Source organism: Mytilus edulis, chromosome 13 (assembly GCF_963676685.1).
Source record: "Mytilus edulis chromosome 13, xbMytEdul2.2, whole genome shotgun sequence".
Classification (NCBI taxonomy): Eukaryota; Metazoa; Mollusca; class Bivalvia; order Mytilida; family Mytilidae; genus Mytilus; species Mytilus edulis.
The window spans coordinates 3,923,077-3,988,759 of record NC_092356.1 but is presented as its reverse complement, the minus strand read 5'-3'; the positions used below and the strand labels follow the sequence as shown (position 1 = coordinate 3,988,759).

The 65,683-nt window shown below is 31.3% G+C and overlaps 3 protein-coding genes across 3 annotated transcripts; 2 read left to right on the top strand and 1 right to left on the bottom strand.

Annotated features, from left to right (window-relative positions):
- The first annotated feature begins 28,800 nt into the window (after positions 1–28,800).
- On the top strand, positions 28,801–35,640 carry LOC139501963 (uncharacterized). Its single transcript, XM_071291274.1, has 2 exons — positions 28,801–28,807; positions 33,698–35,640. The coding sequence occupies exons 1-2, from the start codon at positions 28,801–28,803 to the stop codon at positions 35,638–35,640; spliced, it is 1,950 nt and encodes a 649-aa protein (XP_071147375.1).
- Positions 35,641–55,176: 19,536 nt separating this feature from the next.
- On the top strand, positions 55,177–55,653 carry LOC139501962 (single Ig IL-1-related receptor-like). The gene has a single exon (XM_071291273.1). The coding sequence runs from the start codon at positions 55,177–55,179 to the stop codon at positions 55,651–55,653; it is 477 nt and encodes a 158-aa protein (XP_071147374.1).
- Positions 55,654–62,114: 6,461 nt separating this feature from the next.
- LOC139501961 (toll-like receptor 4) lies at positions 62,115–64,487 on the bottom strand. The gene has a single exon (XM_071291271.1). The coding sequence runs from the start codon at positions 64,485–64,487 to the stop codon at positions 62,115–62,117; it is 2,373 nt and encodes a 790-aa protein (XP_071147372.1).
- Positions 64,488–65,683: the final 1,196 nt, after the last annotated feature.

The following is a 65,683-nucleotide window of genomic DNA, read 5'->3' as shown; positions in this document are numbered from 1 at the left end:
TTGAAGGCCGTACGGTGACCTATAGTTGTTAATGTCTGTATCATTTTGGTCTTTTGTGGATTGTTGTCTCATTGGCAATCATACCACATCTTCCTTTTTATATCTATTCAGCGACAATGAATTTAAATTTCTACTATTTTTCTTTAAATGTCCGGTTGTTTAAGCCGTCGCTGGACAGGATCCGGTAACATATTGTTGTATCTGACCAAGGAGAGGAGGAAGCTAGTAAATTGTCTCGCCCTATTTGTTGTACCGCCAAAACAAACCCGATGCAAATTAGTGCACATAAATAAACTTCATCCACTAGAGTACAATAATTTCATATCAAATAGTTACAAAGATTTCGAAATGCCCTTGGTGTCTATTCTGATTCAGATTCAAATCATCTGTTGTTGATATTTTTGATTTCTTGCTAAATAATATAACACAATGCAACATATACAACAGACATTCAGAGTCACGGCATGGTCTCATTTTGGTTAAAGACTACCATCCCCAACCCAATGTTCATGCCGACCGTGCAAGGGCTGTATAGCCAGTCAAGGTCGTTACAAACTCCATTTGATGCAATATTCATGAATTGTTTTAGGCGCATACAACAGGCGTATCCATGATGAATTTATTGACAATTATAGAATCGATCCATTCTCACTGATAATTTAAAATGTCATTCTCGTGAAATATTATGAAGGAAATCATAATTTTGACAAACGGTTGGCTATTTTTCAACACCTTTGGCATCAACTACCACTATTTTTGTTATCACTGGGTCGATTCCACTACTGGTGGACGTTACGTTCTAGATGGTATCACCATCGCAGTAGTCATTTTTCTAAATTTCCTGTTTACAAAACTATAAATTTTCGAAAACTAAAGATTTTCTTATCCCAGGAATAGATTAGCTTAGCCGTTTTTCCCACATTTTTTTTAGGTTTGGGTCTTCAACTTTGTACTTGTTTGGCTTCATCAATTGTTTTATTTGTGCGTCACTGATACGATTTATAAAGTCAAAACGAGCGTCTGGCGTATTAAAAATACGGATATTGTTTTATTGAAATTTGCTGGTAACAAATTTTGGTTATAATTTTAGACTCAAACATATATATTGTATCTCCCTGATACACATATCTTATTCATTGTCTTGTTTTGGTTTCACGTTATGTCCGGTTTGGTTTACAAGCTCTTCATTTTCTAATAAGTTTTGAAAATCTAAATATAATAGACTCGAGTATCAATGAAGAGACATTCATTGTCGAAATGTGCATTTGCTGTAGAATAATTGTTATCTTATAATGTCATTTAGAGATTTGTTTGTTTCAACCGAGATGATGTATTTTACAAAGTACATCTACAATTTATACTTCTCTAAGACAAAAAATGTGTATCTACATTTTATATATTCATTGGATTTTTGAAAAATCCCAACTTTTGACAGGCATATCATCAAAATTTCAACACTTCGAAATTTGCTAAAATTCAGGCGAATGCTCATAAACTTAAATAACCAAAAATACAAAACTTCGAAGAAAATTCAAAACGAAAATTCCCTAACCAAATGACCAAATCAAAACATCAAAGGAATACGTAAACCTCTCACTTGTATGACAGTAGCAAACAATTCAATCATGTTGATAATTATATGTAAACAAAATTAATAGGTAAAAAGATAAAAATGGGGTACAGCAGTCAACATTGTGTTATAATCTGAATAATCATGAAAACAAATAAATCTATTAACAAAATAAAACAGAAATGGGATATTACATAAAAAAAAAATAATTAAGAATTTAACATAGCTCATTAACCACTCTAAGGTAGTTTTATTTATTTTAATAAATAGCACACAGCGAATTGTTATGAACTACTGTCCATGTTAAAACCTTTGTATAGAATTAAAGTTGTATTTGAAACAACGACAAGATCTTATTACAGCCTTATTCGCCACGTGTGTACACAATTTTCGTATGTATCTTAGTTTTAGTTTTCACTTTGTTTACTGTACCTTGGTTTTTACTGCAAATTTTAAGGCAGAGAGAATGTGTTAAAGATACGCGTACTTAAGATGGAAACAAAAGAACATATAACGGGAAATCTTTTACAAACCAAACCCTATAACAGACTGAGAAGATGGCAGGTAAATAGTTTATTTTTAGATAAACATGATGTGATCAAATAGTGATATCTACTAATGCGGCGTAAAGCAACCGACAATCAATCAATCAAATAGTTATAAACTGCCTTTTATGTGCATATTTGAACAGTTGATGACAAACGAGAAATTATAGATTTCCCCCGCCTTACAAGCAAGATATCAACTTCACCTGCATATAGGATATATATTTCCCAACTTATCCTATAGTCGAGAAATTGCAGCTCCTACTCAGGTTTTGTTAAACGTCACCAGTGTCTGTACAGAAAGTTGACACACCAGGGGTTTGTCAAAAAACGTATCGTCCTTTTTGTATAAAAGTTCATCGAAAGGTACCAATGCTTTGTTGATACATATTCTCTATCAACTTTACAAATAATACACGATGGTCTTGAAGTATAGATTCTGTGTACTGACGCTGTTTATCATCTTAATAACGTATTACCGTACTCGTTTATATGTCTTTATGAATATTACTTTTACTGTTTCGTCTGTTTTTGATGATATCCATTTAGTGTGGCCTTGTACTTCGGTAACACATAAGAACTGATACATATAATCCAAAGAAACAATAAAAACTGACAGTAAATCATTTCGAAAAAACGTCGATAAAACTGCTGAGCATTAATGTTAAATTATAAAAGTGTAATGATTTTTTCAAAAGTTTAAAGTTGTATTTAAGGGGGTTCGCGGGTCTAAATCATTTATATAGGATTTCTCTATATTTTTTTATAAATGAACTTTATCTTATAGTTAATAGAAAAATGAAATAAAAAAGTGGGGTCACCGTTCATTTGCGCTCACAATCTGCCGTCGAAAGAAGCATACATTTTTGTAAAGGTGTTTTTTTTTCTGTTGAAGTAATAGGAGAAATAAAGGTAATATCGAAATAAAAAAAAGAAATTTATAACAGAAATCGCTAAAATTTTACAATAATTTTGTTTGAGTACAGCTTATATGGAAATTATATGAAAAAAAGATAGGTCACCGATGAGTTGAAAAAGATATTTCAATTTTAGAGCCAAAAAATGGCATTTTTCCACAAAAGGGAGATAATTTGGAACTTTTTCAATGATGTATACATTTTGAAAGTCATCTGGGGCCAACACATATTGATTATTTTGAATGATTTTTGTACCATATGCTAAAGTAACAACTACAAAAGGAAGTAAATAAAATTTGTAATGAAAAACAAATGTTTGATTTTTTTCTGAAATTTTTATACCCTCGAGCCTCCTTAAACACAAATATAACGAGCCATACAAAACATTACAAAACAAATAGGTACCTATGACATACCCGTATAACTCAAGTTTCTTATTAATGAAGTAAACAATAAAACAATTGTTGTACAAAAAATTAATACACTTAAAAGAGAAACAAGGTAAAGATATAACAATTACAATTTCCCGAGCTACTTGTTCTAATTACATTTCACAAAGTTTGAGATTACGAAATATAAACACGTAATACGTCCTGTCGATACGAGACTTGCTAAAATAACGACAAATAACTTCTTTTTAACCTTTACTGCACCTACAGTTCAGTACGATTACAACAGGTGAGAAAAAAATACAGTGGAAAAATACTATTGATCGCATATGAATATTTTGATTGCCAATAAGACATGTTTCTACAATGTTTGTTGATTTTAACTTCGGATGTCTCAATGGTAATACTTTAATTTTGTTTAATTCGCTAATTTGATGTTCATATTTTCAGCAACAGTGCAATCTAAATTTCTACTATCTTTCGTTAAATGTCCAGTTTATTTAGCCGTCGCTGGACAGGATCCGGTAACAGGGTGTCGTATCTGACCAGAGACAAGAGGAAGCTGGTGAATTACCTCGCCCTATTTGTTGTACCGCCAAAACAAACATGATGCATATTAGTGCGCACAAATACACTAGAGTACAATAATTTCATATCAAATAGATACCAAGATTTTGAAAGGCCCTTAATGTCTATGATGATTCAGATTCAAATCGTATCATGTTGATATTTTTGTTTTCTTGATAAACAATATAACACAATGCAACATATGCAACAGACATTCAGAGTCACAGCATGGTTTCATTTTGGTTAAAGACCACCATCCCTAACCCTCCAAAAAAAGAAATGAAAGGAAATGAGTTTACTATCTTTGATCGAATAAAAAAGACAAAATTGAGCGAAGCATAGTGTCAAATATTAATTTGTAAACTTAAAACTATAGTGTGACAAAAACTTACCAACTGCAATGTCCATGAATTGTTTTATGCGCATGCAACAGGCGTATCTATGATTAGTTGATTGATAATCATTAAACGATCTGCTCTCACTGATAATTTCAAATGTGATTCTCATGAAATATTATCAAAGAAATCATAATTTTGACAAAAGGGTTGGCTACTTTTCAACACTTTTGGAATGAACAACCACTATTTTTGTTATCCCTGAGTCGATTCCACTCCTGTCGGACGTTTCGTCCTAGATCGTATCACCAGCCCAGTAGTCATTTTTATAAATTTCCTGTTTACAAAACTATATATTTTCGAATATAAGGATTTTCGTATTCTAGGAATAGATTATCTTAGCACAACTTCTTTGAGGTTTGGGTTCACAATGCTCTTCAACTTTGTACTTGTTTGGCTTTATAAATATTTTGATCTGAGCGTCACTGGTGTGACTTATAAAGACAAAACGCGCGTCTGACGTATTAAAAATACGGATATTGTTTAATTGAAATTTGCTCGTACAAAATATTTGATATCATTTTAGACTGAAAAATATATCTCCCTCATACAAAGTTCTTATTCCTGGTCTGGCTTTGCACGTAATGTTTGGTTCGGTTTATAAGCTCTTCATTTTCTAATAAGTTTTGAAAATCTAAATATAATAGACTCGAGTATCCCATTCATTGTCGAAATGTGCATTTGCAGTAGAATAATTGTTATCTATTGATTATTATAGATTTTTTTTTGTTTCAAACGAGGTGATGAATTTTACAAAGTACATGTACGATTTATTATACATTTTTATCTACATTTTATATATTCATTAGATTTTTTTGAAAAATCTTAAATGTTGACAGGCATATCATCAACATTTCAACACTTCAAAATTGGTTGAAATTCAGGTGAATGCTCAAAAACTTAAATAACAAAAATACAAAACTTCGACGAAAATTAAAAACGGAAAGACTCTAACCAAATGACAAAATCAAAACATCAAAGGAATAGATAATAAATGTCATATTCCTGATTTGGTACAGGTATTTTCTTATGTAGAAAAAGGTGGATTAAGCCTAGTTATATAGCTATCGAAACTTCTCACTTGTATGACAGTTGCAAAAAAATCGATCATATTGATAATGATGTGTCACCAAAACAAACAGAACTAACAGGTACAAAATGTAAACAAATGGGGTACAGCAGTCAATAATGTGTAATAATATTATAATCAATATCAAAACATATAAATATATCAACAAAATAAAACAAAAATGGGATATTGACAGAGCAGATAAGTAAACACAAAAGACAAAAAACAATTAAGAATTTAACGTAATTCAAAAACCACTTAAGTTAGTTTTATTCATTTAAATAAATATTAGAAAGCGAATTGTCGTGAATTACTGTCCATGTTAAAACATTTGTAAAGAATTAAAGTTTTATTTGAAACAACGACAAGATCTAATTACAACCTTATTCGTGTGTACATAAATTTCTTTTGTACCTTAGTTTTAGTTTTCACTTTGTTTAATGAACCTTTGTTTTTAAATTCATTTTACAAGGCAGTGCATAGATGTAATAGGTACGTTTAATTATATGGAAACGATAGAACGGGAAAATCTGATTCAGACTACAGGCTAAGAAGATGGCAGGTAAACAATTTATGTTTAGATAAACATAATGTGATCAAATAGATATAAAATGCCATCTATGTTAAAAATATGTGAATGGTTTATGACAAACGAGACGATTTTAATTTTGAAATTATCATTTTCTCCCGCTTTATTAGCAATATAATTAATATTAAAATAATGTGGTTTTTTTTTTTATATTTTTGGTAAAAAAAAAGTTTTTTTGAAATCTGCAAAGAAATGCAAAAAAAACTATTTTTTTTCGTCTCAGATCAATGCTTTAGATATGGAAACAACACACTGTGAATTTGGAACCATTCGGAGTATTTTTACGATTGATACCGTTTTTAGAATTTCACTTTACACATACTGTCATTTTAACGATTTCTCGTTGGGCCGAACTTTGCCTTACAAATAAACGAAGAAACTGTATGATTTGAAAAAAAAGAATAGATGGCAAACATTGTCTTTACCTTTAAATGAGAGAATGGCATGATTAGTTGGAAGTTCTGTTTTTAAAATTGTCCTTTTATGCAAATTTTGTCAAAAAAAATTAAATTTCGCCCAGTGACGTCATGAAAGCAAAAAAAACATTGTTTTAAACAGATTTGTATTGCCATGGTCATTAAATATTTCTACCTTCAATATTGGTCCTTTAAAAGAATAACTTCATCTTTGATTTAAAAATAAGATCGTGTATCGTTTCTTTTTTGACTAGTATATTTAAAAAAAAAACAGATATTTGGTTTTGTAAAAAAAAATCTTTCCAACTTAGCCATTCACGGAGAGATTACTTTAAAACAAAATATTATATAAAAAATCAATCAAAGTAGGTCAATTTTGCACGACTTAAAAGAAGACCTTATTCCAAATATTACAAATCTTTTTCCAAATATCAATTCAACCGCCGTCAATCGAAATTCCCCATCTAAATTTGGCAGTTTTTATAATGGTGTTAATGGTGGCAATGCTGCTGCAGCCAGATTATTCAATAAAAATGCACGTGGATATACACAAATATTTCCGTGCAATGCCAGAAAATGACAAACCTGTTCTAGATTATCTTCTGATAATACTATAAGGTCAACAGTGAAGGGGAGAGCTTTTCTGCTTTCATTTTCCTGTGACATAACAGGAAAAAACCAAAGCCTCATTTGAGCGTCACTGTTGAGTCTTATGTAGACGAAACGCGCGTCTGGCGTACTAAACTATAATCCTGGTACTTTTGATAACTATTATCTGGTTACATGAACAAAACCAAAGTGTGGTATACAATAGGTAGGATAAACAGGACGGGAGTATTTTAAACGAACACAGGAACATCTACATCGCTTCCGAAAACCTAAGAAACTCAAAAGTATAATTCATCATCATTTAGTTAAACACAACCACAATATTACATTTATTTGATTTCAACCACTCGAAACGGTCCAAAAACAGCAAGGGCAGTCGCATAAACAATTTGAAAATTCCCGTAAAATTATCGAACTGTCTTGGATTAAACGACTTCATTTGTCATTTTGGTCTTTTGTGATTAGTTGTCTCATTGGCAATCATTCCACATCTTCTTTTTTATATATTCAAACAGCTTACTACCTGGGTCTAAATGACAGTATACATGGACAAGGGAACATATCTACTACTTCTTCTATTGATATCATGAATATTATTGATCAAAAACAACGAAATAATAGGTCTCATGGGAAACGTATCAATCGAAATCAACGAGTTAAACATCGTATAAAGTATACACTTGGTAATCTCCTATATATATTTAAAAACAATGGTAGGCATCAATTATTATGTAAACTGGGGCAAATACCCATTAGTAAGTTACACGATATTTTCAAAGAGTGTGACACCATCTCATTCTTCAGCCCACTGTATGAATAATCTCGTATAATTACAGCTTTTTGCCACCAAAGGCTGTTCTTGCGTATCGACAAACCTGAAGATCATAAACGTCATTTTCTGAAAATTAAATATATAAGCAGAGGTATTGATTTTATCAACTTATCTAGTATATTTAATGACTCTACCGTTCAAAACTTTATACCTTCCTATTTTGATAATATAGAACCACCTATAATTTCATACACATACAAAATAAAAACAGCAGAAGTTTATTTTTTAATTATACGTCGGTTACATCAGACGTGAATATAGATATTAATACTCCCTTAACTTGAAACTGAATCGTCGAAGTTAGATATGTTCCCTATGGCCTTGTATTACAGGGGACCTCAATATCGTCCAGGGCGGATAATCCCCTCATAACTTAATTATCAATGTAGCCTTTGTCCTGTACCTTAAAACCCTTGGGATTGTACCACTAAAAAAGTATTTTATTTTTACAACAAATGGTGTGACTATCGGTAAAACTATGCACGAACGATTTTTTTATTTTGAGATAACTGACAACATACTTGATATTTTTTAATTTTTGACAGCTTCTTATCCATGAATATCGGTCAAACATGTCAACTCATCATGAAACACAATAACTGCAGTAAGGCTCAGGTGGTCAGTCGTTTTGCATTTATCTGTTTTGTCATGGCGTTATTTTCGAATTATGATTTTAAACACGGTTTAGCATGGTAGCAGAATTTTGAATTATTTCGTCATTTCCGCACTAATCGGGTTTTGGATTTAAGACAGCATGGCACACAAAGAGCCTCATAGACGATGAGAAGTGTTGACTACGTAAGACACCAATGATCTAAGTTTGCAATGTTCTTCATTTTGTTTCGGTTCCACTTATGGCTTTTTTAAACAGTTCCCTAAAAAAGAGGACTTTTGCAGTGCTGTTACGTATATTTATCATTTAGCTTTGGTGAAAGTGTGACAATATTTAACAATGGCAGTCCTGATTAATTTCTTTAGTTACTTATACATGTTAGAATATGTTTACAGCCAAAGATGAATAACTTCCATTACCGTTTTGGATACCTTAACTACATAAGTGTCCTTACAAACAACGGTATATTGCTGAGTCCTCAAAGTGAGGGATTTGGTTTCATGTAATGTCCGGTTCTTTTTGGAAATCTAAATATTTTAGACTCGAGTATCACTGAAGAGACATTTTAGTCGAAATGTCCATATGATGAAGAACAATTGAAATCCATCAAAGGCATCCAGAGATATTTTTTTATTTGAAACGAAGTGATGTATTTTACAAAGTACATGCACGATTTAATTGTCCCTGAGACAAAACGTTTGTAGCTACATTTTACATTATTCATTAGATTATTTGTAAAATCAAAGTTTTGACAGGCATATCATAAAAATTTAAACACTTCAAAATTGGCTGAAATTAAGGAAAATGCTCAAAAACTAAAATAACAAAAATACCAAACGTTGAAGAAAATTCAAAACGGAAAATTTCTAACCAAATGACAAAATCAAAACATCAAAGGAATAGATAACAAATGACAAAATCAACACAGGAATCGATAACAAATGGCATGTTCCTGATTTGGTACAGGTATTTTTTATGTGGAAAAAGGTGAATTGAGACAAGTTAGAAAAATGGCCATTGTATTATTATAGTTCGTTACTGTGTGTGTTACATTTTAATGTTATGTTTCTGTTGTGTCGTTGTTCTCCTCTTATATTTGATGTGTTTCCCTCAGGTTTAGTTTGTTACCAGGATTTGTTTTTTTTTTCTCAATCGATTTATAAATTACGAACACCGGTATACTACTGTTGTCTTTATTAAGGCTGGTTTTGTTGTTATCGAAATCTCTCATTTGTATGACAGTTGTATAAATTTCAAGCATATTGAAATGATGTGTAAACAAAGCAAACAGAATTAAAAGGTGAAAAAAGTAAGAAATGGGGGTACAGCTGTCAACATTGTGTTATAACCTTAATCATTATCATGATTATGAAAACAAATGACTATATTAACAAAATCAAACAGAAAGGGATATGGATAGAGCACATTAGTAAGACAAAAGACAAGAATAATCAATTTGACATAGCTCATTAATCAGAAACTTCTTTTGTTTTTATTCAAACTCTAAGGTAGTTTTATTCATTGTAATCAATATTACATAGCGAATCGTTATGAACTACTGCCCATGTTAAAACATTTAAATAATATGACAGATTTATCTGAAACAAAGACAAGATCTAATTACAACCTTATTCGCTGTGTGTGTAAACAATTTTCTAATATACATTAGTTTTTAATTTTCACTGTATTTATTGAACCTTGATATTTAAAAGAAAGTTACAAGGCAGTGGTTTGGCGTTATAGATACGTGTAAATTAAATGGAAACGAAAGAACATATAACGGAAAAATCTGTTTCAGACCAAACCCCATAACAGGCTAAGAAGATGTCAGGTAAATAATTTATTTTTAGATAGAAATAATGTGATCAAATAGTTATACACTGCAATCTATACACATGGAAAACACCTTGATTTTTTTTAAACTTGAAAAATAAGCCTCTTATTTTGGATGGAATATGATAAAATATTTGTAAAAAAATATTGAAACATGGTTGATGATAACACTAGCATTAAAACGAACAAAGAATGTATGAAAAAAAAGAATTTAACAACTTTTACTGCAGTCGAACTTTACAATGTCAGACATGTCAAAGTTCATCTTAAGATGATTTTTCACATCATGGCTGATCGTTATACGACAAGGAATAAGAACTTTGTGCCCAGCCTCCATTCAAACGGATAACCGCCTCTTAACGTCTTCTGATTCCTTCTATAAGTCGACTAATTTGATGCTGACGTAGCAGCAACCATTCCTGATGAAGGGCATTATGTATTTCACGACGTGTTTGAACTGGGGTGTCCTTTCGCGTACTTTACGTGTAATAGTGTCCCATATAATTTTTCTAAAAACTAAGGATTTTCTTATCCCAGGGAAAGATTACCTTAGCCGTATTTGGCACAACTTTTTGGAATTTTGGATTCTCAGTGCTCTTCAACTTCAACGCGCATCTGGCGTACTAAATTATAATATTGGTACCTTTGATAACTATTTCAAAATTATGACTTTTGTGTTAATTTGAATAAACAGGTTAAATAATCTCGATAATTTGTTCACAAACTCTTGTGGGATGTCACCTCATAAAATGTCAAACTCATGTATTTGACCTAATATGCCATTTCAATTTTACATATATTTTTTTATAAAAGTAAATGTATATATAGGCGTTTATCGATAAAGATATTTTACACAGTCATATGATCGTCTGTAATAAGATTTTTGAATACATTTTTGTTAAGGTAAAATTGTTGCTCATACCTCCAAGCACATCTAGTCGTAGTTCAATTCCTTTCGTTAATATAGTGGTATTCATATCTATAGTACCACCGTGCAGGTTTTTAATGTTTACTTTATTTGCATACGCTTTAGACTGACAACGCATTTGTACAATGAAAAAAACATTTGTTGAATAACTCAATTGAAAAAAGCCTAACGACACTGTCCTCATTGCTTGATCTAAACATTTCCAGAATATGTTAATTTACTTTCATGTGTCTGTTTTGCGATTATGATCGTTGTCGTCCAATGACATCATTTTAAGAACACATTGCGCTATTTCTGTTTTTGTTATATTTTCCAGGTTTATAACAATAATTCTCGCTTGTAATCCACGGAAATGTTCAATTCCTACAGTAGCTTCATAGTATGCCCAATCATTGTTAACAAACTCTTTTGAAATCACTAAGATTATCTTTTTGCATTTTGGAATAGAATTGTTTAAATCAAAAAGTCTATGTTCCTAAGCAAAGACATCTCCTCTATCTAACAAAAGAAGTTTATAATTTCGTGTCTCTTCGAGAAATATGTGGAAAGGTCAATATATCCATTCAACATTACATTAAAATAAAGTATGTCAATAAAGGTTTTGATTTTGTAAATATTGCCGGTATATTTAACGACCATTGTCATGATTGTGTTAAAGAACATATTCCTGGATATTTTGACAATACTGAGCTACCTCTTATTTGTCATATTGACAAGAAATCTACCCGGAAATTGATATTTAATTATCATGATTATAGTCAATTGTGTAAAGATGTTAATATCAGTGAAATACAACTACTTCATGTAATTGTAATAATTCCGAATATATCTATGGACCCATTTCCCATGTTATAACAGGAGATCTTAACATCGTTCAAGACCGAGAGTTAAAATCATTCCTCAGCAAAGGACCTACATATCGTCCCCCGTCAATTATTAATTGGAATGAGTGTTGTAATACTCCATACTTACTGTATGAAATGGATAAAACGGGAAAAAGCTGACAAAAAATCTTTGGACTCTTTTTTTGATTCAGTAATGAAGATAGTTGATATACGTATTCAACATTTTAAAGAACATTTTACTATTAACAATAACCACACTAAACTTATTTCTCATATCAAACATAAACTAAAAGAACTAGCCAAATAATTTGTTTTTGTCCCGGCCGATAAAGCTTCTAATAATATTATTATTGTTTGACGTAAATTTTACTTTGAGGTTCTGAAAAAAGAAATCCCCAATTCACCAACATTCCAACTGACTCCATTTTCAGAAAACGAAATCTGTAACAAACATAAACTTTTAGCTACCGCTTTACAAGAAGAACCAAATCCAAGAGTCTGATGTCAGAAGATGTAACCAAAGAAAAAATAAACAAAATGACAATAATACATAAGTAACCTCAGACTTCTAGCAGTTAACTGACATTCCAGCTCCAGACTTTAATTAAACTGTTTACTGAGAGATGATCTTCATCATATGAATATCAAGCACATTCCTTCTTGTTTGGGGTTTAGTATCATAATATCATAACATATATTAGAAGAACATAACCCGTGTCATGCCAACAACTGTTTTTTTTTTTAAATGATTGTGTTTTGTTTCGATGCAAGACCTTATAGGTCAATCAATATTAACGCCAAAATATGCAATCTTTAATGACATGACAACAGTATCGTAACTATATCATGTATAACCCTCCTTAATAAGTATATTTAAAGGTTTTGTAAGCTTCTGAGGTGAAAACTGACATTTTTGTGCTTTATAAAGAATATTTTCATAAAATATTGGATGTGAAATACCTGAACGTATAAGAAGTCTGTATGTTGAGCTATATTTACGAATGATGTCTTTATACCGATGATAAAAATTAGTTAATGTTTTGACTAGTATTTGATATCGAAAACCCTGGTGTAATAATTTTTTCAGTAATACATAAATTTCTCTCGTTAAAATCTAAAACATTGTTACATACACGAGCTAATCTTACAAGTTGAGATATATAAACACCGTAAGATGGTGACAAGGGAATGTCACCATCTAAAAATAGATAATTAACGATAGGAAATGAGAAATCATCTCTTTTATCATAAATTTTAGTATAAAGCTTTCCGTTAATGATATAGATATCAAAGAAAGGACAGTGGTCATTGTTAGTATTGGCTTTATTTAAAGTAAGTTCAACAGGATAAATTTCTTTAGTATAGATACTGAAGTCGTCATTATTGAGAGCCAAACTATCATCCAAATATCTAAAAGTATTGTTAAATTTGTTTATTATATACTTAGTAGTAAATACACATAAATTGTATGTGTAATACAATCATTGGCAAGCGTGCTGTATCAGCCACCCGTGATGATATCGATATCAGCACGGTTGCAAAAGCTTTATCACACCTTTAATCTGTATGACGTCACGTCATCAATTGCAACCACTGTTGCAAAGTCTTTGTCAAATCCCTAATCTGTATGACATCATGTCAAACCTATAATCTGTATGACGTCATTTCAAACCTCCTTATCTGTATGACGTCATGTCACACAAAAACATCTACTTGAGGTATATGTATATAATAAAGTGTATATGATATGGCTTTTTCAATATCACATACCGTATCAACCCTCAACCATTATAATACCTCGAGCAGAGCTCTTGGGATTATATTGGTGTCTCGTGTTGATACGGATGCGATATAGAAAAAGCCATATGTTTCGATGGGTCTTTGCTGATTTTTGTCATCAATTGTAACTCATAGCAATACAAAAACAGGTCCGCAATAAGTGGTGTACAGTTAGTCCCCATTGAAACTCCGATAACCTGGCGATATACGGAATCTGCAAAGCGAACAAAAATGTTATGTAGTATAAATTCAAGGGCAGATATAGTATCAAAGCATGTTCAATTGACATAGTTTTTTTGTTTATTGCTACTAAAAAATGACCTAATAGAGTTTGAACATATATATTCACATTTTGACTTTTAAATACCCATTTAATTAGGTGTGTGATTTTTCTCTTAATGAGAATGGGAGGCAATGATATATAGGGTAGAAACATCAAAACTTTGAACAGATTCAAAATCACCAATATAAGCATGCAATTTATCAAGTACTTCCCACGAGTTTTTGACACTCCAAAAGTAATTAATTCCAATATTTTAGAAGGCCTTATGTGAACAATTTATTATCAGGTTTTTGTACTGGTAAGAAGAATAGATAATTTAGTTGAAGACGAAATAAATCTATATTTGTAAGGTGTTTTGTGTAGCTTCGGAAGCAAATACATAGTTCGGACTTTCACTGTTTTTGGTTCTGCTTGTACAGCGGTAGCTAAAAGTTTATGTTTGTTACAGATGTTGTTTTCTGAAAATGGAGTCAGTTGGAATTTTGGTGAATTGGTGATTTCCTTATGTAGAACCTCAATGTAAAATTTACGTCAAACAATTATAATATTATTAGCAGCTTTATCGGCCGGGACAAAAATGTTTCTTTTAAATGTTACATACGTATATCAACTATGTTCATTACTGAATTAAAAAAACGAGTTCAAAGATTTTTTTGTCAGCTTTTTCCCGTTTTATCCATTTCAAACAGTAAGTACTGAATGAGTCGTGGATTATATTACGACACTCATTCCAATTAATAATTGACGGGGGACAGTATTGATGTCTTTTACTGAGGAATGATTTTAACTCTTGTCTTGAACGATGTTAAGATATCCTGTTATAACATGGGAAATGGGTCCATAAATGTATTCGGAATTACTGCAATTACATGAAGTAGGTGTATTTTTACTGATATTAACATCTTAAAAATTGGCTATAATTAAACACAAATTTCCGGGTATATTTCTTTTAAATATAACAAATGAGAGGGAGCTCAGTATTATCAAAATATCCAGGAATTTGTTCTTTAACAGAATGATCGTTTAAAATACAGGCAATATTTACAAAATCAAAACCTTTTTTGACATAATTTATTTTAATAATTTAAAAGTGATTTTATGATCCTCAGGACGATCAATTTTGGGAAACAGTTTAGAGTAACAATATGCCATTATAATTTGAAAGATTTCATACTTAGGACTATTATATGAAATTGTGTAGCAATCCTCTAAAATTTTATTTAACCTATTAATCGATAATGAACAGAGCTTTGTTAACAGATAATGTCTGCCGTTGTTTTTTGAAATAGAAATTAGGTCCGAAATATTGTTATGATTAGTCCAAAATTTTCCTTGATTGCGATTTTGTCTACGACCATGAACACGGTTTTTTCGAACAGTTTTAGAAACTATATCCAAAATGTTAACATAATCGGTTCTTGATATATTGCCAATTCCCATGATATTATCATTAAGACCGAGAGGGCAGACTGTCTCTATTGTTTTAATCCAATTTAATTATTTTCCGTGATCGTACAAACTTTGAATGAGATTCACCAGGCTTCTTATTTACTACTTCCAAAGGTTGAACTACTAAATATTTAATAGGATGATTGTGCTTCTTAAGGTGTTGATAAATGATACTTTTGAATTTATTGGGTCTTTTAAAACGATACAGATGTTCTTGAGTGCGTTTAGATAAATATCGTCCAGTTTCACCTACGTACTGAATACCGCATACCGGTTTGTTTCATGTGAGTAAATAAGTAATACTGTTTGATTTTCAAGTTATATCAGTTTAAAATTTTAAAGAAAATGTTCGACCATTAAACGCTGACTTTATCGTATTGTTGGTGGACAGATTGGGACATGTAAGTCATTATTTGGCACGACACTTGTCGATAGAAGGGTGTCGAGGATTGCGGGAACGTTATGCGTTCGTTTGTTTGCCGTCGCCACTGACGATGTGACGTCGCGTTTCTATGTGTATTGTACTTATGATTCTATGCTTGTTTGAATGAACAAAGTACACTCAAAACCCAACATTGGAGCCGTGACTAACGGAGAGAGATAATGGACATAATTAGATTGAAATCGTTAAGAGCGGGGAACAGAGCAGCGGTGACGAAAGTTTTTAACAAACTGGGGGACGCCATCGTTCATACGCCTTTAGACCCGGAGGAAAAGTGTACATTATTGGAAGCAGTTGAAAAGAAAAAGAAAACTTTAGCCAATATCGACTATTTAGAGTTCCCAAAATTAAGAAAGAATTTGGATGAAATTCAAGATAAGCTTTGTATGACTTAACTAACATTTATTAATAACAGTAAAAACTACAATACTAACTAATATCAAATTGTAGTTCTGTAGTAAGTAAATAATTAATTGTATTATCTAGCTATGTCGGTGTTTTTATAAACAATTGAAATATAATGCGAGATTATGTAGATACATTTTTAAATACAGAAAAGATCTTAAAATGGAAAGAATTCCATGTATGAGTGTATAAAAATGGTGGCATTCATTTTAACCTGTATTTTAGTTGTTAGTATTTTATAACCTGATATTTAAAGTAATGATTTACAAGTTATATGTGGAAGTAGTATTTAAATAGGTTAAATACAAAGAAACGCGTTTAACTTCACCTATTCTATTGAGCTAATATTGTATGCAATGTAGTAACGTCCTTTTAAAATACTTAGTCTATATAAACAGAAGCATATGTTTTGTATTTTACAATAAAGCATGTCTGTCGTGTAAAATAATCTGATATATTTTTCCATAATATAAACATTAACAACTAATTAATTACGAGATTTATTGATAAAAGTGTATCTTTTCAAATAGGCTGTAATCTAAGTATTTCTATAAAGATACCTTAATTAGAAAGACCTAATTTTCAAGACGAAGTATATACGATAAAAGCAAAAAAATAGATATTGCATCAATAGTAAGTTTATTCAAGGTTTACGTTTTCAAAATTATGATAATTTTATTGAAGTTGTTAATATGATCCCGACATCTTTAAACAGAAAATTATGTGTAATCTTGGTGATGTCACCTTATTAATATCGAAATTAATCTTTTTGACCATCATTACCATTTCATGAATCTTTTCTGCTTAAATTGTATATAAGCACTTTTTCGAAAACGATATGTCACACATACTATCATACCTTGTACAAATACATTTTGTGATACATGTTTTGCTATACCGAAGAGCATAGCTAGTATAATTCGAATAAGGTTTTGTTCATTCCTTTGATGAATATAGTGTTCATCATGTTAACATTATGACCGTGTACGTGTTTTAATATTTTACTATTACTACATATGCTTCTGAGTGACAAATTTAAAGCAATTGTGCAATGTAAAATTTTAGTTATTAAAGTTTTGAATTGTTTCGGTTGAAAAGAAAACTGTTGACGACACTGGCCCTCATTAATGATTCATTGCTTGATCTAGACATTTCCAGAAAATAATATTCTCATTTAATATGTCTATTTTACGAATTTGATCGTTTGCGTCCAATGACATCATTTGAAGAACACATTGCAGTATTTCTGTTTTTGTTATATTTTCCAGGTTTATAACAATTATGCTTGATGTAATCCCAGGAAATGTTCAGTTCCAACAGTAGCTTTATAGTATGCCCAATCATTGTTAACACACTCTTTTCAAATCACTAAAATTATCGTTTTGCATTTGGGAATTGAATTATTTAAAGCAAACAACCTTTGTTCACCAGCAAAGACATCACCTCTATCTAACAAAAGAAGTTTATAATTTCGTCCCTCTTCGAGAAATAAGCGCAAAGGTCCATATACTCATTTATAGTCGCCATCGCAATAAGCTACATATGCATCATATTTAAGTGCTTCTTCTTTTGACTTCCGGAAAAGTTGATTGGCCATTCCGATTAATAAACAAAAGTATTGTAGGTGCAATTTGTAACGATATCTAAATAGAATGAATATAAGAAGCACACCGAATAAAGTTGCTGAAAAAATAACCCATATTGACGTTATACATTTAATTCTAAAAATTCGCAAGTGATTGTAAATTGCATTTGTGGTTGTAATATATCCATCGTTTCCGACACACGAATAACAAGCATTGCTGTCAAGTTTTACTTAAGTAGTAAATAACCATTCTATAGAATGTAATGAAACACAAGATCAGACAAAAGGATTTCCCTCTAATAAGACTGTCATTGTTCTATTTCATTTTACAAAAAGCACGTCAATGGTGTCAATTTCCTGTGTAGTTGAATAAGCCATCTTGTTGATTCTCAGGTTAAGATGACTAAGTCGATTAAAGTCTTTCAGCTTACATGGAATACTTGTGAATAAATTTCCTTCAAGTATCAAAGATTTCAAACTATCAAATTGACTTTTAAATGTTGAAATTCTGAATCAGTCTTCAAATGCATTTCTTGAAAAGTCTATATACTGCAAACGTTTGAGAGGAATTTACTGTGGTGATCATCATATAGACCGATACTAAGTGAAGAGCTTTCTATTATCAAATGTTTCAAATTGACGGCAGATTTAAGAAGGTTGTGGTTTAAAAGTCTGCATTTGAAATGTGAAATATTAGGTATATCCACGTTCTAAAGTCCATTTACCGTGTAGTTGCAGTCAAACAATGAAGAGTATGCTAAATCAATTATTTACAAGTCTTTGATTCCTTTCAATGTAAGGCTGTCGATTGTGTTCCCTACTACGTTGATACAAGATATATTCAGGAATAGCTACTACGTTGATACAAGATATATTCAGGAATAGCTACTACGTTGATACAAGATATATTCAGGATTACCTACTGCGTTGATACAAGATATATTCAGGATTCCCTACTACGTTGATACAAGATATATTCTGGATTACCTACTACGTTGATACAAGATATATTCAGGATTACCTACTACTCGATACAAGATATATTCAGGATTACATTCTACGTTGATACAAGATATATTCAGGATTCCCTACTACGTTGATACAAGATATATTCAGGAATAGCTACTACGTTGATACAAGATATATTCAGGATTCCCTAATACGTTGATACAAGATATATTCAGGATTTCAAGTGTTGAAGGAAACCATAATACAATATCTGGGAGATAAAATGGAGGAACAATGTTAAAGGATGTGTTATCAGATAGATTAGTATTATCAAGTTTTATCCCATCTATCTGAACTTTATTTTGATTATATTGATTTTTGTCTAACCTCTTCAAATGCATGAAATGTGTAAACAAATTGATATACCATATTGTCAAAAGCTGGTGAAAATCAAAGTCATTAATTGTTACTTAAGTTTAAACTCTCTAGACAATGTTTGTGTTTCATCTTTCATCTTTCACATGTTTTGTGTTAAATGTTACATGGGGTTTTCAGTTTCTCCCTTCTTTTATATCACACATTCTTTATGTTGTCTTCAACATGTTTTTTATTGTTGCATATACTAGAAAAAAGATGTACTGTCCGGAGTCCACGTTCGGTGTTTGTTTTGTTAGATATTTCTTTTTCTCTGTAATGATCTGATGAGGTAATCACTTTTTAGTCTTAAATATTTGCAAACTTAGTGATATTCAGATATTTTGAACTCAGCATCACTGACGAGACATTAATTTTCGAAATGTGCATCTTCCAAATCGGTGTCGTTTTTCTTATTTCAGAGAATAAATAAAGGAAGTTCAGTTTATCCCTAGCTAAGACAAAATATTTGTACCTACATTTGATTTTATCAGTTAAATAACTTATATGTCATTATTGGTTTGAAAAAAAAACCGTCATCACCAAAATTAACAGTTATTGATCTGTTTTAACTCACTTACTGCCTTCTCTACATTGTACTGATAAGAAACCTAGCTAGTTTCAATTTACGGCAAATGTTTACAACCAACTCTTAATGTTTTTATTCTCCTTTTTATGTAGTTTTTATGCATATCAATCATAAGTACACTACGGAAAAGTTCTAATTATTAATGATTTGTTTTAATTTTCCTACTTCACACTCTAAACAAATTAAATATTAGAAAAATAGATAGTACCAAATAAAGGAAAATGTTCAAAGCATATTCATACTTTTAATGTTTTTGTCCACATTCTATGTAGTACTTTGTTCATTTAAATAATATGTAAAAAGAAAAGAAACAAAAACCAAATCAATTTACAGCCAAATTCATAACGTGTATACACTTTTTTTATGGTACTTTTTTACTTTGTACCTGGGTTTTTAAAGGCAAATTATAAAATTGTGTGTATATGATATAAGAACGTGTAATTTAATTGAAAAAGAAAGTTATTATTCCGGAATACAAGTTTCATATCAAAAGCAAACAGGATGACCTTTAATTAATTTATAAAATCTTCAATATATTGTGATGTAATATAAGTAGTTAAACAAATTAATGGGAGGAAACACACCCTAGATCGATTTACTATTTACATGATCTAATTGACCCTGTGTGTACACATTTTGTTATTAGACCTTAGTTTAATTTTCACCATGATTAATTTACCTAGGTTTTTAAATGCAAATTACAAAGTATTGCGTAGGTGTTATAACTACGAGTAATTCAAATAAAAACGAAAGTTGATATTACGGAAATACACAGTTCATATCAAATCCTATCACAGGAGGATGGCAGGTAATTTAACTTTAATTTACATAGAAAATCTAATTTATAATGTGGCAGAATAGTTACCAACTGCTGTTTTTCAAATGTAAAACAGTGCAAACGTGTTAAATGTTATTGTTATTTTCATTAAAACGAAAGTAAATATTACAGAAAGACCCAACTCTCAAACAGACAAAGAGAATGACAGGTAAACCATATAATTAAATTTCATATCAAAAAATAATTTCATTTTATCTTTAAGTTTTCTTTTCTCGCAGAGAACAAAACCACGAAAATGATAAACACACCATGCACATGAACAATCTGGAATACATCATTATTTCAACCAGTCCTCTTTCTTTGATTGTGGTATCAGCTAATTAGACTTTACCTCTAAGCTTATACCCAGACTTGTACTAAAAAAATATCAACATAACGATTGGCACACGTGTAATATGTTCTACTTAGGCCGTGTGCACACCAAACATCGTGTATGTTTAATTACCTGTACATAAGATTTGTTCACACTTGTAAACTATATTTCCTTTAAATGCTCATAACGTTGAACTGAATGCATATTTCTGCACAACTTTTTCAGCAGTTAGGTAACGACTATTTGAGCTAAAAAAAAAGGGGTGTGTGGATTTTTCCAATTTGTTTGCTTTCATCGAATAAAAATGAATAAAAACGTTCGCGCGAAAAAAATTCTGAACTCAGACCCGCCCTCCCCCTTTTTTTGTTTTTGCTGCTTTATAAAGGCAAATTTGATGATTTTCAGTAGTTTTAAGATACTAAAGATGTTATTGGCAAAGGAGGAGGTAATATTGTTTTATTATTATTTCTAAGTGTACTTTAGCGGATCTGAGATACTAGACAAACAAAACAATTTACACCACTTTTTAGTCATGTATTTATGAGTGAGTTGTTGTTTGAGAAAATACCAGTGGCAAATATTTCTGTGTACATCAAATCGATGATAATACATTTGTATCTTTTATACTTGAGTCAAATGTTGTTTTTTTGGCAAAGATAGGGGGTTATGCTTTTTTTTTTATTATTTTCAAGTGTATTTTAACGGATCTGAGATACTAGACAGACAAAACAATTCAACTTACTTTTTATAGTAATGCATATATGAGTGAATCGTTGTAAAGACCAGTGGCAAATATTTCTGTCTACGTCCAGTCGATTCGGGAAGACCTTTTTAAATAAATTATGTGTTCGGCAATGATGATGTTTATGTCTTGATAAGGGATCAATAATAAAACTACGTACATGTAAAGTGTTCTTAAAACAAATAAATATATCAAGTTTAGCCAAATATTATTGTAAAGAACTTTATCAATATTTGTTATAAATATCAATTTTAATCAAAAATCGTTTCTTTTATAAATACACATGGTGAAATAAGTATTTTTAATGCCTTGTTTTGTGTACACGTACCCTACACAAGGCCTACATGGAGTATCGACTGCATATAGACAAAACATGATTTACACTACATGTAAACATTGAGTTTTATCAATGGGAACATAATTGTGTTTTGTTTACATTCACAATGTGAACACGGCCTTATTCTGAGAAAAACTAAGTTTTGAAAGGTATCGTGTCGATTTTCCAGTTTTGTCATTGTATTGTTGTTTCTTTCAAATTCATGAGTTTTGAACATGTTGAATGTATTGAATAATACACGATGGTTTCGAATTATATATTCTAGATACTGACACTGTTATCACCTCTTATTTGTCTTTGTGAATATCACTTTAACTGTTTAGTTATGTTTAGAAATATCCATGTAAGATGGTTTGGTACTTATACATCCCGTCATTGTGTTATTCGATGTCGTTGTGCTATGGTATATTTTTGTATTCTTGTTTTTCATTGTTGCTGGTGTGTTTATCTATATGTCTTTTTATGTTTCTTTGATGACATATTTGTTTGTTCTTATAGTAATACAGATTATAACATAATGTTGACTGATGTACTCCAATTGCTGACATTTTCAGCTTACATATCTCTTTGTTTTGTTCACACATCGTTGACAATATATTGTCATTTTGTGCAACTTTCATAAAAATGGCAAGTTTGGGTAGTTATAAAACTAGTTTTAATCCACCATTTTCTACATAAGAAAATATGTGTACCTATTCAGTAATATGACAATTAATATCCATATGTTTGATGTGTTTGCGGTTTTGATTTTGCATTTTGATTATAGACGTTCCGTTTTTAATTTCCGTCGGAGTTCTAGATGGTTCTTTGAATGTATTATATGTACATGTAAGCACATCTTAACTTTTTTTTATTCACTTACGAATGGTTTTGTATACAGAAAGCGAACGGCTGATTACGTTCAGATATTGTGTATGGTACTTTAGATTTCATATTTTATCCACAACTTTACATGTTGATCAACCATGTATCTAAACACAATAATTATTTATATCTTGAGGTAGTTTGAAAAATACTTCATTTGCACTGTTTCTTGCCATTTATTATCAAAGTACAAAGTTAAAGTATATTGCGTATTCGGAATTATTAGTACATCTTTTGAAAATAGAAACGAACATAGATTTTCCAAAAAAACACATATTGCAACTTAATAAAAACAGGCTTTTAATTTGTTTATTCTTTCAAATGAGTATGAGTAACATTTTATTTTATAGTATTCTGTGTTCACATAGAAAATATAAATTCAAGGAAATTACATCACCATAGCTTACAAATGACTTCTTTACATTGTAAACAAAATTTTAACAGGTTAGGCTATTTTGAGATATATTAACTATAAATCACGATGTTTGGTTGTATAAAAGCATAACATAATAAGGTTTAGTTCTTTGCTTAAATCGGTAAATATTTTGACAGATTGGCAAACAATGATTGACACAGCTTTATAAACGAGGAAACACAAGTGTTTTATGCAATATTTAAACTATACTAATCAACAAAAGAAGCGATAAACGACTTTGGAATAAAATCTATCAAAAAGTATTAAATATGAAACAAATTGAGATACACCATTTTAAAAAGCTTTCATTTGCAATGTATGGACATACGATAATGAAAATTAAAACCTGTCGGAAAGTAACAACATTCCGTGTAAATGATCATAGGGTGCAAATTAAACACACTATTTTCTAAGTACTTAATGAATTTTATAAATTTAAGAAATAATTCATGGAAGTCATAGATTTGTTGGAAATTTACACATAGCCTGGGCCGTGATATTCGAATTTTATTCTGAACGTTAGCGAGGGATAAAATTAACGAATATCACGGCCCAGGCCATGTGTAAATTTCCAACAAATCTATGGCTTCCTTGAATTATTTCGATTCTAATAGGACAAATACGATCATTAAAAAACTGAAGCGATGATGGGTATACCGTGTGTTTGGCTGTTCTATTTTACCCACTGTTCGATAAATGTAAAACAAATCTAATAAACCTGCATTAATGATTCTTAACTAACCGCTAGAAAAAAATGTGATTACTTTTTTTACTTCTCAGTAAACCCAACATTGACAATTTTAGATTTGCATTTTTTATCGTAAGCTACCGTCAAATTCACTGTTGACATGTTGTAACCAAGGAGCCGCCATGTTGACTTGCTGAAATCAGTAAATGTGCGAATATTGCAATAGAACAGAAAACAAGCAACACCTACCTCAATACTTTATTTTAATGCAATTGTATCCGAGTTTAAAAGGTAAACGCAATAGAAAAACCTTCAACTTTGACGTTTTCATTCGTATGACGTCATGTTTTGAAATGACGTTAATGCGCAAAAATCATTACTGGAATTTCGCGGACTTTTAATTTGTTTTGTTTTTGTCCATTTTTCCGTTCTCTAATATGTAAATTCTTTTTGTTATACATCAGAATCAGAATAATTGTTCTGTAGGGTTTTATTCAATTGTAATTGTTAACACAGCGAAATCCACAACCGTTTACACATAGGTTACGATACATGTGGATTTACGTGGGAGGCATATTTAAACAGCCATTTGTGTACATCTTGGAGTCTGCGCTAAGTATAGATATATCGAGAATTTATCACTGTGTTGTTTACAAAGCGAAAGAAGCACGTCATATTAGAATTGTTTACAAATATTCAATATGCTATTCAAGTTATGTTCATGTTGTAACAAATTGGTTAAAATAATGTATTTTTTTTTAATTGTTATTAAAAAAAACCCATTTTTTTTTTAAATCTCAAAAAATGCAAAAAAAAATTTTGAATTTCGTCTCAAATCAATGCTTTTGATGTGGAAACAATACACTGTAAATTTGGAACCAATCAGATTATTTTAAAGATTGTTACCGTTTCTTGAATTTCACTTTACAAATACTGTCTATGGTAAATCATTTGATAATGTATGCATTGAAACGATTTCTCGTTGGGCCGAACTTTGCCTTACAAATAAACGAAGAAATTGTATGATTTAAAAAAAAAGAGTATATGGCAAACATTGTCTTTACCTTTAAATGAGAGAATGGCATCATTAGTTGGAACTTCTGTTTTTCAAACTGTCGTTTTAGGAAAATTTTGTCAAAAAATTTTAAATTGCCAATTGACGTCATGAAAGCAAAAACAAATGATTCAAACAGATTTGTATTGCCATGGTCATTAAATATTTCTACCTTCAATATTGGTCCTATAAAAGAAAAACTTTATCTTTAATATGAAAAAAAAATTGTGCATCGTTTCCTTTTTTGACTAGTATATTTAAAAAAAAAACAGATATTTGGTTTTGTAAAAAAAATCAATCAAGGTAGGTCAATTTTGCACGACTTTAAAGAAAACCTTATTCCAAATATTAAGAAGTGAGGAGCCAATCTTTATCAGGAACAGAACCATGCTAGATACATGTAGTTGTATATTGAACTTTTGAAGATGTGTTGCGTTGAATAAACGGCAATGGACGCAAGAAATTATAAAACGTGTTGTTTTCAATTTTTTGCACATTTTTATGTGAAACATAAGATACAAAATTGTTTACTTTGTGGACCAAACATTAGGCCTCATTTACCCTAATTCTTTATGATTAAGTAAAAAAAAATGGATAATGGAAATGGAAAATATGTCAAAGAGACAACAACCCACCAAAGAGCAGAACACAGTCGAAGTTCACCAATTTGTCTTCAACAAAGCGAAAAAAATCTGCAACTTGAGGCGGGATTCAGCTGGCTTCCAAAATGAATAAGTGTTCTACTTCACTGCAATTGGACGTCATACTAAACTCCAAACATAAATGAACATAAATGAACTACAATTAAAGAACTCACAAGACTGACAAGAGATAGAGGATCCTGACTTTGGACAGGTGCAATATCAAACATGTTTTGTAAGATCTAAACTCCCTATTCTTTTAGTCAATTTATAATAATTATACACATAGCAATACGCACAGTATAACTCAGTTTAAAGGGAGATCGAGTCCGATGTCAGAAAAGGTAACAAAAGAAGCTTAGCAAATTGATAATGTTACATAAATCAACAAAAACTACTTGTAGTTAGTGACATGCCAGCTGCAGATTTCAAGTATTAAATTTAAACGATTATTATTTTCGTTATTGCGCAATCAATCTTAACGTTTGGCAGTCTCAACATGCGTCTTCAGAAGTGATTTGACATGTAAAGTCAAATTGGGTACCAAGTACCGAGTACCAAGTCCGTTTTGCTTCGTCTTTATTTGCTATTTTATATGCTTTGGAGGCTGTATTTACTTGATGTTTTGTCAATTGTTACATGAGGTTTCCAGTTTCTCCGTTTTTCGATATTAACATCCATTATGTTGTATGTTTTGTGTCAATTGTAATATGGAGTTTTTATTTTCTTCATTTATTGATATGTGACATCCTTTATGTTGTGTTCAACATTGATTTTTTGCGTATATTAATCTAGAAAAGTGATAAAATGCCCGGACTCCTCATCCAGTGTGCGCATTTGTTAAATGTTTCTTTCTTCATTGTAGTGACCTGATGAGTATGGCACTTTTAAATCTTAAATCTTTGCAAACTTAGTAATATTCAGATATTTTGAACTGAGCATCCTCGACGAGACATAAATAGTCGAAATACACATATTGTTATCGTTTATCTTATTTTAGAGAATATTAACGAAGTGATGTTTTAAAAAGTTCCAATCATCCCTCCCCAAGACAATATTTGTGTACCTACGTTTGACATTATCATTTAGATATCTTGTCATGTTATCAATGGCTTGACAAAAAAAAATAATGATCTGTTCTTATTAACCTATTTCCATCTCTATAATGTAATAACTTATCTAGAATTAATATTCGACAAATGTTTAAATCCAACTGTAAATGTTTTTATTCACATTCTAAGGTAGGTCTATGAGGGTATCACCAGCCCAGTAGTCAACACTTCTTATCCCAGGTATAGATTACCTTAGCCGTATTTGGCACAACTTTTTGGAATTTTGGACAGTCAATGCTCTTCAACTTTGTACTTGTTTGGCTTTATAAATATTTTGATTTGAGCATCCCTGATGAGTCTTGTGTAGACGAAACGCGCGTCTGGTGTACTGAATTATAATCCTGGTATCTTTGTTAACTATTAATCTTTAATATACTATGAATAATTATGAACTGCTGCCTATGTTACAAAATATTGAACAACTTAGATATCAACAAAAACATAAATAAATAACAGAAGATTATCGCGGTCCGAAGTTTATAAATCGATCGAGAAAAAGCAAATCCGGGTTACAAGCTAAAACTGAAGGAAACACATCAATTATAAGAGGAAAACAATGACACAAACCCGATCTATAAAGCAGATCTATATACAACCTAATGCACCCCGTGTGTACACATTTTATTGATATGTTAGTTTGTCACCATGTTTAATGTACCTGAGTTTTAAAATACAAATTACAAAACAGTTTCGTCTACATACAGGTGTAATAAGTTGGTTTAAGTTAAATAGAAACGAAAGCTGGTATAACGGAAACATACATTTCATATAAAATCCTTTATACTGCACTCGTTCTATTTGAGCAGTCAAAATGCGTTGACTGTATATTTCTATGCCATATACAGTCACTGACCTGATATCACTTTTCCTCATGAATATTTAAATAGAAATTGTCGAAATTATATTTAATTATTCATACGACCTCTTCAACCTGTTCTTGTTTCCAATGTAAACAACGATGCTTTTAACGACTCAAACTTGCAATTTTTGGGAAAACATATTTCACTTATTAATATTTTTTTGTTTGCAACATATAAATCATTATGTTTTATGCTTATTGTTGATATTTTAGTCTGCAACGAATTCGTTCATCATTGATTGCGGTAATGATGTACATTTCATCGTGTTTTATATTTCTCCGTCTGTGTGATATGAGGCCTTTTAAAAGGGGGATTTTTCCCAATATTTAAATCAAATAAATAACATTAACACAATAAACAACAATTGAAAATGGTTTTTTAGATTGCAGTATAAAGACAATAATAGTGCATTGACTTGACATATCAACGATATAAGGAATCGGCCCGAAAAGGTGAAAATGCTCGGTACAGCCTCGCATTTCCCCGTTTCTATGCCTCATCCTTATATCGTTGATATGTCAAGTCAATGCACTATTATTGTCTATATAACAGGCTGAACGGATGACAGGCAAACAATTTAACTTTAATTTATATAAACAAATTTAAACATAATGTGATAAACATGATAAAGTAGAAACGTTCTGCTGTCCATGTAAAACATATATATATATATATATAAAAGTTTAATATGAAGACAAACAAACACACAAATACCTAATGTGCCCCGTGTGTACATAATTTGTTTTTATTATATCTTAGTTTTCCTTTTCACCATGTTTGATAAACCTGGGTTTTTAAATTCAAATTACAAAGTATTGCGTAGGTGCTATAAGTACGTGTTTAAGTTAAATGGAAACGACAGTTGGTATTGAATACTATAACGGACATACACATTTCATATAAAATCCTATAACTGGCTGAAAGAATGGCAGGTAAACCAATTTAACTTTAATTTATATCAACAAATGTAAACATAATGTGATAAAGTAGTAACGTTCTGCTGTCCGTTTAAATCGTATATATTTGAATAGTATAAAAGTTTAATATGAAGATAAACAAACACACTAATACCTCAGTTGTCACGTGTGTACACATTTGTCACCATGTTTGATATACCTGGGTTTTTTAATTCAAATTACACAGTATTGCGTAGGTGATATAACTACGTGTCATTCAAATGAAAACGAAAGTTGATATTACGGGAAAACGTATTGCATATCAAATCCTATAACAAGCTGAAAGAATAGTAACCAACTGTTTTTTTTTTCAAATGTAAAATCGTGTGTACTTGTTGTATGTACATGTATATGTCTTTTAAATTTGAAACGAAAGCAAATATTACGAAAATTCACGGTTCAGCCCCTAATGTATATAACAGACTAAGAAAATAAAAGGTTAACAATTTAAACTTATTTCATATACAAAAAATTCATATTATCTGTAAGTTCTTTAATCACAAAACCACGAATAGATCTAAACACATGAACAATCTCGAATACATCATTATCACAACCCGCCATCTTTCTTTGATTGTGATATCAGGTAATATGACTTATCCCCGAACGTGTACTGAAAAATATCAACATAACGATTGGTACTGGTGTAACATGTTCTATTTACCCTGAGATAATCTGAGTTATGGAAGGGTTCGTGTCAATTTTCCTGTTTTAATTATCATTGCATTGTTGTTTCTTTCAAAACATTTATGTGAGTTTTGAATGTCTCCTGGTTATCATCCACTACTATTAAATAATACACGATGGTTTTGAGGGAATAGATTTAAGTAACTTACTTTGTTATCACCTCAATAATGTGTTATATTATTCTTTTATTTGTGATTGCGAATGTTACTGATACTGTTAATATATAAAAAAAGCTGTGGTATGATTGCCAATGAGACAACTGTCTTCAAGAGACCAAAGTGACACAGAAATTATTTGAAGAAATATACGTTTAACATCCGGTCATTGTGTTATGGTAAAAATTTGTATTCTTGTTTTTCATTGTTGCTGATGTGCTTTATAAAAAAGAAGATTTGGTATGATTGCCAATGAGAAAACCGTTCACAAGAGACCAAAATGACACAGAAATTAACAACTGTAAGTCACAGTACGACCTTCAACAATGAACAAAACCGATTCCGCATAGTCATTGTCTATATGCCTTTTTGTTGTTGACATATTTGTTTGTCCTCACAGTAATACAGCTTATAACTTAATGTTGACTGATGTACCTCTATATCTGACATGTTCAGCTTATATGTCTCTTTGTTTTGTTCACACATCATTGACAGTATAATGGCATTTTGTGCAAAAAAAAACAAGTTCAGCTAGTTATAAAACTAGGTTTAATCCACTATTTTCTACATAAGAAAATATATGTACCAAGTAAGAAATATGACAATTGATATCCATATGTTTGATTTGTTTGAGGTTTTGATTTTGCAATTATATGAAAGCACATCTAAACGAATTTTTCTATTCATTTTCAAATGGTTGTGTATACAGAAATCTTTGTATACGACTACTTACGCTCAGATATGTGTATGGTATTTTCGATTTCATATAAAAAAAAAAGAACTTGTTGTTATATCCACTTTTTTACATATTGTAAACCATGTGTGTAAACATAATTATTTATATCTTGAGGTAGTTTGAAAAATACTCCAATTGCAATGTTTCTTGCCATTTATAACCGAATTACAAAGTTAAAGTATAATGCGTAGTCGGAATTATAAGTACGTCTGTTTTAAGGGCATCCGATACAGTTTCTCGATATAATGTCATTTTTATAATTTTAAAATATGTTGTAGGCCTTGCCGAGTTGTAAAATTAAACACATAAAACATAGGTCACAGTGCTTGTTTTCGAGAAAATTAAGGCTGAAAATTGGGGATTTGTGCAATTTTGTAAAAAAAAATAGGCCACGTTATACAAATTTTAGAGCAAATATTCTTCGTCGTAAATTATTAAGATCGGGTTCAATCTGAAGCTGTGATAAGTGACAATAAGTGTAAAAATCAATTCCAACACTAACGCCTATACAATTGTTCAAGCCTAGCTTGACATTGCGGACCGAGTGCTCAAAATGGCATTTTTCTAAACCTAAAAATATGGAAATAAACTGTTTCTGAAAATGTCATTTTTTATCATTTTTCTGCATAAACTGCATTTTGTCATGCTTTCTCCAAATCTCAAAACAATATATATGTCACCGTGCTGGATTCTATGATAAACGCGATTTATCCTAAAAATTTGCATCCCCCTTTGTAACCCCAACGTTAGCGCTAAAGTGCACGACGTCGTTGGCAGACAATTTCGATGTTATCTCTGCAAATTACCGGCGACATTTTTGAGATGTATAAATATTGCCTGTAAAGAGCTACCTAAAAATTTGTAATATTGTTTTCGGAAATAAAATCATGTGAATCTTAAATACATTTCTTTGTGTGTGGTCTAAGTGGGAAACATCTCAAGAAAAGTTATTATGAACTGTTGATAATTTTTACGGCTTTTAAAATTAAAGACTCGGCAATTTACAACTTGACGTACCCATCAGAGCTCAGACATACATCAGTCTGAATCTGCTTTTGACTCACAGAGGTCTAAATTTGTAAGTTTTAGGATTTGTCTCCCTTTAATGCAAGACAAAATACGACTATAATAGGTCTTATATTGTTTAGCAAGAAATAATTGACCAGAATAAAAAAAAAATGCAAATATCGACTCCTGTAGGTCGATAAGTTAACAAAATTGGTTAACTTCTAGACCCACGCATATTCATAAGGAGGTCATGCATCTAAATCAAATGATGACAACATTGAAAGACAATGCTTTGTCTTCTAAAGAAAAATATGAATGAGAGTCTAAAAAATCGGAGATAATGTTAATTAACCTTACAATGCAACCACCTGGAACCACACTTAATGACGTAAAACATCTGTGTTTAGTAAGGATGATCAATTAAATAATCAAATATAGATAGCTCAAGTCCTTGTGAACTCTCAGACAGGTTTTTGCTGTCATAAATTATGTGGTGTACTTTAGCCACCAATTAAAATTAAGTTGTTTTCATCAATATAAATAGACCTAAACAAGTCTGTCATTTTCTGACTTAGATAAGTCTAAAATTGAAAACACATTTTTATAATAAATACATGTTTTGACTTCTTTAAGGCAAAAATAGAAATCGACTTGTTTATGTCTGAGCTCTGACTGATACAAGTACATGTACTGTACACACTCGTGTATACATTTAGAAATACCATATGTTGACCTCTCGATGTTGTTTTTTGTTTTGTTTTGTTTGGTGGGCTTCTGTTTCATTACAATACTCCTTAAAATCCCTTTATTCACGTTTTAATCACTTTTTAGAATTTCACATTAATTCATAGAATTTAACTTTTATTCGGGTCAATGATCACAATTGAATAAAATTGGGAGGCTCCTAAACAGTTTTAAAGATCACAGTTTGTATAGCTAACTATGCGTTACAATACGGTATGGGCTTTGCTCATTGTAGAAGACCATACAGTGCCCTATAGTTGTTAATTTCTGTGTCATATTTGAAACTTGTTTGTCTCATTGGAAGTTATACCGCATTTTCTTTTTTATGTTGTCAGAAAAAAAACACCTTATAAAGGAGAATCTTCAAAATGCTAAAAGAGGCTGTTGTCCAGACAGGAAAACTATACCATAATTTTGAAATGTTTGATTTGGCAAAAACAATTGGATTAATAGTAAGAGGACTGGACATATTACCATATTACCAGCTGTTTTTATTCTTCTCCCAACGTTCCACTCTATACCCGCCTAAATTACGATTTCAAAGCAAATAACTTTTATAATATTGTACTGTTCTATACTTTCTCCTCAGTTTTTATAGCTTTTTTTTGGGGGGGGAGAGGGTGGCAAGCTGCGATTAAAATCCAAATACCTCTCTCATTGCGTTGCAGAGGAGTTGCGATGACAAGACACAACTGACGAACAGACAGACAGATGGGTCAAACATTATATATGAGTATGAGCAACGTTTTATTATATACTATTCTGTTTTCACATAGAAAATGTAATTTTAATGAAATTACATCAGCATAGCTTACAAATTACTTATTTTTTATTGTAAACCAAAAATTAACAGGTTAGGCTATTTTGAGATATATTAACTATAATTCACGATGTTTGGTTGTATAATAGTATTACATAATAAGGTCTACTTGTTTGTTTAAATATTTTGACAGATTGGCAATCAACATGATCAATGTTTGATACAAAAGTGCTTGATGCATTATTTAGTCTGTTTTAAAAAAAAATACCAGATATCTGGTTTTGTAAAGGAAAAACTTTCTAACTTAGCCATTTCGGGAGAGAGTACTGCTCTAATAGAAAATATTATTAAAAAAAAAATCAAAATAAGACATTTTTGCGCGTCTTTTAGTATAACAAACAGCACGGTCACACATACTTTTATAGGAGTTTTCAGAAAAAAGAATGGTAAAATAAATATTTGGGAAAAGCAGGAAAACTGAAAGAATATATAAATTTGCAAACGCTACGTTTTATTAATATCTCTTATTAATTCATCTTGATCTGCAAGTCCTTTGATGTTTTCAACAGCTTTTTTTAATCTTAATATGTTAGACTTGTCAACTAATATCTTAATAAAACACTCAATCTGCATAATCAAATCTCGTTTGAATTTTTTATTGTACATATATACTGTGAAGAACTTAACTGTCAACAAAATTACCAAATGTATCATACATGTACAGTTTTTGTTTATATCTTGTACAATGTTTTACCATGTTTTTTTTCAAATTTCAGATACTATAACACCAAACATATCACAAGCTCTTTATCGCTATCTATGTCAGAATATAGTAGGAACAGAAGATCATGTCAAAACAATCAGATTAATGAACACGGTGAGAGATAATTTTTCAAGTAGCAAGTTATTTACATGTATAACAAGTGGAAGCTATGGAGAAGGACTTGAAATGCAAGGAAGTGACTTAGATATAATGCAAGTAATACAATACATTAAGGTGTATGCGGATAAACAACCCAACTTTGATCCAAGTATAACTTATCTGTCCATGGATACAGACGATGTAAAACCTGGTTTTACTCAATTAAGACTAGTATATAGCAGAGATCTGTATAGTTTGAAATTTTGTGAAGAACATAATGGTAAACATTATTTTTCGAGTGCATTATGGAAGGGAAATGCGTTATTGTTTATGGGAAAAGGCGAAACAATTCATGGACCGTGTATATCTGACAAAAAAGGAGAGTTTGATTTTGCCTTTTCTTTACATTGTAAAACATGGATTTCTTCTGCTGTAAATTGGATAACAAGATCAGGTGGATCATGGCCAAGTCATAATGTAAAACAAAGTATTTTAAAACACGGAGTACTTTTTGTACCGATCGGAGTTCACGGATCACCTAAAGAAGATCTAGAATGGCGAGTATCGTTTTCAGTGGCTGAAAAACTTCTAATATATACATTTACTCACACCCAATTAATGTGCTATGCTCTCTTGAAAATAATTTTGAAAGATGTTATAGCAAATGATTCTGAATGTAAAGATTTACTCTGTTCATATTTCCTTAAAACAATTGTTTTCTGGATATCTGAAGAACTACCATCATCTGTATGGAAGCCTGATAATCTTATACCTTGTTTTATGCGATGTTTCAGCAGGTTGGTTTATTGTGTCGAGTACTCTGTTTGTTTACATTACTTCATTCCAGATAACAACATGTTCGAGAACAAAATAGAGGGCCGTGCTCGTGGTGTACTATTAAACAAATTAAACACGTTACACAGCTATGGTTGGCGATGCATTTTATTTTCAGATCAAATATCTAACTTTGCTGTATCGATGTGGAATTTTCCGATTGAACCATTTACATTATATGTAAATGACGTTCAGAAAGTAGTGCAATCCAGTATGTTGTATATTGCAAATAGTTTCTTAGAAACTAATTATGAGTTAAAAATATTCAACACAGGATTATTACACAACATATGGTTTCACTATTTTTCACTAAAGCAATTATATGCATACTACATATCACAGAGCTGTAGTAAACTTGCTCAGCGTTTACCAGTTGATGGTGCAATTATCAACAATAAATACCAATACAAACAGTACAAATCCTGTTTAAGTACTCTTCTAACAAATATCTATCATGACGCTGTTTCTGGATGGCTAATGATAGCTTCATTTTTTTACAAAACAAAGCAATACAGAAAGGCTTTACACATCATTAGGTATTCTCTATCGAAATGTACTTTCGACAAACTGTTCTTTGGAATGACTCTGTCAGAAATCAATTACCAGTCACTGAAACTGCTGTCATTCAACAAGACGAGTATAGCTTATCTTCTGAAAATATTATTCGTAGATCATATACTATTTAATATAGATTCAACGTTAACACCAGAAGAACTTTTAATGGAGGGATGGATTGGAAAATATACCATTCCATCCACAGCGTATGCATACTTCCTTAGTGTTCTTTGTCATTATCACCTCAATAATCTTAGACAATGTCAGGATTCTATTCAATATTTAAAACTTGTTACAGGAGAAAGATATTTGATGTCAGCTGTGGGGAGTACAGCGGAGGTTTACACTTTATTGGGAATTGCTTTACAATTATTTGGCGACAAGGAATCCGCACAACAAGCTTTCTTACAGTCTTTGGAAATCGACCCGGAAGAATCGGACAATTCTGCTGCAAGGAGACTTTTGTAATGCTGTTAAATTGATAAAAGTCACCACCATTTTGCGAGTGAATTATTTTAAAAAATGTATATTTTTGGTTTGAAATGATATGCGCAAGTCAATTCATGGACCTTGTATATATAACTGATGAAAAAATAACTTATGATTTTGCTTGCTTGCTACATTGTAAAACGTGGGTATCTCCTGCAGTACATTGGATAACACGATCAGGTAACCCATGTCCAAGGGAAAATGTAAAGCAAAGTATTATATAACACGGGGTAGTTTTTATACCGATAGGAGTTCATGGATCACCTAAAGAAGATTTAGAATGGCGAATATCTTGTTTTAGTGGCGGAGATTTTTCTTATAAATACATTTACGCACACCTAATTACTGTGTTAAAAAATATTTCAAAAGATGTTATTGCAAAATACTGTGAATGTAAAGATTAACTCTGTTCTTATTTCCTGAAAACAATTATTTTCTGAAGAACTACCATTATCGGTATGGAAGCCAGATAATCTTATTCATTGTTTTAGGCGAGTATATTGTGTCGAGCACTCTGTTTGCTTACGTTACTTCATTTCAGAAAACAACCTGTTCGAAAACAAAAAAGAGGGTCGTGCTCGTGAAATACTTATAGAAAAATTGTATACATTGCTTAGCTATGGTTGGCGATGCATCTTATTTTCAGATCAAATATCTTTGATGTGTCGATGTGGAATTTCCCTATCGAACCATTAACCTCATATGTAAATGTTGTTAAGAAAATAGTAGAATCCGAAATGTTGTTTTATGCTTAAAATTTAGAACTTTATTCTGAATCTAATATATTCAATACAGGATTACAGTACTTGCAACCTTAGGCGTTACTATTTCAGCGATCAATCAGCGGTCATCGATCAGTCACCGATCAGTCAAGTTCGCGTCAAACTCACGTCAGCAATCCGTCAGACTTAAAGTAAAAGTAATTGACTGATCGGACTGATCGGACGGATAGTATCGATCGACCTTGATGACGGATTTAACTGTAATACGTCACATGATAAACTAATACAAATTACGGAATCTTAGTTTCGTTTTATTTAATTAAAATGGCGACTCATGAAAATCGAAGGTTCAATGATACATTTTGTTTATTAATTATTTAGCAAAGGTTTATGAATTGAAATGAAAAGAAATGTACAGATAAAACCTAAATTAAAATATCATCATTAAAAAATGGTCTTTTTTGTTTTATTTAGGTTATATATTTTCAAACCCGGCGAGTTCTAAAACGGTGTCTGCATCGCGATTTTGATATTATTATTTTCCAAACATACTCGGGGGAAAACAAAATGAAAGGATCAGTTATTGAAAGATGTTGTCTATTTTTTTTCAATATTTCAAATTTTTATATCCTTATCATCATAAAATTCTTTAAAAAATACTTATCATAATCACGGACTTTCTATATTCCTGTCACAATCGAAGCCTTTAAAAGAACAAATTACAAAAATAAATGATTTTTTTTAGCAAGAAATATGAATAATTTTAAACAATGCAAACAGCATTACATTTTTTTTAGTCTTTTTCGAGCTCAATAAAAAATAACTACTCCTAAAGAATAAAAAGTACAAAAATCCAATGGTGGTAAACATAGATATATTACTTAAAAAGAAAGAAATACTTTTCAGCAGATTAATTCCAGAATAATTCACATTTTCTACAAAAAGAAGCAACATTTGAATATTATTCATAACAACTGATTGCAATTGAAATTACTATATTTTCCAATATGAGAAGAAAAATTTGCATCTGAGGCTACCATACAAAAATTTAATATATTTGTCCTTAAAGCAAGCATATTTTATGAAGAACAGCCAATCCTGATGTACAAAAAGTTCTGAAATCATATGACAGTTAATAATTTGTATCAAAATAAATCAATAACTGCATTCTTATTCCACTAAAATAAAAGTTTAAGTATTTTAATTCTCATTATCATGATTATATCTCAATTCTATCTAGAAGACTTGTGTCATGAATGCAAGATGGTAAAAATAACTGATTTCAAATAAAATAGTATCATTTTTGATAAAAAGAAGAATAATTTTGGTTATTTTAAACAATGCGAATAAAACTTAAGTATGATTTCTCTGACACTCTTTTAATTTCATGAAAAAAAACTACCGGTCTTCTAAACTATAAAAAGTACAAAAATCCAATGGCGGTCAATAATTTTCAGCAAAAAGAAAAAATACTTGCATTTTAGTCAACGCGTACAAAAATTTAATATCATTTTCCTTAAAGTAAGCATACTTTATAAAGAATAGCCAATCTTGATGTACAAAAAGTACTGAAATCATATGATGGTTAATAATTTGTATTAAAATAAATCAATAACTGCATTCTTATTCCACAAAAATAAAAGTTTAAGTATTTTAATTCTCATTATATCTCAATTCTGATAAGAAGACTTGTCTCAAGATGGTAAAAATAACTGATTTCACATGAAATAGTATCATTTTTGATAAAATGAAGAATAATTTTGGTTTTTTTTAACAATGTGAACAAAATGTTGGTATGATTTCTCTGTCATTCTTTTAATCTTTTAAGTTATTCTAAACTATAAAAAGTACAAAAATCCAATGGCGGTCAATAATTTTCAGTAAAATGAAGAAATATTTGCATTTTAGGCAACGCGTACAAAAATTTAGTATATTTTACCTTTCTATACCATTCCACCGTCCTGTTTCTATAGGAAGTCTATGATTTGTGTTTCTAAACCTGAACAGCGTATAGATATCTTTATCTTCCAATATATTTAAAAAACCTTCAAACTGAAATGTCTCCTCAAATAATCTATAATTTATAGATTTTGGTGAATTTAAAATAAGTGAATGCCATTCCTGTCTAAATTGATCATGTAGGCGCACCTTTATAGAAGGGATAAGCCAATCTGAGCTAAGAAAAAGCTGAGTTGTCCAAATATAGGAAAAGCCAGTATCATCAAACACGTTTCTTATAAACTTTAACCATGACGATTCAAAATGATTGTCCACCGACAATTTGTATAATAATTGATAAGATAAATAAGACAGTTTTGAATCCTTTCCAGATAAAAGTCGTGTCCAAAATGCAATCATTTTTAGTTTGATATCTAGTTGAACAGGAAAAATGCCAAGTTCACCATAAATCATATAGTTTGGGGTGGATGATTTTAACTTAAGTAACAATTTACAAAATCGTAATTGTACCCTTTCAATACATTGAATATTTTTACAAAATCCCCATACTTCTGAGCCATACAAAAGAATGGGCTTTACCATTTTATTAAAAAGTTCTAGTTGACATTCAATTGCTAAATTATGAATGCGACCTCTTTAACACCTCATACATTGCTTTTGTTGCCTTCTCTGCTTGCTTTTTTATTGCCTTACTAAAATTGCCGGTCCTGCTTAACAGTATACCAAGATAGTTAAGTTCATGAACTATATCTATATCTGCCCCATTTAAGGAAAAATTTAAATCTGCACAAGGCCTTCCCCTGGAAAATACCATGACTTTGGTTTTGTTAACATTTACCTTCAGTTTCCATATATTACAGTACTCTCCAAATTTGTTTAATATTTTTTGTAAGTCTTCTTTTGATTCAGACATTAGGACCGTATCGTCTGCATATAGCAGAACAAGAAGTTTCAGGTAAATGTTTAACTTATCTTCTAGTAAATCTGAAATCACGTTAATACCCTGAAGATTTTCCGTTTCTAAAAAATCTTGCAAATCGTTCAAAAATAAGGCAAACAAAAAAGGTGACAAATTTTCACCTTGCCGTACACCAATATCACATGAGAAATAGTCTGATTTCTGTTAATTATATGTAATACAGGATTTAATATCTTTATACATATTTAAAATAACATTATATATTTTCTCTTTAATACCGTTTAAAAGAAGTTTATACCAGAGAGCCTCTCTCCAAAGCGTGTCAAACGCCTTTTCAAAATCGACGAATGCACAAAACAGCTTTTTATTTCTATATTTCAAAATTTCAAAAAATGAGTATAGAGCAAACAAACTATCAGTTGTCGAGTATGATTTTCGAAATCCAAATTGATTTTCATTTAGCAAGAGTGTTTCTTCAGAGAAAAGACATAATCTTTCATTAAGTATAGCTGTAAATAATTTACCAAGGCAACTCAAAATTGTTATCGGACGGAAGTTGTTTGGATCAAACTGGTTGCCTTTACCTTTATATATAGGTCTTATATTTCCAATTAGCCAAATATCGGGCAAAACGCCGGAGTCAAATATGAGATTAAATAGCTTCTCATAGATCGGAAGAAATAAATCTGCAGTAGATTTCATGTATTCATTTACTACATAATCTTCACCGCAGGCTTTGTTATTCTTCAGATTTTTAATGCATTTAGCTATTTCTTCTCTAGAAATGTAGGCATTAATTTGATCGTTTAAATTATCAATATCAACATTATCAAATATATCTGTATAAGACATTTCTCGATTAGGGGGTTCTTCGACCGTTTGGTTCAGCTTTTTAAAAAAGTCGAATAAGTCCTCGAGCGGAAGATTTGGTTCCTTTTTCTGTTTACCCCTATTCAAAAGATTCCAATACTCTTTCGTGTCGGAAGTTTTCATATATTTAAGTTTACTACGCATTTGCTTTCTATACTTTTTACTATTCGCATCGAGTGTATTTTTATATCGTTTCTCTGCTTCTGAAACCTCTCGTTTAAGTGTATCTGTTTTTCTAAACTTAAGCTTTCTTTTAAGTTTACGATAGTTTTGTCTTTCGAATCTACATTCTTCGTTAAATCAAGGTTTATCTCCCTTAGGCTTCTTATTTGTAGATTTTCGTTTTTGGGTATCTTTTCGGGAACCAAAAGTATTCTTTGCACTTTCAATAAAAAGATTGCTTAATTTGCTAACAAAAGAATTAACTTTATCCTTATCTAAATTGTCACTCAAAGTTTCTTCCAAAGCAGTATACAACACTTGAAGTGTTTCTTTATCTATATTATTAATTACAAATTGAAAGAGTTGGTATTACTTTGCTTCATAAAAAAGAATGGCCAACGTAGATACAAGTATCTTGTCTTAGGGAGGGATAAATACTACTTTGTAAAGAATCACTCTGATTCAAACAAAAAATTCTCTGAAACTGATATTATCAAGATGCTTGATTTCTTGATTGACAACATATTTGTTACGTTCGGAGGACGTGTTTTTCAACAGACTGTCGGCATTCCAATGGGAACAAACTGTGCCCCTCTACTCGCCGACTTATTTCTTTATTATTATGAGGCTGACTTCATGCAGGAACTTCTTAGGAAGAAAAATAAGAAGTTAGCAATATCCTTTAACTCTACTTTCCGCTATATAGATGATGTTCTTTCACTAAACAATTCAAAATTTGGTAACTATGTGGAACGCATCTATCCAATCGAACTAGAGATAAAGGATACTACATATACAGTTAAGTCGGCTTCATATCTTGACTTACATCTAGAAATTGACAATGAGGGTCGGTTGAAAACAAAACTTTACGACAAAAGAGATGATTTCAGCTTTCCAATTGTGAACTTTCCATTTCTAAGTAGCAACATTCCAGCAGCACCTGCATACGGGGTATATATCTCCCAATTGATACGATATTCCCGTGCTTGCATTTCCTGTCATGATTTTCTTAATAGAGGGTTGCTGCTCACAAGGAAGCTATTAAACCAAGAGTTCCAAATGGTGAAGTTGAAATCATTCCTTCGTAAATTTTACGGACGCCATCACGAGTTGGTTGACCGTTATGGAATAACCGTTTCACAAATGATATCGGATATGTTCCTTACGTCGTAACTACAATCCCCTTCCCTTTTATGAATATGGCATACCGAATTAGACTATTTACCGGATTTGTAATCACATAAGCAACACGACGGGTGCCACATGTGGAGCAGGATCTGCTTACCCTTCCGTAGCACCTGAGATCACCCCTAGTTTTTGGTGGGGTTCGTGTTGTTTATTCTTTAGTTTTCTATGTTGTGTCGTGTGTACTATTGTTTTTCTGTTTGTCTTTTTCATTTTTAGCCATGGCGTTGTCAGTTTGTTTTATATTGATGAGTTTGACTGTCCCTTTGGTATCTTTAGTCCCTCTTTTATCAACATATGAAGTTTTTTTTGACACGTCCCACTTTTTAACTCTACAGCTAACTGAACTATCGCATGTATTGTCAATTTGGTCATTGACAACGGTAAATTCATTCATGTGTAAAGTAGTGGTAATTGGAGAGTGAACATCTGAGTAGAGTATAAACGTGAAAAATCTTTAACTTTAAAGTTTGATACAAATTTAAGAAAATCATATGTACAAATACAGTAATCAATAACGCTGGTATTTTTACATGTTCATTTACCAGATTCATGTTTATCATCACCAATACGACCATTAACAATAAACAGGTCGTTACCTTTACATAATTCTAATAATTTCTGACCAGAACGGTTTTTTACAGTATCCATACTCTTTCTTCTTCTGTCAATATTAAAAGTCTCTAAGCAATTTAAATTATCTTGTATAAATTCCGAAAAATCTTGCTCGTGTTCATGTGTTTCGATCTCAAAATAATCTAGTTCATCTGCAGTTCTGCCATTAAAATCGCCCAATAAACAAATATATTTAAAATTTTGAGAAAAGCTACGTATTTCATTTTCAACTTGATCGAAAGTATCTGGCTGGTGATATACGGAATTTTCTGGCGAGATGTATACTATAACAAAGACAACATCCTCATCTATTTTTGAAAAAACCGAAGAGAGTTTGAACCAGAATGTATATTTTGAATCTGTTTCTAATAGTTCTAAATAAATATTAAGTTTTTCTTTATATGCTAAAATAATACCACCAGATTTTTTCCCATATTTTTGTCTGTTTTTCATATGAAAAATAAAACCAGGAAGATTTATTGTATCTAAATCATCAGTCTTCGTTTCTTGCAGACAAATTATATCATGATCATATAAAAGTTCACAAAATTCAGGGTACTGAAGACGTTTATTTATACCACAACAGTTCAGACTTAAAATATCTAATTTACATTTGTTTTCAATAATACAGTTTGTGTCACAATTTTCTATTACAGGATTATTCAATACAATTTTTTTCACTCGGTTTGGCTTTTGAAACATGTAAATTATTTGTATTTATAGAGTCAACTGTACATGAATTTACTTTTACATTACATTCATTTTCATCAACCAATAGAGATTTACTGTTAATGTTTGCAATATCACCAATACATTTATCTATGTTACAACAATTAGATAACAGACTTGAGTTAGAGTCTCGTGAGTTATGTTGTTCTCCAAGGCATCCCTAGTATCCCTTGGGAGTGGACGAGCCTACGCGTTGAGTTACAGAAATATAGCTACTATTTGGCGCTTTCCTCTTGGATAATTGCTAAACCTGTGAACATTACCAAACTCAATCTAATAGTCAATACCAATTTCTCTGTGAAGAAAAGTTCTTAAGAGCTCTTCTGTGTTCTCTTCACGTACTTCACACAGACCAGAAAAAATTAGATTGTTTTTCATGGATCGGCATTTCAGGTCGAGAACTGATTTTTTTAGGTTTTGCACTTCTTCCGAACAAACACACTGATTGCTTTCTCCATTTGTTACCTTTTCTAAGTTTTCAGAAACTTTCTTTAGATCTGCTTTGTTTTTGTTTCATGCAGTCTTGACTACTTCATATTGGTCCTGGACTTTCGCAACTGTAGATTTATTTGTGTCACAAAGTGATTTAAGGTTATCACACAAGTTTCCAACACCCTGTAAGTTATTTTCAACCTCGCTAATTTTCTTGTGGCAATTATTTACATCTTTTTCAACTGTTACCACTCGGCTTGTTACTAAGGTAATAATATTCTTAAGCTCATCGAATTTTCCTACACTTTTTTCCACCCCTTGTAGTCTAGTATCGATGCTTGAAACAAGTTTCAGAATCATATTTAAGATGAGATTTACACTCGTACTTTCATCTGCCTCGTCGACTATTTTTCTGCTTTGCTGAAGTAACTTTCTGGTTTCGCTTAGTGACATATTTGTGTATATTTGTCAGATCGTTCATAAGTTCAATTGAATAACAATAGATATCCAAGTTTATAGTTAAAAGTTCAAAGGTCAACTTTGCCACAGGCTATAATGTCTTCACTAAGTATTAAACGTATTCGGACTTAGTGAGTTGTGGTCAATGGTATTATGTATGTCTATTTTAGGTGCTGTATACAGAATATATATTCAGTTTAGTGCAAAATTTAGATAAAATTCAGACTGACGAACCTATTAAATTTTCCGGCTGGATCCTATTTCCTTAATAGTTTCCCACTTTATGGTTACTTTCCATGTTCAGTAACTATGCTGAATTCAATATAATTTGTCTTTTCTCGGGACCGCAAAAAAGACGCCCATACTGTCCAGGGGTGGATAACTCTCCTCCTTGATAAAAAAAAAGAATAATTTTGGTTATTTTAAACAATGTGAACAAAATATAAGTATGATTTTTCTGACATACTTTTAATTTTATGAAAAAAGCTATTCTAAATAAAGGCAACAGTAGTATACCGCTGTTCAAAACTCATAAATCCATGGACAAAAAACAAAATCGGGATAACAAACCAAAACTGAGGGAAACGCATTAAATATAAGAGGAGAACAACGACATAACACTAAAATGTAACACATATAGACAAAATCCCACGAGAATAACAAATATAACATATATATATAACATCAAAACCAAATACATGAATTTGGGATAGACAAGTACCGTGACACGTCTTATCGCAATGTGAATTTACACTCAAAAATAAGAGAAAACAAACGACACAACGTTATAATGTAACACACACAGAAACGAACTATAATATAACAATGACCATATTCCTGACTTGGTACAGGGCATTTTTAAAGGAAAAAATGGTGGGTTGAACCTGGTTTTGTGGCATGCCAAACCTCGCACTTTTATGGCCATGTGAAATATAACATCAAAATGACAACACAGGACTACAATATAAATAAATTGGAGAACACAATTGACAAAGAATCACACGAAAAAACAGCCAACAAAAGGCAACAAGTTCAAAATTTTTAATACGCCAGAAGTGTATTTTGTCCACACAAGACCTATGTGTGACGCACAGATACAAAAGTTTGAAAGCCGAAACGAGTACAAAGTTGAACAGCATCGAGGACCAAAAGATCAAAAAGGTTGTGCCAAAAACGGCAAGGGTTTTCTGTTAAGTTACCAGAAAATCCCTATAATTTAGAGTAATTTATACTTTTGCAAACAGTAAATTTAATAAAATGAATATTCAAAAGATGTACATGATAAAGCTGAAGTATTAACTAACTACAGGAAACAACTGAAATACATTTACATAACCAGACATTTGAAACACAAAAGTAGACACATCCGAATACGTTTAAACCTCTACGCCAAGTGACGTCCTATTTGAAACTGAAAAATGACGAAAAAATGACGTCATTTGAATTAGTAAAACAGAGCATCAAAAAATGAAAAATGACGTCACATAAGAATGAATAAGATAGATTTAGGATTAATTTAAGATTATATATTTGAACTAAATACTGATATTGCATTTAATAACAAAGCACATTTTAATTCTTATTAATATAAAACTGAGGTAGCAATTAACTATATTATAAAACTATGTCAGGTTTGTTATGAATCTAACTTCAAACGTAGAATATCGTACTGATTACTTTGAACGAAATCAAATCTGATAAATGAAGGGGGTGATTAATTTTCTTTACCATAACACATAAATATAATAGAAAAGACGTCAACACATTTGACAAAATCCGATGAGAATTACAAATATAACATTAAACATTTAAACTAAATACATGAATTTGGGATGGATAAGTACCGTACCACGTCTTATAGTAATGCGAGTTCACACTCGGCAAAACAGTCACAATCGGGAATAAGTCACGTTTGGTAAGTAAAAGATTAGACGACATTATGACAAAACACAATCTACCATGTGGTAAAAATGTCCTTAGCTAGTTTGGTCAACGAAACATCGTATGGATCCACCAAATCGTGATGGTGTCCATAAAATTTACGGAGTGTCAATTTTAATCTGTCCTCCTCATAACTTTGTTGGAGCAGTTTCTGCGTAAGGAGCACACTCCTGTATATGAAGTCCGTATAGTGTGAACAAGCACGTGAATAACGTATCAATTGTGATATGTAAACACCATACGAAGGGGCAGAGGGTATGTTACTGCTGAGAAATGGAAAATTGATAATTGGGAAGTTGAAATCGTCCCGTTTATCATAGATTTTCGTGTGAAGTCGTTCATCTACGTCAATATTGAGGAAAAGATCAAGGTATGAAGCAGTCCTTCTAGTATCAGTGGTATCCTTAATTTCAAGTTCACTTGGATATATGAGATGTAAGTATTGGCTGAAATATGGGTTATTCAATGATAGAACATCATCAATATATCGGAAAGTAAAATTAAAGAATTTCGCAAGGTGCTTTTTCTTTTTGTCTTTTAGAAGGTTCTGAATGAATTCTGCTTCATACGAGTACAAAAACAAATCAGCCAGCAGGGGTGCACAATTAGTACCCATTGGAATACCGACTGTCTGTTGAAATATAAATCCTCCAAACTCAACAAATATATTGTCGATCAAAAAGTCCAGCATTTTGATAATATCATCTTCTGTATATTTTCTGGGAGATTCAGTGTGATTTTTCACAAAATATGAATTATTGTAACCCAAAACAAGAAATTTGTATCTACGATTTCCATTTTTATAGAAAAAGCTCTGTTTTATGAGATGGTGTAGTCGATCTTTCAACTGAGCATGGGGAATAGTAGTATATAGCGTAGAAAAATCAAAAGTTTTTATGTTGCTGCAAAATTGCAAAGATTGTGATTGAAGGTTAAGCAGTAGATCTTTCGAATTTTTGAGAATCCACATCTGGTTAACACCACTGGTAGAATATATCTCCTCACAATATTTTTGAAGCCCATCTTTAACTGCCGAAAGAATAGTAGTCAGTACTTTAGAAAGATGTTTGGTTGAACATTTTGAAAACCCAGCTATGTATCGTTCTTTATATACAGTTTTGTGTAATTTGGGTATCCAGTATAATGAAGGCAAGTTTTCTTCGTTTTCTTTGATGTTGATACCAAAAGAAAGAAGGACAGATTTATGATTTTGTAAAATTTCGTCCTTGGTAAATGATGTTAAAGAATATGTAGGATTACCAGTAGTTTTATCAATTCCAAGCTCTGTAGTGAGACATTGCAAATAATGTTTTTTACATATGAAGACAATATTATTGGAGGCTTTATCTGCTGGAACAACGACATATTTGTCATGCAAAGAGGATAAAGCATCCACAACCTCCGGATTCTTGAAAGGGTTAGAAACTTTAGTACTCATATTACATCGTAGTTTTTGTATGCGCCTCTGAATGCATGATCGAATAGCTTTGATCCATTCAGACAAAGTGTCCAGTTCTGGTTCGTCTGGTTCGCGCTTTACCCATTTTCTTGCATATAGTATTCTAAACTTTATAAAGTACAAAAATACAATGACGGTCAAATCTATTTAGTAAAATGAAGAAATATTTGCATTTTAGGCAATGCGTACAGAAATTTAATATCTTTTCCCTTAAAGTTAAAGCATATTTTATGAAGAACAGCCAATCCTGATGTACAAAAGGTACTGAAATCATATGACGGTTAATAATTTGTATCAAAATAAGTCAAGAAATGCATTCTGATTCCACAAAAATAAAAGTTTACGTATTTTAATTCTCATTATATCTCAATTCTAATTAGAAGAATTGTCTACAGAATGCAAGATTGTAAAAATAACTGATTTCAAATGAAATAGCATCATTTTTGATACAAAGAAGAATAATTTTGGTTATTTTAAATAATGTGAACAAAATTAATGTATGATTGCTCTAACATTTTTTAAATTTTATGAAAAAAAGCTATTCTAAACTAAAAAAAGTACAAAAATCCAATGGCGGTCAAAAATTTTCAGTAAAATGGAGAAATATTTGCATTTTAGGCAATGTGTACAAAAATCTAATATATTTTTCCTTAAAGTAAGCATATTTTATGAAAAAACAGCCAATCCTGATGTACAAAAAGTACTGAAATCATATGACGGTTAATAATTTGTATCAAAATAAATCAATAACTGCATTCTTATTCCACAAAAATAAAAGTAAGTATTTTAATTCTCATTATATCTCAATTCGAATTAACAGAATTGTCTCAAGATGGTAAAAATAACTGATTTGAATAAAATAGTATCATTTTTGATAAAAGAAGAATAATTTTGGTTATTCTAAACAATGTGAACAAAAATTTAGTATTATTTCTTTGACATTCTTTAAATTTCATAAAAAAACAACCTATTCGAAACTATAAAAAGTTCAAAAATCCAATGGCGGTCAATAATAAAGATTTTCGGAGGAAGAAGTTTATGTTAACAGAGTCATATACTATAATGTGTATTATATGTCTCGGATGTTAACAATCTTTAATACAAAACTATTGATCAACACAAACAATTTAACGCTCTAAGCATCTTATTCTGTTATACTATTTTCATTTTTTTATTGCAACTTATTTTATTACAAATTAACGTGTAAATTAAGGTGTCTTCGTAGAGGTCCGCGTTCATCGATTGTAAACTCTGTCGAGTTCGGTTGACATAAGAATTTTACATATATACGTATCCGTCTGATCCGTGCATAATTTTAATTTATTGATCGATCGGTGACAGTTGTCAGGGTAACTCTCACATAGGTTATTTGACTTATATGACGGATCCTATGGGTCACCGATCACCGATCACTCATCGATCAGTCAAACATCCGTCACCGATCATTCACCGATCAGTCAAGTTCACGTCAAACAGTAACGCCCAAGGTTGCAAGTACTGTAGCAAACACAATACTATGTCAACAATCTTCATTAAAACACTTAAATGCATATTGCATATCACAGTAGTGCAAAAATCAAGCTCAACGTTTACCACTTGATGGTCCAATTGTCATAATAAATACCAATACAAACAGTACAAACCGTGTCTACGTAATCTGCTAACAAATATCTATCATGACACTGTATCTGGATGCCTATTGATAGTTTCGTTTTTTACAAGAGAAAAAAAATACAGTAAAGCTTTACACATCATACGGTACTCTTTATTGAAATGTACAGCGAGATGACCTTGTCAGATCTCCACCACCAATCACTTAAACTGCTATCATTCCACAAGAAGAGTGTTGTTAATCTGTTGAAAATAATGCTTGTGATTGTTTACGATTTACCGGATATTCAACATTACACCAGATGAACTTTTAATGGAGGGATGGTATTTTACATGTCCATTTCCTCCCACAGCATATGCTTATTTCCTTAGTTTTCTATGTCATGTTCACCTCAACAATGTAAGGCAGTGTTAGGATATCATTGATGGTCTACAACTTGTTACAACAGAAGAGTATTTGATAACAAATTAGAATGCATGGGGGGCCTTCACTTTATTGGAAATTGCTATAAAATTATTAAGCGACAAGAATGTTCATGCGAAAGAATTGCATCGGTCTGTTGAAATTTTTCAAATGCATTGCGCAAATTTGCTGCAAAGAGACTTTTATTATTAAAATTGAATATTTGTGCATTCTGTTGAACTTATATTTGTGCATTTTTGTACCTATAAGTTACAATAAAAGTTATTAGAACTATGTTTGTGATAAAAGAGATGAGAGATGGAGCATACGAAATTCATATTGAGATGCATAGATCGCTTATGATATACATAATACCTCGCCACCTACATGTACTAGCTGCTGTAGGATGAAAATAAATATGCTCATTGTTAAACATGGGTTGATTGTTGAGTTATTACTGGGTGCTATTATCACATGTCTTGATCTGTGTAAGAAACAAATTTCTCATCAATACTGAAATAGCTGGTCTGTGTATTACGATATTTTTCAACTCTCAATAGTTAAATTTTAATTATGTATTTCAGGATCTTTTCTTAACTCAAATTCAAATATTTTGAACTTAGTTTTACCAATATTTTTGATTTATCACATAATTTGCATATTCAAATTTCGTTTGATTTAAGTAAAATGTACAAAGAATATATATTGTGAGGAACTTAAAATGCATTTGAAATGTACAGTGTTTGTATATATGTATATGTTATGTGCAATGTTCTGACAATGTTTGTTTAACTTTTATAATTGCACTGTAACATGGGTTCGAATCCCGGCGAGGGAAGAACAAAAAATTTGCGAAAGAAAATTTACAGATCTAACATTGTTGGGTTGATGTTTCGACAAGTTGTATACAGAATGTACACAGCCATGTATCACCATCATTGCTGGTGATACGATGGATAAATCTGTTGTAGAGTTGTCACTGGTTCAGACGTACTTATAAATATAATTATTTTCTGTGACTGTATCTTGCATTAATTTGTAGGATCCTTTACTATAGATAATTGAGCTGATCTGTAACAATAACATCTTCATGTCTTATATATCATGTACTGTATTACGACGCTAGCTTAAAACTGACGAGGAAAGGTAACACCAGGCCCGGAAAGATTTATTATTGTGAAGTCAAGGTGGTCGTGTGGTCTAGCACACCGGATACAGTACAATCGAGTTGGTGTCACGATATTACAGTAGCATGGATTCGAATTCCGGCGATGGAAGAACAAAAAAAATGCTTTTGTTTTTGGGTTGGGGGGGGGGAGGGACTGCTATCCATGCAGTTGTAACATCTCAAATGTCACCGTCTTTGAAAATTTAGAGTTGTGCCAGTACAAATCGCAAAACACTTTTTTTTATGTTGGCATATCTTTGTAGTCTTTGCGCCGTATTTGAAAATGTTAAAATTGTACCAGCGTCTGTGATGTTCGCTTAAATTGGATAAACTTAAAGATTTTGATAGTGTTTTGATTTGAACATATTGACATGATTTATTTTAAATCGTGATATTACCGAAGAAGAATATATGTTATCCGAAATATCTAATATTTGTTCATTCTAAAGTTTTCTTTATGGTGATGTGTACCCTTTTAGACTTAATATTTATTATATTTTGTGGTATACTGTATCACAATTATTTAATCTATCGCCCCGTAAGATTTATCGTCGAAAAAAAATATTCTCATGAATTTGACAGTGTAATTAATCCTACATTTTATTGCATTAAAAAATTTCTGTGTCACAAACATATGTCTTAGGTATTTCAAAACACCATTATTTTTTAGTTCGGATTTCTATAGAATATTTTGTAATCTTGAGGTTTCATGGTGACTCAACCTTGATGGCTATATGGAATGAAATGTTATGTGAATTATTTCTTTAGAACTGGACAGGATAAAACTTTACTCATGCCAAATAAAGGCAACAGTAGTATACCGCTGTTCAAAACTCATAAATCCATGGACAAAAAAAAATCGGGGTAACAAAATAAAACTGAGGGAAACGCATTAAATATAAGAGGAGAACAACGACACAACAATAAAATGTAACACACACAGAAACGAACTTAGCATTAGACAAAATTATATGAGAATAACAAATGTAACATCAAACTCAAATACATGAATTTGGGATAGATAAGTACCGTGACACGTCTTATAGTAATGTGAATTCACACTCAATAATAAGAGAAAACAAACGACACAACGGAAACACAACGTTAAAATGTACCACACCCACAGAAACGAACTATAATATAACAATGGCCATATTCCTGACTTGGGACAGGAATTTTTAAAGGAAAAAATGGTGGGTTGAACCTGGTTTTGTGGCATGCAAAACCTCCCTCTTTTATGGCTATGTGAAATATAACATCAAAATGTATGCCGAGTATTTCTTTATTTGAAACAAAGATAAATTCTGCACATTTTTTTGAAAAGTGCAAATTTAAAAAAGACAACTAGGGGAAATCAATGGTGGTATTACATCTAATATGGGAAGCTGAACATGCACCTTTGACCTTGTGAATAATCTCATGTGTTAAAATTTCTTGCTATTTAAGTGAAATACTACCAAAAAAAAAAAATTCTGAGTGGATTGAGTCTCAAATAATATGCACGACGTAAGTTTTTGAAAATCCGTTTCTTGGTCTGTTAAATAAATTTTAAACATGTTAAATGAACCGCCGTTTTGATAAAAAATAATTGTGTCAGGTAATGGGGTGTTGCACTGTGGGAGTGCATCTTCGAAACCCGTTTCATGATAAAATAATTACTTTTAGACATGTTAAAGAAACTGACGTTATGATAAGAATAATTGTGTCAGATAAAGGGGTTTTGAACCGTCTGAGTGAATCTTTAAAAATCGTGTCACGTAATTTGATTAAAATCCGTTTTATGATATATTAATTTCTTCTTAGCTTGTTAAATGGACCGACGATAAAATGGGGATGTATCAGACAGTCGGTTTCTATTTCATGTAATTGCCAGCACTTCATGGTTACCTTCCGTCTAGTCCGAGATTACTCTGACGTCCAACGGCTGTTTTGCCAGACAAGCTGGGGCCGTGGCACGTCAGAGCTCGTCCCATATCAAAAAGTGGATATTTGCCCACCCAAAATAGATGCGCTGCTTCGTCGCTTCTGAGGCAGACTGACGGCCTTGGAATTATATAAATCGGGCATCAATCTATTCATTTTTCATTTATCTCTTCATTTATGTAAGTTTCACCTACCTGCCAACCTTTATTTTTCCATATTTTAACAGTTTTCACAGTGACCCATCGATTTTGGCATTTTGCCTTTCATTTTCAAAGATAATCACGTGACCACGAGAAAACAGTGATGATTTATTCAAATGACCATAATGTAACACCTCGTTCATTTACGATGCAAGTTATCTAAATGTCCGAGAGCTTCCGATTGTAACGTGGTCGGAACTAAATGTTTATCAAAGGAGGTGAAAAAATATAAATATTTGCATATTTTGAGTCTCGAAACCACGAACTCTCTCGTAACTTGACGTCCATTTGAAAGTGAAAGTCAAAATGTCGAAATCGATGGTTCACTGTGAAAACTGTTAAAATATGGAAAAATAAAGGTTGGCAGGTAGGTGAAACTTACATAAATGAAGAGATAAATGAAGAATGAATAGATTGATGCCCGATTTATATAATTCAAAGGCCGTCAGTCGGCCTCAGAAGCGACGAAGCAGCGCATCTATTTTGGGTGGGCAAACATCCACTTTTTGATATGGGACGAGCTCTGACGTCCCACGGCCCCAGCTTGTCTGGCAAAACAGCCGTTGGACGTCAGAGTAATCTCGGACTACCTTCTGTCAAACAATTATCACCTTGGTAACATATCAACAATAAACTTTAGATATGAAATTTACCGTTGTATATATACTTAATTATTTTGTTATTGCTTGAGTGGCTCCGTTTTTTTAATAGTATATATATATATTTAGGTATTTAAATGTTTAATGAAAGAAGAATATTACTAAATTTTGTGGTTATGTACTCAAAAATAAGGATATTAAAAGTAAAAGATTTACAATTGATTTGAAAAATGGTGATACTACAACGTTTATTCTTTATTTGTGTTAACTGTATTCTTTCATTTGTTTATTCAAGGAATGTAACATTTATACCGGCAGAATATCCATCAAACACAACAGATTTACTTCTGATGAAAAAAAAATATTTAATAGTCTATGTAAGAAAATATTTACTAGATATACACAGCTGAGATATCTGGATATAAGCAGCTGTAACATAAGTGCAATAGATAAATCAGCTTTTGAAAAGTTGACACTTTTAACCGAACTCAATTTATTCGATAATCCAATGAAAATGTTTCAAGGGAATATATTTGCACCACTATATGACCTACAAGTACTTCATATATCACATGACTTGTTGTCAACGTATCCAAGAGAGGCGTGGTCTGATGTTTTACATTTTACAAACTTATGGTGGACCGTCAAGTGGATCATTCGCGGAGATATTTTCTTTCATGAAAAATCTTCATTATTTCCATTGCGATTATGAAGGTTATGTTATTCATAACTATACATTTAATTCATTTAAAAGGACGCCATTAAAGTATTTATGTATCAATGGCGGTATACGAGAAATAGAAATCGATACTTTTGCACCGTTAGAAGTACTTTCTAGTCTTAGTACGCTTGGTCAAAGATTCTCGAAACTCTCAAATACTTTACAAGCTTTACGTGTGTTTGAAAATCGACAGATGGATGAATTGGATTTGAGCGATAATTTCAAAAATTACGGCGAATACGTTATTTCTGCTGATCTATTTGCATATATCGGTAACAAATGCGTAAAAAGATTATCTTTAAGAGACAACGATATCAGGCTTATAGATGCATCCGCCTTCCAGAAAATGAAATACAGAAACTGTCTTGAGACTTTAGACTTAAGTAAGAATAAATTTGATTTTCACCAGGAATATATCTTTTTATATTTCAATTTCTTTATCAATATCAAGAGAATAGACATGTCTTTAATTAGTGGTAACTTTATACAAAATGTTCAAAAACAAAAGAGTGATAGTTCTAGACGAACGAGAGACCATGGTCTTAAAACTGATAAGCAAAAAGATTACCCAATAAGACTTCCTTCTTCTCTCGAATTCTTAAACGCCTCCTTTATAATTGGCCATGATTTTGGCATGATCAACAGTATAACATTCAAGGGTATCACACGATTGAAAATCATTGATTTTACATACACATCACTTGCGGACTGCAACTACACATTTAATGGCCTTCATAACGTGGTAATACTTAATGTTTCACATTTCAAATGCGGACTTTTAAATCCCAACCTTCTGAAATCTGCCGTCAATTTGGAACAGTTAATAATGCAAAGTTCTTCACTAAGTGTTGGTCTTAAAGAGGATCACCAAGGTAAATTCCTTGACGGACTGAAACATTTGCAGTATATAGACTTTTCAAGAAATGCATTCGAAGACCAATTCAGAACTTCAACATTTAAAAGTCAATTAGACAGTTTACAATGTTTGATACTTGAAGGAAATTTTTTCACAAGTATTCAATTAAATCTAGAAGACTTGAACATTCTTAGTTTCCTTAACATCAGAAACAACAAAGTATCGTATTTAACAACTAAAGAAACTGACGCGATTGAAGTGCTATTTGAAAAATCAAATAGAACAATGACAGTCTTATTAGAGGGCAACCCTCTTGTTTGTACTTGTGCTTCATTAGATTTTGTAGACTGGTTATTTACTACTAAAGTGAAACTTGACAGCAATGGTAGTTATTCGTGTGTCGGAAGCGATGGAAATATTACAACAAATGTTGTCTACAATCAATTGCAAATTATGAGAATAAGATGTATTACGTTAGTATGGTTAATTTTTTCTGCAACTTTATTCGGTGTACTTCTATTATTTATCCTACTTGGATATCGCTACAAATTGCACCTACAATACTTTTGTTTATTTATCGGAATGGCCAATCCACTTTTCCAGAAGTCAAAAGAAGAAACACTTGAATATGATGCATATATAGCTTATTGCGAAGGCGACTATAAATGGGTGTATGGACCGCTGCGTTCATTTCTAGAAGAGAGACGCAATTATAAACTTCTTTTGTCAGACAGAGGAGATGGGGATGTACGGCCTGGTCAAAATAGACTTGCCATAAGTAATTCCATTTCAAAATGTAAAAAGATGATCTTAATTATTTCAAATGAGTTTGTGAACAATGAATGGGCGAGCTATGAAGCTACTGTTGGAATTGAGCATTTTATTGGGTTACAAGCAAAAATAATTGTTATAAGCTTGGAGAGTATTACCAAATCAGAATTACCGCAATGTGTAATGCAAATGGTGTCACTGGACGCCAATGACCACATTCGTAAAACAGACACATTAAATGAAAATAACATTTTCTGGAAAACTTTGGAATTAGCCATGAAATGTTAGTGAAGACAACTTTGTCATTTATAAATGATAGATGATTAAATTACAATATTAAATAATTTTTGAATTCATACTTTTTTAATTTATATATGCTGAGATATCTAAATTAGTGGGCTTTGTATTAGTATAAAAAAAAAGAGAAAGACATCAATATATTACATTTATCATACTTTTTTGTTAAATGGGGAACACTCACCCCAAAGAAAAATAATTGTCGAATATTTTTTAAATCATGTAGAGTTAAAATTTTACATCTATTTGGAACGATAACTGTATTTATCAAAGTCTTCAGACGAAAAAGGAAAGAGGAAGTACCAATATTCAACGCATCAATCACCAACATCCAAGTACCCAACGAAAAAGGAAAAGAGGAAGTACCAAAATTCAACGCATCAATCACCAACATCCAAGTACCCAACGAAAAAAGAAAAAAGGAAGTATCAAAACTCAGCGCACCAATCACCAATATTGAAGTACCCAACGAAAAAAATAAACAAAGATCACGTGACTGTCATTGGAAAATGTGAAATTATTTTGTACAATATGTGTTTGATATAAGTTCCTTGTACCGTGACGCATACAAACCATGTGTATTTTGTTAAATATAAATTAAATATTCTAACAGGATGTGACAACGTTGCATGCAATAGTAAAGTTTCATGTTTTTAAACGATGACGTTTTTCTTTCATTTTAAATACCACTTCCTTATACCTAAATCTATTTTGTATAAAATTACCTATTTTAACAGGTAAACGAATTCGAACAAATTGAAATAAAGGTTTGAAATAGTAAAATTTCTTTATTTAAAAATGTAACTGCTTGTGTCCTCTTATTAGATTCAAGATAACATACTTAACACTTCCACCAAATATCATTTGGAAAATGTAAAGTGATATTTTTAAATAGCCATTACTGTTTTTATACGTATATATATATAATGATAGTGCATTGTTCTGGGGACACAAGCTACGAGATACATACAAACTTTTGTTCAATTATTTATTAAACGGAAATAAATACAATTCGCTATTAGCAGTCAGAATGCTTATATTTTGTCAAAATAAGCTAGAAAACATCGATGATGAATTATTCACTTGCAAGAGAATAATAAGACCTCATTGAATTCGTATCTAATTGAACTTCAATTTAACCCGTTAGCTAGAGATGGATTATACATGACTAATGATTGTTATGATATATAAAGGAAAAGAATGTCCGCATTCATTGAAAGTGAAACAGAGGTAAATAATTTGATGTGTCTGATTCGATCAACTAAAAACCGTTCTAATACAGGTAAAATCGAAAATGTACATCCTTTGAACCTCAAAATTGAAATAACAATGACATAGAAATATCCATTTGCATTAGGTCCATATATCTAGTTATATTTATGTTTTTATCGTGTTATGTGACCGTCGGTTTGTTTTATTAGTCATCTCGATAGTTATTTAGATGGCGCCTAGACTAAAATACACACAAAACCAAGCTACATATTATTACATGTAATCGCATGCCTTGTGAATTGCTTAATTTTCATTCCGAAAAAAAAGTATTGAAATAACGTTTCGCGTACTTGCTCCAATTTATGAATCTCAATACATCGAGTATAAATACATAGTTTTAGCATGGCCTTAGTTCAATACACATGATAAACATGATTATTATAGAAGAACTTACTTTTTGGCGATGAATGAGCCGCATCTTTAAAAAATATATGCCGTACAATTAAACAAAGGGAAGTATGATTGCCATTAAAACCACTGAAGACCACTAGAGACCAAATGAAATGCATATAAGTAACCAAAGATGCCCGTATGCACTTGCATTGCGCTTATCTTTAGTTACAAGAGTATACAAAAGTAACAACAGAGATGCTATAAGAAGAAAGTGAATTGTTACTAAAGTGTTCACTAATATTTGAAATTAATATCTTAAATACAAAATTGAACAGATTTTAAAGAGATCGGTTATTGACTTTATTTCTATAAAAGACACAGATAAGAAAATGTGGTATGAGTGCTCATGAAACTACTCTTTATCCAGTTCACAATTGAAGATGAACCCAGAAAAGCGCCTCGGACGCACTAAATTATTAAACGTGTTGGTTTTTTTTTAATTACAGCACTGGGTCGATACCTCTGCTGGTGGACAATCAGTCCCCGAGGGTAGCATCAATTCAGTAGTCAGTACTACGTACGGTACTGACATGATTATAACAAACCTTTCTAAAATTGTCCGTTGATAAATTTTGAAATAATAAAGAAACTAAGGTTTCAACTCTCTCCAGTTTACCTTAGATGGATTAGGCTTTATTTAGGTATTTTTTGTTATATACTTCTTCAACTGGTTTGGTATTTATACATCATCGGCTTTATTTAGGTATTTTTTGTTATATACTTCTTCAACTGGTTTGGTATTTATACATCATCGGCTTTATTTAGGTATTTTTTGTTATATACTTCTTCAACTGTTTTGGTATTTATACATCATCGGCTTTATTTAGGTATTTTTTGTTATATACTTCTTCAACTGGTTTGGTATTTATACATCATCGGCTTTATTTAGGTATTTTTTGTTATATACTTCTTCAACTGGTTTGGTATTTATACATCATCGGCTTTCTAATATTTGGCTCTGAACGTCACTGATAAAAGTAAATCTAGAAATGCGCTTGGGACTCATTAAATAATTAAACGTGTTGTTTTCAGTTTTTGTTTTTTGTAAAAAGTAAACCATTAAAGGTCATTAATTCATTGTCGCATATCGAGCTTTTTTGATAAGTTGGTTTACATTTTCCTGTCATGAGTCTGATGTTGTAGTTGTCGTTTGTTGATGTGGTTCATAAGTGTTTCTCGTTTCTTGTTTTTTTAATAGATCAGACCGTTGGTTTTCCCGTTTGAATAGTTTTACACTTATCTAGTAACTTTTGGGATCTTTTTTTAGCGTGTGGTTCGGTGTGAGCCAAGGCTTCGTGTTACTGAGATTTCTGTCAATGACATTTTATTCTTAGATATTTTGAACTTTTCTTCTTTGGATGATAATTCCCATATTACATTCAATGTGAAAAGGGGTCTGTGCAGTCAGTAAATGACCTTTTTAATCGTGAAAATTTGATTTTTTTTATAAATTTGAGCACTTTCAAGAAAAAGTACAAACCAACAATTTTATTAAATATTAAGGTCTGATATCAAAAATCTCTAACACTATGAAAAAATGCCTTAAAGAAAACTGTCTAAATCAAGATTTAGATAAGTCTAACACTGGTGATACTTTCTTTTAAAAAATCAGGTGTAATAACATTAACGGTACCAATTTTCCTGCACCAGATGCGTAACATGTGTAAGCGAAAGCCAAATTTGTATATGTAAACTGAGTAGATACAGTTATTCAACTTCCAACAATCAAAGTGTTTCTCGTTTCTTGTTTTGTTAATAGATTAGACTGTTGGTTTTCCCGTTTGAATAATTTTACACTTATCTAGTAACTTTTGGGATCTCTTTTTAGCGTGTGGTTCGGTGTGAGCCAAGGCTTCGTGTTACTGAGATTTCTGTCAGTGACATTTTATTCTTAGATATTTTGAACTTTTCTTCTTTGGATGATTTCCCATATTACATTCAATGTGAAAAGGGGTCTTTGCGGTCAGTAAATGACCTTATTAATCGTGAAAATATGATTTTTTTTTATAAATTTGAGCAATTTCAAGAAAAAGTACAAATCAACAATTTGATTAAATATTATGGTCTGATATCCTTAACACCATGAAAAAATGCCTTCAAGAAAACTGTCTAAATCAAGATGTAGATAAGTTTAAAACTGGTGATACTTTCTTTAAAAAAAAATCAGGTGTAATGTGAAAGCCAAATTTGTAAATGAAAACTGAGTAGATGAAGTTATCAACTACCAACAATTTAATTTTTGAAATGGGAAGAACTGTTACTTATTGATACTACAGAATGGTCAGAATATTTCATGAAAACAAAAAAGTGTTGTAGAGATGCTTATTTAAGAACCTTTAAATTATAATTTTTTGCATAGGAGTATAGCAACTAATACCTTTTGTTCAAAATCAAATTAAAAAAAACAAGGTTATGTACATTTTGTAAACTTGGAGAAGAAACCATTGAACACCTTTTTTTGAATGCCCAATAACATTTCAATTGTGGCAGTCTTTTTCCAATATTGTGAAACTTTTTTTGTAAACTTTGATCTCAACAAAGAGACTGTGTTTCTTGGTTGCAAACATGAAAGTTTGTTATATAATCTGCTAATCATAATTACAAAGAATTATTTATATAAGTGGTTTTTTTTTCTTCATTTTATCTATGTTTAGTTAAGAGAAAAGAGATAATAAATAAACTATGAGCAAATTTATTTCTTTAAAAAACATTCTATTAAAAAGTAAGTCATGCTACATATTGTAGAAAATCAGATGAGTGAAAGTATTAGTGTTGTATGTGAGTAATTCACACACACACACACAGATAGAGAGAGAGAGAGAGAGAGAGAGAGAGATAAATCAAATACAATTTATATGTAACCTAAAATATTCTTATACATTTTGTATATTGCTTTTTTTCATCTTCTGTATTATTTACCCCTTTCCTTGGGAGTATACGGGCATCTTTACTTACTAACATGAACTTAGTCTAAGACAGTATTAAGATATTTCACTTACACTCATACTCTTTTTTTTTGTTAAAATGAGAATGTAACGTCTTTTTTACCTTGTTCGTCATGTATTTAGTACTAAGACCAACCCATGCTGATAACTTGTCTTGTTCTTAGGACTATTTCGTACATTTATTGACGAGAACAAGAAAAATCGAAATTCATATTACAAAGCAATAACTGAAAGGTGAGATGCAACCGAGGACACTTAAAATCTTAAGTGGTTGACTCAGTTGAAATGCAACAATAATTGAGTAAATTTTGAATGACGAAACTTTTTGTCAAGGTTTCCAACAATTTTCAACATGCGAGTTAGAAGAATTTGGAGGGCCTATACATGCTATATATGAACAGAAAGACTTTTTGTGGTGTTCAGGTCAGATCAGGTTTTTTATTCTTCTATAGCATGTGATATAATTTTCGTCGGTATCTATAAGTATGAAATAACAACATTTGGCTATAGAAGATTAAATAAACAAAATGATATTCGAGTCGTTCTTTCGAGATGTTGTATCTATCGCACTGCACAAAAACAATTATACTGTTAAAATGAGACATTTCAGATACGTTTTTGTAATACAGAAAAGATGAAAATAGGAGCTCTTATAACGGATGGATTTCCTTTTATGCGTGTATTAAAATGGTGTCATTCATTTTAACCTTTACTTCTAATTGTATTTAAATGGGAAGAAAACAAAGACCATCGTTTTACTTCACATAATTTTCTGACCTTGTATTGTATGCAATATAACTTCGTCCTGTTAAAATATAAAAATATTAAAACTTTAAATAAACAGATATGTGTTGTTTAAAACACATAATTAGCATACAATCAAGCATGTCTGTTTGACAAAATGATGTGACATTGTTTTTTAATAACAACCGGTGGTAACTTGTAATCTAGAATTTGTATAAATGAAAGTAAAACTTCAAAAATGGGTTTCGGCCAAAGCACTTTTCTGGAGTTTCCTGCACCATAAACACCAATTTCAAAAAAGAAAAACATAAGATTAGAGCAATGAAATGGTCTTTTGTATTGAACAAATAGTAAGTGTTTTCAAGGATGTGGTCATTTTTATAAATTTCCTGTATACAAAACTTTGAATTTTTCGAAAAACTAAGGATTTTCTTATCCCAGGCATAGATTACCTTACCCGTATTTGGCAAAACTTTTTGGAATTTTGGATCCTCAGTGCTCTTCAACTTTATACTGGTTTGGCTTTATAAATATTTTGATATGTGCGTCACTGATGAGTCTTATGTAGACGAAACGCGCGTATGGCATACTAAATTATAATCCTGGTACCTTTGATAACTATTTCAAAATTATGACTTTTGTGCTAATTTGAGTAAACAGGTTAAATAATCTCGATAATTTGTTCATAAACTCTTGTGGGATGTCACCTCATAAAATGCCAAACTCATATTTTTGACCGAAAACGCCATTTCAATTTTATAGGTTTTTTTTTTATAAAAATACATGTATATATATAAGCGTTTACCGATAATGATATTTTACACAGTCATATGATCGTCTGTAATAAGATTTTTAAATACATTTTTGTTAAGTTAAATTGTTGCTCATACCTGTAAGCACATCTAGTCGTATTTTAATGTCATTGGTTTCTTTTATTCCTTTCGTTAATATAGTGGTCATAATATCTATAGTACCACCGTGCAGGTTTTTAATGTTTACTTTATTTGCATACGCTTTAGACTGACAATGCATTTGTACAATGAAACAACAATTGTTGAATAGCATCAATTAAAAAAGCAATAACGACACTGTCCTTCATTAACGTTTCATTGCTTGATCTAAACATTTCCAGAAAATGTTATTTTCATTTAATATGTCTGTTTTGCGAATATGGTCGTTGGCGTCCAATGACATCATTTGAAGAACACATTGCGGTATTTCTGTTTTGGTTACATTTTCCAGGTTTATAACAATTATTCTCGCTTGTAATCCAAGGAAATGTTCAATTCCTACAGTTGCTTCGTAGTATGCCCAATCATTGTTAACAAACTCTTTTGAAATCACTAAGATTATCTTTTTGCATTTTGGAATAGAATTGTTTAAAGCAAAAAGTCTATGTTCTCCAGCAAGGACATCTCCTCTATCTAACAAAAGAAGTTTGAAATTTCGTCTCTCTTCGAGAAATATGCGCAAAGGTCCATACACCAATTCATAGTCCCCATCGCAATAAGCTACATATGCATCATATTCAAGTTTTTCTTCTTTTGACTTCAGGAAAAGTGGATTGGCCATTCCGATAAATAAACAAAAGTATTGTAGGTGCAATTTGTAACGATATCCAACTAGAATGAAGAAAAGAAGCACACCGAACAATGTTACTGAAAAAATAACCCATACTGTCGTTATACATCTTATTCTAAAAACTCGCAAGTGATTGTAGACAGCATTTGTTGTTGTAATATTTCCATCGTTTCCGACACACGAATAACTACCATTGCTGTCAAGTTTCACTTTAGTAGTAAATAACCATTCTACAAAATCTAATGAAGCACAAGTACAAACAAGAGGGTTGCCATCTAATAAGACTGTCATTGTTCTATTTGATTTTCTGAAAAGCACTTCAATGGCGTCGGTTTCTTTTGTTGTCAAGTAGGCTATCTTGTTATTTCTGATGTTAAGGAAACTTAGACGGTTGAAGTCTTCTAAATTCAAGGGAACACTTGTGAATAAATTTCCTTCAAGTATCACAGATTGCACACTGTCTAATTGACTTTTAAATGTTGAAGTTCTGAATTGGTCTTCAAATGCATTTCTTGAAAAGTCTATATACTGCAAACGTTTGAGTCCATGGATGAATTTACTGTGATGATCAAATTTTAGGCCAATACTTAGTGAAGAACTTTGCATTATCAACTGTTCCAAATTGACGGCAGATTGTAGAAGGTATGGATTTAAAACACCACATTTGAAATGTGAAACATTAAGTATTAACACGTTCTGAAATCCCCTCACTGTGTAATTGCAGTCTACAAGTGATGAGTATGACAGGTCAACGATTTCCAATCGTTTTATACCCTTGAAAGTTATACTGTTTATCGGATCATTTCGTCCGATTATAAATGATGCATTTAGAAATTCGAGTGAAGAAGGTAGTCTGATAGACCAATTTGATCGAGTATCGAATATAGCTCTGTGATCCAGCGTTCTTGTGCCATTAGTGTTTTGTTCTCGAATGTTTTCAATAGATCTACTATTTATCTCAGAAATGTCTATTCTTTTGATATTAATAAAGAAATTAAAATATAATACAATAAGATCCTGATGATAATCAAAGTCATTGTGATTTAAGTTCAAAGATTCAAGACAATGTTTGTATTTCATTTTCTGAAAGGCATTTGCATCTATCCTCCTAATGCCATTCCAACCCAAAGATAATCTTTTTACGCAAATGTTACCGATATATGCAAATAGATCAGCCGAAATAACATATTCACCATAATTTTTAAAATTATTGCTCAAATCTAATTCATTCATTTGTCGATTTTGAAACACGTGCAAAGCTGGTAATGTTTTTGATAATTTAAGAAAATTTTGATTTGGAATAATAAGACTAGAAAGTAATTCTAACGGTGCAAAAGCATCGATTTCTATCACACGTAAATGACCATTGATATTTAATTGCTTTAATGGCGTCCTTTTGAATGATTGAAATGTAAAGTTATGTATAACAACACTCTGATATTCAACTTCGAAGTAGTTTAGATTTTTCATGGCAGAAAATATCTCAGAAAATGTTCCATTTGATGGGCCATCATCACAAACCAATGCTGTAATTCTGCAAACATCAGACCAGGACTCTCTTGGATACGTTGACAGCAATGTATGTGAAATGGAAAGAACTCTTAGCTCAGTTAATGGTGCAAGAACGTTACTTTGAAATTTTTTCAATGGATTATTTAAAAATTTCAGGTTTTTTAATTGTGTCAAATTATTGAAAGCTGATTGGTCGATTGACGTTATATTACAGTCACTTATATCTAGAAAGCTGAGTTGTGTATATCTAGTAAATGTTTCCTTACCTAAAAGGTCAAGGTCATTGTTAGCCAGATATAACTCTGATGTATTTCGTGGACATTCTGTTGGTATAAATGTTAGATCCCTCGAACTACAATCACATCTCATTCCGTTCATACTTAATGAAATATTACAATGTCCAGAATAAAACGAAAAAGTACAATTTACACAAAGAAAGAATAAACATAGAATTGTCAACATTTTGGTAAAATTATTGTGCAGATCTTTAAAATTTAATCTGATTCCTGAATATATCACCACGAGATGAATAAAACACAGTATCATTAAATATCTTCTGATCGGTTTTTTATCATTTCAAATGAAGCCAGTCAGGCAATACGTAAACATTTAAATATAAATCTGTAAAACTTATACCTTAAGTTCATTGTGCTAAAGAGCTATTGTTACCAATATTTTAATTGTTTAATTGTTAAACAAAAGGTTTACAATCAAAACAGGAAGTTTCGCACTACTGCGTTCAAATTGAATGTAAATCCCCACTACATATAACAATACATCCATATGATGTCGTCAGTTGCTTAATTAAAATCTGATTATATGATGAAATAGATAAAATAGATTCAAATTAATTTTTTTAATCATCATTGGGTTTTTACTTACATAAGGAACACGACGGGAGCACCTAAGATCAACCCAGTTTTTATAAGGATGTTGTTGTGTGTTTTTGGTTGTTTTTTTTTCTTTTTTTTACGGAGGGGGGGGGGGGGTCTTTTTACTTCTTTTTTTCATGATGTTATTTACACTTTTGCCTTCGAAAGTTAATTTTTTTATCTCTTTTACAGACAGAGATATATGTTACAATAATTCTGATGAAATGAATAAATTATTTTTAACATGCGACAAACGGACTGAAAAAAACATCACCACCACCGACTACAGTAGTAGAGCTTAAATCAATCTTTAGAGACCCGTGAGTTACAAGTATAACTAACATCTATATGAGTCTGATCTATAACAATAGTTGTCCAATAGAACACAGTCGAAAGCCTCACTCATCTTTTCACTATCAAATCTTTTTGAATTATGTCTTTGTGGTTTTTTTTATTTAGAATTACACGTGAGAATATTGCATGTATGTTACATTATGATACATTATTATGGTTGGCTTACAGCAATCTAAAGACATTTTAAAATTAACATTCATTTCAAAATTAAATCTAACATCCATGAGAACACGAGCAGGTAAATAAAGAAAATAGAAAGTTGATAGATCGTGTTTTTGTGATCCTAGCAAAAATGTAACAATAGGTATTGGATGTTTCTTTAAGAAATTTATAGAGTTGTAAAGGCGT

What these genes read in the sequence shown, in the direction of transcription:
- LOC139501962 (XM_071291273.1), top strand. Translation starts at nt 55,177, where the DNA reads ATGGCCAATCCACTTTTCCAGAAGTCAAAAGAAGAAACACTTGAATAT.
- LOC139501961 (XM_071291271.1), bottom strand. Translation starts at nt 64,487, where the DNA reads ATGAACGGAATGAGATGTGATTGTAGTTCGAGGGATCTAACATTTATA.